Below are 69,561 nucleotides of genomic sequence, written 5' to 3' on the forward strand. Positions count from 1 at the left end.
TAATTTTTTTAATAGGGGGTGAGATCACTTTCATCCATGAGTAATCTCATTTAGTTCAAACTTTAATTCGCTTGAAAACTTTTAATTTGTAGGCATTAATATCATAATAATGCCCTTTTCAAACTTGCGTTTAATGGCTGACCTTTTCTTCATTAAATACAAAAACAATGAGAATGAACCAAATCCATATCAACCTAGTTTGCTTTGCTGGGGTGAGAAGTGAGAATTGCAATGATCAGAAATTTTTTTGTACATTCATTGCATTACATCTCATTCTCACATAAATGTGGATTTTACGCATGAGAAAGACCATGCATTTTTAAGTCTCCAATATTTAACGAGTGGAAAATTAACTATAACATACAATTTTTTTAAAAAAAAAATATGATAGTTAAGGAAATGTTAAAATCACAAGCTAAAACAAGAAGCCTCAAAAGCAAATCACAGAAAGATCAAGAAAACTCGAGAAACAAAGAGAAAATTCTAAGTGAAAGAGAGAAAATTTTATTGTTGAGTTTCTATGAATCAAAAGGACTAACTAAATTACACATATTGAGCACTATTTATATTAGCAGTTATAGATCAGGGAGAGGAGCCAAAGCGCGGGAAAACTCTAACAAAATTCCCTAAAACTCTTCTCCAATAAGATTAGGACAAGTGTCACTCTAAACCTAACTAACTACTCTCTCACATGTGTAACCCACATGCTTTTGCTTAACTCTTCAAAATTACAAGGAATTTCTTCTTATACCACACCTTAAGACTTTTCTGGTTTTTGCTTTGATTACATTGCTTTGTTTGTGCAATAGTTTTCTTCAAACCACTCTTGCTTCCTTTCTTCAATTCTGTTTTACCCTTCGTCAATTCAAATGCTCCCTGAGTCTTCTTCTTAACAAGAGAAGTTTAAATCTTGGATGTTTCTATTGGAAATACCAAAAGATTCACTTAAACCAAAAGATTAGTTATAGTTGTCACCCGAAGCAATGGGTCCTCCATTAATTCATTAATCACAACATATTGAATTCGAAAAAAAAATAATGTAATTAAACTAGAGGTGACCTCGAGATATCCATATGATAGCTGAAATTTTGATTTAGAAGACTATAAGTACATAAATGCCATTGAAATAATAAAGGATCATAAGCGGATGCATAGGACTTTGAATTTTTTTTTTTTTTTTTTGAGGAAAAATTCAACTTGAAATTTCATTAACTTGATGGTAAATCAGCAGAAATAATTAATATTTATTTTTATTATATATCATAATCTATATATATAATAATAGGTGAAGTAGAGAAAAACTCAAATTAGAATTCCAAATTAGAGTTCTAATTTTGTGCCATATGTCCTAAATTATTTATTCTTAAAAAATTTTATTTCTTTATTTTAGAATCAAATATGGGACCACATCATAAATATTCATCTAAGTGAGTTATTAAGTACAAAAACCAAAGAGTTTAGGATAAATGAATCGTAAAAAAAGAGCTTCACAATAATTTAAAAAAAAATGGACAATTTACATTTTATACCTAATAATATCCTTACAAATTTTTTTAAAGAGTTAACAAAATATAAAAATGACTATCAATAATTTAATTTATATATATATATATATATATTAATATATAGGAATTATATTATGCATCTTATTGTATATCTTTAAGTGTATTCATGCATATGGATGAGATTACAAGCTAGTTTTATGATAATGTATTAATGTATTCCATGAACCTCACCAATTTAACATTTCATCAAAATTTGATTAAATCCAACCAAAACCGTCATGCATCAATCTTAGCAATTTAACAAAAACTGCTAGCAATGAACAATATCCTCGATACATTCGTTGGGGGCTAGTATTTATCAACAAATCATTTTCTTATATATTTGTTTCTCGCTAAAGGTCTTGTAGCTGAATTGGCACCTCCCCATGCACAAAGTGCTTTGGGATCTAGGGGGGAAATGATTCAAGCTGCAGGATTAATAGCATGTTGTAATTATTTCTCAAAAAAAAAAAAATTGTTTCTCTTTCTCTCTCAAGCACCCTCCTTCTCTCTGTCGAGCTTGTCGTCCTACTCTAGAGCTCTTTTCTCTGGACCTCAAAATTCACCTCAAGAGCTTTTGTTTTGTTGACGCAAATCACATATTTGACCACCTCAGCACTAAATATTGATGGAAGGGTTTAAATTAAAAGGTTATTTAATTTTATGGGTACAAATTCAAATTTTAAAACTTTAAAACACAAAATCAAAATCACCGCAACTTTAAAAAGTGTAATTTACCATTTGATCCGCTTAATAATAAATAAACATACTGTGATGTCATTAAGTGGTTGAACCTTACAATTTGCGAAGCTCTTCCCACCTAGGTGACTTCCTGATTCAGGTAATGGTTGGTGGCCCCCATTTATGTGACCTTAGCAACCCTTCCAAATAGATGATCAAGCAGAAAAGTAAACGAAATACTTTAGTGTTTAGTTGATTCTTAACAACTGCATAATAAGTGGTTAGTTTCTAACTTGCAATTAAACTAAAGGGATTGCCAATGGCAATTCTTGCCACTAATTCAAGTAGTTTAAGAAAGTTGAGCAAACTATTAACTAAACTATCAAGCAATGCCCAGTCTTCCCTTGTCACTTTCAAAAGATTAAAGTGATAGTTTTTTATTGATTGGAATTAAGAACCAAAAAGTTATCCATTACTCCAACAAGAAAACAGGGATCAAAAGCTTTATGGCTCAACTAATATTTATTGGTGTTTATTACAGAGATGTCCAGATTCAAATATCTCTTTTCTCAATTATTGAATTTTTTTTTATATAAAAAAAAAAGAAAAAAAAAAAGAGAAATAAGAAAACAAGTGAGAGAGATAAAGATAATAAAGAGCATCATTATGGAATCTATGATTCATGTGAGAGAAAGAAGAAATTTGAATTTTAAAACGGCTTTGTTGAAAACCAAAATACCAAAAAATTCCATAACTTCTTTGAACTGGCAAATTGAACCAGCCATAGATCCATAACTTCTTTGAAGATTATTATTATTATTATCCATCCATCCATTTTTTTCATTTGAACATTTAACAGACATACAAGTACAGTAAAGAAATCTAAGGTTAGGGATAATATAACTATAACACATATGGCGAAATTCATGGAATACTAAATGATGAAAATATCAAATATGTCAAAAAAAAAAATTTGGCTGGGCAATGAAAATATGTCATATTATATTATATTTATGAAATATGAGTGGACTTAGGCTAATCATAATATGCTTTCCGAATATGCTTTTCAATGGATGAATAAAGAATAATTACATAAATTTTTCACTAAGTTACAATTTCACCCCAAAAGAATCAGAAAAAATAAAAAAGCAGACCTTGATCCAAGCCAAGATGTACCCAAAATTTCATTAGTCTGTTCTAGTTCTAGGCTAAGGCCCCACACTTTGTCTTCTATTCAATGGGCTTGTGTTAGTTTGAGCCTAGAAAGACTCTTTTGGGAAGGTCATCCTAAGGTTCTTGCCACTGCCAATATTCATACCCAATTTTTTTTTTTTTAAACAAATAAGTAAAGAAGAGAGGAATGGTCAATATTGTATGAATCTAAAGTTTGGAGTCTTTGTGTGGTGGGTAAAATCTCTTGTTGTTATTCAATACCTTTGAAATATATTTTGTTGACTTTAAAGAAAGAGATTTTAAGGGAAACATGAGTTAAAATTAACTCAATTGATAAGGTATTTTGTCTTCAAAAAAAAGACTTGGACTAAATTTCACCTGCACACCAAAAAAAGAAGAAAGAAAAGTATCTTGACTTATCGCCATAGGTTGAAATATATTATATCTATTTAAAAAATACAAAAAGGACAGGAGAAAACTATGGATTTGATTGGTTGGGATTTGTAAAAATTATTTTCAATTTTATTCTAAAAAAATTCAGTTTGTTTAAGACGTGTGTTTTGGGTATTTTTAAGTTTGTGGCCGATAGATAAAATTTTTTTTTTTTTTTTTTTCTTTGAGGGTGCCGATAGATACAAATTGATGGTGTAAATTGGGAGAGGTATTACTACATGTAAGTCAAGATGAGCAATTTTTTGTTGTTGATAAATTCGATAATTATAACAGTGAAAGGAGATTTAAATCCTAAATATTTTAGTTGAAAATATCATAAAATGTCAATTAATTGAGCTACAAAGCTCTTCATCAATATGATTGATTTGAGTGTAAAGAGCCACAAGCTTGGATTGGTGGAGGCACGATGGGCATTGGGGAGCTTGGGCTACGCATGGTATTGGTGGATTGGAGTGGGCCCTGGCTTGGTTTGGGCTATGGGTCTCTTTTTCGTAGTGCATTGTGTGCCCTGTGATCAATAGGTTTTGTGGTTTGCGCTAGGTGTGGCTATTTTTGGGCTGTACTGGGGGTCATTAGTTTGTTTTTGGGATTTTGGTTGCATTTGTGTGATGACTGATGAAGATAAGAGAAAAAGGTTTTGTTTTTGTTTTTGTATTTTTACCAAACAAGTTTTTGATTTTTTTTTTTGTTTTTTTGTTTTTGATTTAAAAACCCCAATCAATCAAGCCACTAATTTTATAATATCGAATGAAGTGGAGTTAGGACAAATCCCTTATATTCAAATTTTCAGTCGTACACCATTATGACCTTATTATGACCTTTTTTTTTTTGGCGGTTAAATACCATTGTTACCATAATTGTAATCCATTTTTTTATAAGTGTCAATTAATTTAATTAATGAATTCTCCTATCATTAAAAAAGAAATTTAAGAATTAGAATTGAAATCTTACCCACTCTTAAAAATGTTTAAGAAGGAAAAAAAAAAGAATTGAAATCTTACTTACATTAGAAAAAGATGGTTGAATCCTCTCACAAAAAAAAGAAAAAGAAAAAGAAAAAGGTGGTTTAAGAGGATCATCCTAAATCATAATAGAATAGATTACTCCTAATTTAACTTAAAATGACCACAATCCATTTTATTGATAAGATTTTGTTTTCTTCTAAATTTGAAATAATACCAAGTTCCACATCATTTGACATTTTAAATAATATAGCTCTCGATATAGCTTAAGGTAATATTAAATCCAAATCATAAAATTGATCCAATGATCATTTTCCCATCTATCTCTCATGGTATAACTCATAAATCTAATGAATTTTTGGTATTATAAAAACAAAAGAAAATCTATTTTTAGAGGATAAAAGAAGAGTTTGACTTTTAGCAGTATCCTCTCACATGGGATGCTTCACTCCACATATACAAAATAATAAATCCCTTTGTGACTGTGAGCCATTAACATTGTCCCATTATATTGTGAGATAATTAATACCATTATCACCTTAAATGGCGTGCAATTAATGTGCACAACATGAGAATGGTGATGAGAGGCAGTTCCCATTTACAACTCAAAATCCATTTGGTTTCTAGTAAAATGGAATATAAAATACTAATTATTTATATCCATTTTTCATTTTTGGAGTAAAAAACTATAACAAAAAAGTTTGACTCCCTTTAACAATTCCCACGTAGAGTGTAAGAATATAAGATATTACTATTGTCACCTGAAACTATGGCGTGCAAATGCATCGTAGGAGAGAGAGAGAGACTTGTACGAAAAAACCAGAACAACATGATAGTAAACTCAACCAAATAAACTAAATCATAACACAATTTGCATCAAAGAATGTAAACAATATAATAAAGCTAAGGCACAAAAATTTATACTTTTTTTTGGGTAGATTGTGATCAAAGCAACATTATTTTTGCATAAGCTGATCATCGTCACCATTTTTATTATGTAATAATTTACAACAGACCACATAAACAATTTTATATCTCTAAATTTACTGATCATTTTGACAACTGAGGGGTATGTAAAAGCATTCACATCCCAAAATTCTATCACATCTTATTTTACCATCCCAAAAAAACTACTTTATCAATTATACCATACCATTTTACAATACTCTCAGCATTTCAACTTTTATTTTACAATATAACACGTTAAAATAATATTTTTACACAATAAAATAATGTATCCCAAAACCCAAATAAAAACAAAAACCCAAAAACCCGATGAGAGAGAGAGAGAGAGGAATTAATAAAGTAGTGAATAAAATATTAGTATTTTTTTTTTTTTTTAAGAATTGAGCTACAGTGCAATTCTACCTTTAGAATTGCACTATAGCACTATTGCAAAATTTTTTGCAATAGTTGATTTTTACAAGTTCGGATGTGTGGGGCAGGGGGTGGGGGGGGGGGTTGGGCTTTTATGCTAAATTTTCCCTACATATGGCATATGCCATTCCTAATGTAAATGCTCTAAGAAGATAAGCTTAGATGCTAAAGACGTTGGGTTCTCACTTCTCAACCAAAAGGAAAATAAAAGATTTTCCCCTATCATATAGAAAGAATAAAAGCTGGGTTGGCAAATGCTTGTTATGGAAGGAAGCGATGATCAGAAAGATAAGCTTAAGTCTTGACTTTGTATGCTATGTCAACTTTCAGAAATCCTTCTAAAAGCTATGATGCTTTATACACCTTCATACGAAAATTCTAAATTTGCCTTTAAAAAAAAACTATTATAGAGCCTAAAAAATATATGCTTTATACTTTAGAGACATAAATTTAACTATATTCGCTAAATTGGCTTGGATTTAATTTAAATTCTCAAAAAAAAAAATTGTTAAACTTTTGTTAACAAAATATGGTAGTGTTGAGGATTTTCTAAAGCTCAAGAAACCTCACTTTGCATTTTGTGTGTGGAGAAGCATTACAAGCTCTAAAGAAATCAATATATCAACATATAAAAGCATGAACCTTTAATGAAATAGCCAATCCTTTTGCCATGTGACACATTCATTGAAACTCTCTTTATTTAGGCTTCAACCTCAACAAAGATTGCATCCATATATGTCAAAATAATTTATATAATTATTTTTTTAAATGTTATATAAGAAAGCAAAAATCTAATGCAAGAAACCATGAGGTTATGCCATATGAAATTTTTTTAGAATAATTTTTCGTTTAAACTTCTTACTCACCTTCGTTGCACTCTCCTTTAAAAAATAAAAAGAAAAGATTAATTTCCTTGCAAAATCTGTAAATATATCATAATAAAATTCTATTAGTAGTATATTTAATTTAACCTACCACTATCATACTCTAATAACGTAAATATGTCATCAAAAAATAAAAATAAAAATAATTCTATGATATCTCCATATGCCAACTAACATTAACATGATATCATAGAAATCTTATGCTAACTCCAAAGCGTTGAAGAAACATAAATTATAATTAACAAATAATCAACTTATTACACCAAATAATAAACATCAATAATATAGAATGTATTAAAATGTTTTTATTAGTATTTAAACTACAATATTTCTATGCTATTCTTTTATCCTTTAAATGCTCATTACTTTAAGTTAACAATTATAATGGACATGCGCGTGCAATTTTAAATTTTCACTTTTTATGATTACTTCATTACTTCAATCTTTTTATAGGGTTTTTCATTAATTCAACTAATTTCTAATTTTTATGACAATTATGCTATAGTTAGAGTTCTTTATCCCCTTAATTTTGTATTACTTTAATTCAACAAAAACTTCTTCATGTTATCATGGCATTAGTTCATGTTATTACTTTAACATATTTTGAACATTCTATGTAATTTTCCCATATAGCAGCTTACATCATTATCTTCGTATCTCGCAGACCCTTTGCTAGTATATAACTATATATAAAAGTAGGAACCTCATTAATTTGTAAGAGTATGGGGTTTTGACATGTGGCCCATTCTTTGAGAATTTTTTTCATTTAGCATCCCACCTCATGTTTTAATTAGTATCATGTGTCACTCTTCTTTGATGGAAAAATACGTACTATTTATTTAACCTTCCACCTAAGTAAAGATTTTTGAATTGATTTATTAATTAAAATTTTATTTAATTTTAAATAAAAATTTGGGCAACCACTTAGCAAGATATATATGTGTGTGTGTGTATTTCATAGTAAAAAAAATCCCAAAATAATTAATGATATTGCGCACCATAAATGGCTTGCCATCGTGTAAATATCAAGTATGTAAACTAACGTGTTAGTCGATAAATCTTCAAAATAAAAGGTGTCTAGTAATCAAGAGTTCCCAATTAAAAACTTTGTTCCACACCTTTTATTCCAAGCTACAATAATCTAAGGTTTTGCCATGTGGCACATTCCTTGAGATGGAAATAGAATACTTCCATGTTCCATCCACCTTAATAAAAATTTTGATAAATTATTTAATTATTTTAGTATTTCTTTTCTATTTGGTAAAAAATAAAAGTGTTCTATTTTAATTTATTGTCATGAGTTTAATGAGGTACATGCATTCCTTTTTAAGATTAACTTTTTATATATATATATATATATAGATGTTGCACTAATTATTAATATAAGAAGGACATTTATGTGTGTGTGTGTTTTTTTAATTTTTTGATAATAAGTTGGGAGGGAGGATTTAAATTTGGGTTCTTTGCGCAATACCAACGAGTCACAAGAGCTTTGATAATTTATATGGTTATTTTTCTAAGGTTTATTTATTATTAATTAAAAAAATAGATTTAGAAAATAACATTCTTGCTTAAGTTTAGTTGCTTAAGCAACAATTGAAAAAAAAAATGAAGTTGAGAAACTGAACTAAGCTTAACAACAAAAGACAGTATAAATATTTGTTGCTAAACTTCATTGTAGGGTGTCCAATAAATTAAAAGTCTTCTTTAAGAGGTTGATATCCTTCCCCTATTTTGCTGTACACTAAATCCTTTTTTTGTAGAGAAAGCTGTACACTAAAGTTCATGTCATGTCACAAAAAGTTTATGATTTGCATTTCTAAGTTAATCTAATAATCACTTACCAACAAAAAAAGAAAAAAGGTTTGCTTACTAGACTTCATTACAATACAATGAGAAGTCATAGGTTTCTTCTATATTGACAAAAAATTTGGGTATCCAAGTTACTTTAATTGTGAATATATATTGGACTTACCCTTATGATGTTTGTTCTATCACTATCAACTCAAGAGACCAATGATATTTTTTTTTTTTTTTTTTTTTTTTTTTTTTTTTTTTTTGTGTGTAAATACATCGATAAGAAACTTCAAATAGAATTTAAACTTAAGACCGCTCTATCACAATTGCTGTTTACTATTAAGTTAAGAGAAAAATGATTTTTTTTTTCTCTGGTATAAACAGAAAGACGAAAAAAAGTAGAACCCACAAAATTACGGGCAATATAACACATCAAAATTGCACTGGAATATTCTGATACTACATCATGCAACATTATTTGAGCACCCAATCCTGCACTTTTTGTCTGCCACCATGTCCATTTTAAGTCCTTATTGCTTATTGCAACAAAAAGTACTCCCTCCGTCCCACTTTGTTTGTCCTCTATTCCATTTTAGGATGTCCCAAAATATTGTCCTGTTTCTAAAAATAAAAGTCATTAATTTATTAATGTTCCTATTATACCCCTATTTTATTAATAATTCAAATTTTTGATAAATTTATTTAAGGGTAGTTTTGGAAACTTATACATTTTTAAAAGGTAGACAAGATAATAAATGATGTTTCCTTAAAAAATTTGACTTTTCAAACAGGACAAACAAAATGGGACGGAGGGAGTAATATACACACATATTTATGCTTATTGCCACTATAATGTCTTTTTGTTGCAATAACTTTGTTGCAAAAGAGCTTTTTTTTCTTGTAGTGTACTCTCTTACACTGAGCGAATTTCATTAACTCAATTACTTAATGATCAATTAAACCATTATCATTTACCCTTGCATACGGCACTAATGTTTCAATATCTTACATGATATCCAAAACCAAGTCTCTTTTTTTTCTTTTTTTTCAAAGTGGAACTACTTAACCTCATTAATAAGCATCATAGGCCATGGAGGAGCAAATCATTTCCTGGGTACTACTTACCCTCCTACTCAGACATCCTATCAGCCTTTGATGACAGGTCCAAGTCATTCTTAAAGGAAGATGCTTATTGATTGGTAAATAGTAATGGCCAAATGTAAAGGCTGATAGGTCCAAGTCATTCTTAAAGGAAGATACTTTTTGATTGGTAAATAGAAATGGCCAAATGTATTAATGTTTGGTGAGACCCTTGGGTGTCATGGGTAGAGGGCTTTAAGCCAGGGCCTAGAATTGAAGAAGCTGTAAAAGGGAAATGTTAACTAATGCCTTAGGGCATTAGTTTAGGAATTATTTTTAGAAACATTTTATTGAGAGAATAATAAAACAATAAATATTATTAACAACTTTTTATATTTTTCATGAAAGTAGTGTTAAAATTTTTTTTATTATGATTTATTAACAATTGCCATAAAGGTATCCGTTAACATAACCTATAGCAAAATCTAGTTGTGGAAGACCTATTGTCCAATCTAGGAGGTCCTAGGATCTTTTGTGGATTATTCAGTTATTTAATGACCAATCTGTGGCTGAAATCAAGAATATTATACTCCTTAGAATTCTAGAGATGATTAAGTTGTCTAGCTTCGAGAAACGAGTGGTAAAATTTTCGGTGACATCACCTTATAAGCTGGGTTTTGTAACAGATTGAGGTTGAGCAACTAAAAAAGATATGGAAAAGAAAAACTTTTGAATGATAGGCATCTGGAGTTCTACACTTCTACCCCTTAGATGTAGACTTCAAATGGCAACCAAAGTTGAGAAATTAGATTTGTTTGTTATATGGGCAAGTTCAAGAGAATGAACTTCATTTGTTTCAGCACTACATTGTGGCCTAGTTTGGCTTCTAGTTGGGTTATGACCGTATGAGAATTAAAGACTTTCACGCCAATTGAGGGCAGAGTAAGTCAGTATGTTTTTAAATCCTTCCAAAGCTCTTCTCCATCATTAAGTTGCTTTAGAACATTTTTGTAATTTCCAACATAATTTGGAGCTCAAGGAATTGGGTTCTTTTCTCGATAGTGGAAGTGGTTCCATAAGTTATCTAAGTTACAGTTCAAAAGACTTTCAATTTCTTCCCTTCGTGATAAACCATGTTGAGTCTATAGTTTAGGTTGAAAAACTGTGAATAAAATATGTCTTATAAGTATCTTTTGAATGTATTTTGAGATCAAGACAATTGCCAAAAGTTTTGTAGATCTGATTCAAGTTTCAGACGACAACTTTCAATAATTTTTGAATCAATCGAGAAATTAAGTTTTTGATTAATTGAGCCATTATTTCGATCAATTGAACTGTGTTAAATTGGGAATGCAATTCAGCCTATCAAGTCTCTAAGGTTTCGTGCTGATAAGGGTATTTTTGTCCTGCGAAGGTTTCGTTGTCTATTCGTCCTTCGGGTTCTGTCAGGCATGAGGGTCCGCACAAAAATTTTCCCCTTTCCCGTCTGACGAAATATTCGCAATGACCGACGGTTCTCTTCCCCATCATCCCAAAGGATGAAACACAGGACCTACCAACAGAGAGCCCGTCAAAATAAATGCCTCATTCGATCTCTTAAAGTCTAGACAAATTGATGCTCCACTCTCCTTGAAGACCCGTCGGGTAGCTCGCATTTACGCCTGACGAATGATTTGCACCTTATTATTTGCATATCGATGAATGGATGATCATACTGACAGATGAGTACACTGGGTCCCACAATCCTTTACGTGTTCTCTACACATGTATTCTTACATAGAAATAACTTGCATACCACGTCTAAAGACCCTACTACACGTTCATATCTTCCCTATATGGGAAGAGAACCCTAAGATCTCGAAACCTTAACTCCAAATCTCCTCTACAAGGAAAGCTCCTGCGTTCAAGGGATCTTGGTTCGCTCTTCACCACTATATAAGCACCAAACCTCCTCTTCCTTAAGGTACACAGAAAATCCATAGCTCTCACACTATTGAGTTCTTGGTGATTTTTCTTTCACTGACGTAACTTTCGGAGGGTCTTTGGCTGGCACCCTATCAGTGGTCTCTGTTGGTTCTTGGTTTTCTGGCTCCTCAGGTACCCCATTGGAGCGCTCGTGGACAATCGGTTCACTGAAAATTTTTGTGCATCATTACGTGCAAACAAAGTCAAGCTATATAAGAAAGACCTAGAGAATGCGAAAAAGACGTTTGGAGAGCTACTACATGTGCATCTAGGGTTCTAGTACCTCATGCTCTCAAAAGCCTCTACTAAGTGATCAATTTGAAGTATTTTTAGATCCAGTAGTGTAAAAGTTGCTACCACTACTAGAAGATCAAGTTACTAGAATCAAATCTTCAAGTGGGTACTTGAAGTCTTGGATGGAAGGTTCACATGAGATGGAGTCTACTATTGAAGAGTCTGTGGATTAGGAGTTTCATTGAGTAATGTTAGTAAGTACTACAAGGTTGTAGAAAACTAGAATATGGTTATTTCGTTTGTAAAAAACTTCAATTCAATTAGTGGATCTATTTTGCCTATAGGGTTTGTAGGTTAAGCCCCCATAGTGGATTTTACTTTTGGGATGATTTGTTTTATTGGTTTTTTTTGCTTCACTATATTGTGCATCTCTTTATTTTCGTCTTTGTTTTATTATTTACACAACAATGATGTTGTTCTATTTAACCAAAGCCTGATCATTATTGGACTGTTTAACTACTTAATTTTAAAATTGGTTACTTGCCTTTTGGGTCTATACAAACCAACAAACCCAATGTTGAGGGTTCTCCTCGTTTGATTGACTCAACTAGTTTCTTGGAAGAAACCTCCTTTCTCATTGATTAAGGTCAATATTAATGCAGCTTGGAGAGGGGTAAAGCTTGCATTGTTGTCATTGCGAGACACTACCAGAGTGATGCTTTGAAAGCTAGGGTGTGGGTGTAGCAAGCAAATGCTAACTTCATTTTTATGTGACAAGAAGCATTAGCAGTCAGGTAACAATGGAGAGCCATTGAAGCAAGCTTACAAATTAGAGTAATGCTACAAACTCAACAATTTTTACAATAAATTTTACAACTGTTGAGTTGTCAAGATATGATTCATTCTCATATGGGTCAATCATCTATTATTTTATTATCGACCATTAACAATTTATCACTAAAGATAGTTATGAAATTTGTTGTGACTCTAGATTTATTGTACAAATTAACTGGGCAACTTTTACAATTGATGCCATCTCAATGGCGACTACTAAAAAATTTTCTTAAATACATTTTTCATTTGGAATTTGAAAGTTGATCCATTAATTTGCAAGGAACGTGCAATAGAATTTGTAATACTCCTATCATCACTCAAATACTACATGTGCCTAAAGAGATGTACATAAAATCCGCACTCGCATAACAAACATATTAATACATGATTTCAATCAAAAATCAAACCACTATTTTCATTGCATGTCCAGTTTGTGGCTAGATCAATTGGAAGGAACATGGTAATATTTTCCTTTACACATGCATCTGTAAACAATGGGGCATGACTCTGTGAAGCACTTGAAGCTCACCATCACCCTCTTGCATGGAAAGCATGGTCCACATGCGTGGGAACAGTCCGGCAAGCTTGAACCAGTTGGGTACAGTTCAGTACCGAGTTCTTCTTTTGCTTCTTCCTAAATAACACACATACTAAAAGGATTCAATGACCAAATTAATCACATTTCAATCTCATTAATTGTGCTCTTCATTACAATGTGTGCTTTGTTAGAACTTGTATGTATAACATGAAGTCATTATTGGTAACAGACCTTAGGGGAGACATGACCTTCTCCAACATTGGTTCCCTTGTCGTGTAAGCTGACTGAAATGTCTAACACAGTCAAAATGAGAAACGAATAAAGAGAACAACAATGGGATAAAATTATATTATAGGTAAATTCTATCAAAAATGTTATAGACATAACAAATTTCACAATTATTTAAGTAGCATAGTATGATTAGTGTACCATCACCACCACTAACATTATTTCTACTGTACATCAATCAGGATTCATCATCTTAACAATTGCGAAATTTGTTATAAAAAGGAAAGAGACAGTATCCGTATCTTTGTATAAAACCATTGTTCTATTGAATACACAAATTAAGAATGAAACAGAATATAACAAGGAGGGATGCACTTACAACGATGAGTCACTCGAAGGCTTCTACTACTAGCTAGTACCATGAAGAAAATTAGAAGTAGGACAAAAGTGTGGGCTCCAAGATACAAGTTCCTCATGTTTCTAAGTCCTTGTAGCAACTATAGGTATTTGAGAAGAGCTGAAGAGATGTTTCATTAAATGGTAGCTAATCCAGAACCATGAAAGAAAAGAGTGCCTGGGCAGGTATTGGATGCTTGAGTCACAATATATCTTTTCTATATATAAAGATGGAAAAGAAGATGGGTTTAAATGTAGGAGGTACACCTGGTGGACTTCACATGATCCACGGCCATCTTTTGAAAGTTTCACATGTTTTGTTCGGTCACCAAAAACAAGCCAAAAATCATTAAAATTTAAATGAAGAAATTCATTTATGAGAGTTCAATATTTTTGGACCAGTTCAGCTGGAACCTCGAATTTGCCAAGCAGATAAATCGTATAGCTATAATTAGCAAGAGGAAACTAATATTTTATTAGAGAAAAATTAAGATAATAAGCTTCACATTTTTTGTTATCTGTATATTAGTATTTTTTTTTTCAAATACTTTTAATGAATATTCCACAAGTTCTTCAAGTTGACAAATTTAGATTACCAAATTATCAAGTTCTCAAATTAAATAGTAATGAAATAATCCTGAAGTGAGATACTTGGTGAAAGAAAAGTAACTATTAATTGTTGAATAATTCTAGCTTAAGATGAATTAGTCAATCTGAGGTCCAATTCACAAACTAATCAAGCCACCTTCCACTCACCAATGGCCAATTCCCTCCCAGTTTGTAGTTTGAACAACGAAAAGAGGTCTCCTAGCTTAAGAGTATGCTCATCCAATCACATAAAATTAGATACTGTCCAACTTAAACATAAGTGTAATAAGATTTAGTGGGTTCCAATTAACTCAATTAGTAAAAAATTTTGTTGTCAAATAATAGATCTAGGACTTGAATCCCATCTGCATAAAAATCAATTAGTGTCTTGATCTAATTATAAAAAACAATTATCATGGAGCAAGGTTCAAATTCTATCATATAAAAAAAAAGTGTAATAGGATTTAAAAATTGAAATCAAATACAAGAATAAGGAGAAGAAGCGGAAGGTATTCAACACATGGGACAACAGTCCTGATATCTGAGTCCTCTACTGTTGTGATAATTTAATTTGGCTATTTCATTGATTTGTTTGAACTACAAAATACTTAGTAAGTTAGTAGCAGAAACATTAAAAGTACAAATAACGCAGGAGGAGAAACCAATATTAATTTCTATACACCATAAATGTGTATGAACAATACCATACTTTCCATGCAGTGGCTGTTGAGCAGCAAAGCCAAAGAGAGACGAGGGAGTTCACGTGGATAGGCAGTGAAGGAAGATTTGAAAATGAAAATTGAAATCAAAGATAATATATTTATTGTAATTTGCAAGTAGGATAATATTGTTGCAATGATGTGTCAAAGGGAAATTGAAGAAGGGCTCTACCACAAGCGTGAAGATCAGGCCTCTGGCTTAAATGAAGCTTTAAATGAACTTTCTTTCATTCTATACTTTTATAGATATATATATTGTTCAAATGTTTCCTGTTTCGAGAGTTTCATTATTTGGTTCATGTGTGACTTGTGTGTGTATCTGGTCTGCTGACCAATGGCACCATGGGATGGGAGAGAAAAAGTCTCTCCTGATTCCGCTTCACAAACGAGTTGGTCATAATTCATAAGATGATTTTCAGGAGAGAAAGGAGATTTGAACCCAGTTTTGGCTGCTATAACCAATTTGATTATAAAACATTTACAAGCTAATGTAATAATGAATGTGATTGATACTAGTTTAACAACATAATAAATAAATGTTTGAAATGGTGACAATTTGTAAGAACCTAGTAAAATTTGTGTGCATCAGTTAAAGAGTGTTTTAATTCTAATTAGAAAGAAACTTTATAAAAAAATAAAAAATAAAACTACATTGTGTATAATAAAATGTCACAAATTCAGTAGAAAACAATTTGTTTCTTCGTAAGTAGAAAACTTTGATACCCCAGGAAGACCCAAAAATGCTGTAAGCATAAAAAGGCTTATTTGTTTACAGAAACTCTGCAATCTCAAAAACTCTGGCAGTTTCATCAATTGAAACTGAAACGATGAAATTGCGGTTAGCACATACAGAAAGGGACTGAATCGCAGCATCATGCCCACTGAAGGTTTTTATACAATCACCAGAGCGACCATCCCATAATCGTACTTTCCCATCAACACAACCTGTAGCCAGGTAATTGGATGCACCAAGCCATGTCAAGCATGTCACTCCATCCTGTTAGAAGGTAGAAGTGCATTTGTTAGATTAGTGATGAAAATCTTAAATTACATAGTTTAGTCTGCCAACACAATAGACAGAACACTAACTAGAAATTAATTATATCAAGAGATTTACAAAATAAATCTCAGACATACCTCATGTTCGCATGTGCTACGGGGCATTGAGTGCTGCAGATCCCAGATAATAAGCTTATGATCCATGCCTCCAGTTGCAGCCCAAAGAGAGCTGCCATGCATTATTGAGAAAAAAAAAAAAAAAAAAAACAAAACAAAACAAAAAAACAGGTGTGAATCATCAAAGTGTTACCACAATCAATTACATATTTTTCCAACCAATATTTATTTATTACGTTGATAATGCAGAGCACCTTTCTAAAGAAGAGCCTTTTGGACTCTTCTCTAGCCAGTAAAACCTATGGACAACTGACCCCACCCCGCCAAAACCAAGTTCCAAACAAAATTTATATCAATTGAAAATTCGAAAAGTGTTTTTTTTTTTTTTTCTTTGATGAGCTTTCTTTTTAGGAGAAGAGAAATTGTGAAAACATGTACAAGATCTTATGATTTTATATCTTCATAGTTGCATAATTTTTAAGGGCACATTTGGTACACTAAATAGAGATTATGTCAAGAATTGTAATATTATTACTGGGAATAAAAGATGTTGTAATGAAATAACTATTCCTATTCTTAAATGTGGTTGTCACGTATAAAAGTTTGTAAAAGACGATGCACATGAAAAGTTCATATTTTTTGGAAATATATTGATTTTAAAAGTTGTTACATGTATTAAGGAATGACTATTACAATTATTTTAGGAAGTAATAAATATTCCTTGATTTAAGGAATAGCTATTACCAAGGACTAACTATTTATTGTAATAAAGATGCAATCAAATAACCAAATAGTTATTACACATGAATAACCATTCCATTACAATATCTATTACAGCATACCAAACGTGCCTGTAGTTCTTACTTGGTTAAAGCACTAAAGCAGTCCTGCATTGCATCTCTCACCATTCTCCCAGCCCATTCAGGAGCAATTAATAATTGAGCTATTCAATTCAGAAAGTCTGACGGATCCAATATTTAAACTAGCATAACTTAACAAGGTCCAGAGAGTGGATTATGGCCAGTCAAAACCCATGATGACATCAAGCAGACAAGGGATCGGATGCATTGATTTGATGGACTCCTATGGGAACGCTCAGTAGACCCTCAATTAAATATTGCATCAGTTTTAGAATTCATGTGTTCCTAATGTCAGTGTTAGGGTAAATTTTCTATCAAGTTTGCTTATTGGGCTGATAATCAGTGCAGGTTCAATAATTCTAATTCGCCTTGTTGGAAAACTTTATCCAGAATATAATCCTTTTCGCTGATGATACTCTGATTTTTTGTGATGCTAATATTGATCAAATTCTGATTCTCCGTATGGTGCTCATTTGGTTTGAGGTTGTGTCTGGTCTGAAGGTAAATTTGGATAAGTCTGAACTAGTGGCTGTGGGGGCAGTTCATAACATGGATCTTTTGGTGGCTGTCTTAGGCTGCAAGCAAGGGTCTCTCCCAATGAAATATTTGGGTCTTCCTTTGGGGGCAAAATTTAAGGACAAGTCTATTTGGAATCCTATTCTAGAGAAGATGGAAAGAAAATTAGCAAGTTGGAAAAAATCATATTTATCCAAGGGAGGTAGAGTCACTTTAATTAAAAGCACTCTCTCTAATCTCCCTACTTATTTTCTTTCTTTATTCCCTATTCCCGCTTCTGTGGCCAACCGAATTGCTAGACTTCAGCGGGACTTTTTATGGGGTGGCCTAGGAGACGAGCCCAAATTTCATTTGGTTAATTGGTCTACAGTGTGTACTCCGCTTTCTTCAGGTGGGTTGGGGATTAGGAACCTGAAAACCTTCAATGTACCTTTATTAGGGAAGTGGTTATGGAGATTTGGGCAAGAGAGGGATGCTCTATGGCGTCAAGTGATAGAGGTGAAGTATGGTTGTGATTGGGGTGGTTGGTGTTCTAGCTCTTTCTCTGGTCCTTATGGAGTTAGTTTGTGGAAAAATATTAGAAGGGAGTGGCACTCTTTATCTCGGTTTATTCTGTATGAAATTGGAGATGGATCAAAAGTGCAGTTTTGGCTAGATCGTTGGTGTGGATCTTCTCCTCTCGCAGACCACTATCCTGATTTATATAGGATTTGTTGTAACAAAGAGGCAAGTGCGGCGGATCTAATGAGGTTCACCAATGGAGTCCTCCATTGGGATTTTTAGTTTTGCAGGGAGGTGCATAATCGTGAATTGGAAGCTTTCAAAAGCTTCATCAATTCCATCTATTGCACTCCTATAAGGGGGAATGGGGAAGATAAGAGATATTGGCTGCTTTGTAAGAGTAAGGGGTTCACGGTCAATGCTTATTACCATCTTCTAGATGGCCATAGTGAGCAGTTTTTCCCTTGGAAAAGCATTTGGAAGCAGAAGATTCCCGCTAGAGTGGCTTTCTTTGTATGGACCGCAGCCTTGGGGAAATGCCTGACAATTGATAACTTAAGGAAAAGAAAGGTTTGCATTTTGGATTGGTGTTATATGTGCAAGTGTAATAGTGAAACTATTGACCATCTTTTCCTTCATTGCCCAGTAACTTTGGAGTTGTGGGATATGATTTTTGGGTTATTTGGAGTTTGCTGGGTTATGCCATTCTCTGTTGTTGGGCTTTTGGCTTGCTGGCAAGGTCGTTTTGGCCGCCATCGTAATGGAGATATTTGGATGGTTGTTCCTCACTGTTTGATGTGGTGTATTTGGAATGAGAGAAATAGTAGGTGTTTTGAAGTCAAGGAGCATTCCATGCCTGATCTCAAGCTTCTTTTCTTTAGAACCTTACTTGATTGGTTCTCTGTGTGGAGAAACCATCATTTTTCTTCTATTTTGGATTTTCTTGATTTTTGTAATGTTTGTTTTTGATTTGTTCTCCCCTGTATACCCCTGGTGTACTTGGGTGTCTCTCTCTTTTTGATATCAATGAATCTTTATTACTTATCAAAAAAAAAAAAAAAATCAAATTCTTGTTGTGACCAAGTGATGCTAACAAGTGAGACTTACAATCTAGATAGTTTTGATTCAAGAAATCCATTTGAACTATCAAAGATTTGAAGGTAAGACTCCTAAACCCCAGCTTTCCAAACAAATTTTTAAACAGCTCTTGTAGGAGCTTCATGGCTGTATTGTCTTGCCTAACCTTTTTTTTATACACAAAAGTGGAGGAGGGAGGATTCAAGCCCTGTACATCTCCATTGGAAGCACCAAGAAATACCATTTGACCAAATGAATTGTTAGTGACTTCACCTGAAGTGAAGCATCAAATTGATAGAAAATTGATCTGAGGTTAATGCATGCCATTTGGGAGCTTGATAACTCTGGAGCTTACTGGATAATATTAGCTTGGAAACTTAGCATGTTAGAGTTAGAAGCTGAAGGTTTTTTTTTTTGGCCATAAGTTTGTTTAGTAGCAGCTTAGTTGGCTTCTGCCTTTTGATTTGTGAATTTCTGGGTTGGATCAGTTTTGATTTCTGTGGGTCTTTTAGATTCACCTTTTGGTGACTTGGACCCAAACTTGTGTTGATAGGATTATATTTAACAAATGTAATAGTATTTTGTTAAAAAATCACTTTTGGTTCCTATATATATGGAGGTGGTTTCATTCTGGTTCTCAAAGTTTCAATTGTATCAATTTAGTCCTTGATTTTAAATATTTTTTTTACATTGTTTCAATTTAGTCATTGCAGACATCTCACAAACAGAATTCGTTGACATAAAAAAATTTGTCTATATGTGGTAGTTGTGGGGTTAGGGTTACGAGAATTTGTAGATCTATGGTTACATATTGTTGAAAAAAGAGTTTTGGAGTTGTGTTAAGATTAAAAAGTGATTTGATGACTCATTTGATGGCCATTTGGTAGAAATATGTGGGATTTAGGGTTTTGAAAAGTAAAAAAGGTTTGATTTGGGGCTGTAAGGAAGATGGAAAAGAGGGAATTTTATGTTGAGTAGGGGCTGTATGAACAGTACTGTCAACAATATCACAAGAAAGAGTAGAATACACAGAGAAGAAAAGAGAGAAAAGGAGAAAACAACACACGAAGGCCAACAAGCCTCAATGCACAAAGCACTCAATATTTTTATAAATCAACTCCATCTCTTCTTTTAGAGTATTGAGGCACTCATTCAAAATACCCACACTTTGGATTGGAGTTTATCCCCGGTTTCCTTGATGAATCTGGGCCTTTCATTGATGACATCAATGTCAGTGAGGTCGAACTCCTTGCAAGGAGTGAGAATCTCATATTGGAGTTGGGCAACCTTGGCAAGATTGAGCCTTTTGAGGTCATCGATAAAGGTGAGGTCACAGAGCTTCTTGAAAAGGTCAGAGCAGGCCTTGTGGAGAGTGGAGTGGAGGGAGGCACCACGAAGGAGCGGAGGACTGAGAGTGCCAGGTAGGCATGGTGGAGCGAGAAAAGCTGGGAGACAATGTCTTCAATGGTGAGAGAGAAGAAATTATGGTAGAGAGAGGGAATCAGTGGCAAGAGAAATAGATAGAAAAGAGGGAAGGGGGGGAAGAGAGAAAATGAAAGAAGATTAAAGAAAAATAGAAAAATACCAACATGGCCGCTGACCTGGCACATAAGCCAATAATTTGACACAATCAGTTTATAAACACTAGCTTCTAATATAAAGTTGTATGCCACGACGATGTCAACCGTAGCAGGTCAGAAAATTCTATTAGTGAGATGACAGCAATGACTAAATTGAAATGATGTAAAAATTAATTAAGGAATAAATTGTTACAATTGAATTTCTGAGGACAAAAATCAAATCACCTTATATTTATAGGGACCAACAGTGATTTTCGGCCTAATATTTCTAAAGCAAATGAATAACTGAGAGCATATATTGAGCACCTTGTGATTTATTGATGTTCTGTCAGGCCATACTCTGGATGTCTGATGTCTTCCTAATGCCTAAGACTTCAAGTTTGACACATAGGTTCCCTCTATTTTATTCTCTCTCTTCCTTTTTTACTCCTGATCTGCTACATTTTAGTTTCAAAGCAGTATTCCAGACCCTAAATACAATCAAAATACTACTGTATCTCAATTACAATAGCACCCTAACCTTCTACCTAAACCTGTCCTGCACATCCTCCTTTTGTTTGAGTATGGTGCTGAATGCTCCAGTCTTGGATTTCAAAACTCCTGTCCCATGTTGGTTTCATTTCAGATATGTCCTATATCTATAAAGACTCTCTTAATGATGCACATATTCTTTTACAATTAATAGAAACAAATTTTTCCCATCATAGGCAGTTAATAGAAATTCATCACCAATAGAGAGAGAGAGAGAGATGACCTTGGCCCGTGGCTTGGTCCAAAACTAATACATTCAATCGAATCTGAGTGTGAAACCAGTGAACTGACAACCTGTTGGTAGAGACATGCAAATCTTTTACAGGGCTGCGTTGAGATTAAAAATAACCACATCCACCAATTTCTTTGATCATGTTAAACAACACACACACACACAAATACAGACATAATGTAATATCAACAAAAAAAGATCAAACACACAAAATTTTAAAAATGATTAGGAGACACAATCAACAACACATGTAAAATGCAGGAGAATTATGAAAAGCCACTTTAAAAGCAATAAAAGGTAAGGGCCATAGCAAGCTAGATTCCATGTTCACCTTGACCCCCAATCAAGTCTGACATAAGAGTAGAGGCCAGGGTGCTCTGTAGTCATAGGTAGCCAGAATTTTCATTAGGGTAAGGATTCACAGTGGTGCATCAACAGAAACAGAAATATCATTGACACAACACATATTCTAAAAGCATCTTGCCTTTCACTGATGAACTATGTTGCCTGGACTTGTGTGCAGCTATCAGGTGCTAGAGATAATCTAGGAGTCTGACTCCGCTAATGTCTGACACTTGGAAGAAATAGCCTTGGTTAGAAATTTTGGTACGGATCCAACAATAAAGGAAAAGTGATATGCTGGCTTGATCTTTCTTTGCCTCAAACCCCATATCCCTATAAAAAATAAAAATAAAAAGAGTAGAGTAGGGGTGCTCCAAAGCAGAATTCACTGGTGGAGGTTGGTCAAAGCTTGATTAGGTTCAGAGTTGCATGCACAAAGGTTCAAAACTCTTTTCTTATCTGAATCTAAGGACAATAACTTATCTAATTCTCAAAACCTTTGCCGAGCTTAACCCTCTGCCCCCAATTTCCTTTTGAAGGGGACCAAAGAAATGTCTCCATCTGCTGCCAATAGTCTTTCTTTCAAATTATACTAAACAGATAAATCCTCCCCTCCTGTGTGTTTTAGTAACTTAGCCTAATGTCTCCTCACCAAGACCTCCATGGCAATATGATAGAGAAACCAAGTCACCTGTTGTGGCAAGGCAATTTTTTGTTTCACAATTAGACTTGGACAATAATCCCTACCCTCAGTAGCTTACGAGTTTACATCCATCCCTAGTCAAGTATAGTTCCTTTCCAATTTCTCCCTTATGGTCGTTACCTGAATTTGCATATGACCACAACCCCCAAATTGACTTGACAAGGAACTCATTCTTGAGAACAAATGCAATCCCTATACACACCTAGGAGCACCCCTTCCTGCATATCCATAAAAGAACCAAGTGTTCAGCTTGAGGTCCAACAAGATACCACAACTCAAAGTACACTCTTAAATGGAAAAAAAGATGTGTCTGTTTGTTTTGATTCTTCTTCATTGGGTTGGGTGGGTTTCACTAGAAGCCTTGCAGGGACTACTTTATGAGGATCAACAATTACGCGTATGGGGTTTACTGCACAAGTAGAGGAAAAGCTTTATCCTAACAGATGGAAGATGCTCAGTTCAGCACAACATAAGGATTGGTACACTTTATTAGTAGAGGATCCAACGAACAAAACACGGCGATCAACCAATCATCCAAAAAAGTCATATTAGAACTTGATAAATTTTAAAAGTATAATTTGCCTAAAAGAAATTTCTTAAATATTGCACCAAATTCTAATTGCCACTTTGAGCTACATAATTGGCATCAAACTTGCATAAGTGTAATTATTCAGTGCTCACAAGGCACAATAAATGTATGCTCCCCCCTCTCACATGAATAGTGGGTCCTGCCATGAATTTAAGTGGTAAGACTCACTATTATGTGAGAAGGGCATGCATTTATTGGGCTATGGGAGCACTGACTAATTACTCCTTGCATAATTCGGTAATTCATTCCCATGCTTGTCTTATATTATTATAGCTCACCATGAATTTAGAAGGATTCCAAAGCTTACACCTTGAAGATCAATTTAGAGAGACGCTTGAGGCACCCACCCCAAACATATGATACTCAAATGGTAAGACAAGGAGAATTGCACAAAATCGGAACATAAGGATTTAAGTAAAACAAAAATACTTACCTTCCCGGTTGTTAAATTTACAATGTGGACGGAACCATCCTTAGAACCAGTAAGGGCAAGTGTAGAATCAGGGCTTATCGCCATGCATGTAAGTTCTTCAGTATGATACGGATGACCTGGAGAAGACATAAATGCCAAGAACGTCAAACAAAAACCCCAAAACAAATACCATCCATTCATGTCAATAATTAAAAAAAAAAAATGAACAGAACTATCCCAAATTAGAGAATTTTCCAGCTTCTACATTCCTCATTTTTCAATGGTATTAACAGAACAGATTTCATACACATAAAAATACAGAGATTAAAATAAAGTGAAGTAGAATCCTAACCTGTCTATGCAATACAACTGATATTTAAGGGAGGATGCAACCATTTAGTATCTACATTTTACATACCATTCTTTCACCATTCAATCCTTCAGGGGGTAAAAAACTGACATAGGACAGATTAGGGAATCTTCCTACTCATTGCAGCAGGCATAGGGTTTAAATAATTTGTGGATTTATGGTTTAGGGCACTAGAAAGAAGGGTTATAGTTCAAGAATGACTAGGCTGTTTTTGGGGAAAGTAAAGCTTAATTTTGGGTTGCCATACAGGTAAGAATCTAAAAGTGAATAGTCATGTGAATAGTGATATAATGCCAAAAAAAAAAAAAAAAAAAAAAAATTCCATAGTCATTACTCAAAACAAATTTTCTATTAATCAACTCTCATTATTAGAGTACAATGGCATGGTGTGTAAATTCTAGATATTAAATTTCCCTAATAGGACAAGAACTCCTACTTTTACTAACTCCCAATTGAATTGAAGCAAAGCACACACAAAAGCCTATAAACTAAACAAGACATACTTATTAACAACCCAAGTTCCACAACTATGACTCACAACCAACAATTATAGAATTATGAAAATACCCTTGAATCTTGTAAAAGCCAAATAAACCTAATTAACTTCCAGGGACGCACATTATTAGGTTTTTCCCTAATTTTAGGCTTGCAAAGAGGATTTGTTTTTACTAGCCATATGATGGTTGCACCATCAAAAACACCAAAGTTTCACATGAGCTCTGTAAATATTTACACACACGGACACAAGCATACGCATAGAAATAGAAAGAATTTTTTGATAACTGACTTTTTTTGTCCCATCTTTCACTCACCCCACTTCTTCTTTTTGTCATCTTTTATCCCACTTAATAAAACAAAATATCATTTCTCATTTTGTTCTATCATTTCCCATGTTTTGCCTTAATTAGAATGTAACAGATATTCAACATTTCGATAGTGCATCACATTTGGCAACCTAGATCTAGGAAGCACGAACACGAACACGGGTACGGATACAAACACAGGTATGACATGGTGACATGTACAATTTCTAAAAAATTATAACATAAAACGGCTGGTACAATACCAGTATGACATGGGTATGGCACTCTAAATGAAGTGTCCATGCTTCCTAGACCTAGACACATTTTTAGGCAAAGCCAAGCCAAAGTTCTTTGTCCACTTAAATAATCAGGATAAGGCATCAAATTTAGTAATTTGAGGTGTCTCTCTGATCCTCATAACTACTACTACTTCCATAATTTGAATATCAAAAATATCAACTAATGTTATGTATTATTATTGACCCAACATACTCTTTAGCCACTTAGACTTTGATACAACTATCAAAAAATTTTAGTACCAGTCTAATTAGACCATCTCAACTTAGCCAAAAGGAGGGGGGGAGGGGGGGGGGGGGGTGGGGGTTATGTTCACACCAAAAGAGTTACAAATCAAAGAAGCTAGAGAAAAGCTAAGATAGGACTGCAAAAATTGTAAGGAACATGGGGCCAAATTGCTTTTATGCATTCATCCCAATAGTGACAACACTTCAACAAAAATTCATGGTTGGCCTTTTGTTTGAGGTTTTTTTGCTCCTTATAATAAATTAAAAATGCTGCTGTCATAGTCTCTACAATTATGGTTTTAAGGCATTGCACCTGCCAAATGGTCATAGGTAGGTACAACAGATGCCAGATGGGAAAAGCTTCTTTACATTCTTCTTGAGGTGGATTCAAAAATTGTGAGCCAATATTTCCAGTTTCTGCCAGGCAAATTTGCAGATCATCAAGGAATTTACCCATTGTTACTTGGTTTCAGAGTTGGATGTTTCCGTTTATATGTGCTAATCTCCTAGGGAAAAACAAAAACAGAAGATTTTTAAGTGGAAATTCATTTACATACCTCTTACCACATGAATGTTTTCACCACTTTTTGGATCCCATATCCTCAAAGTTGCATCATCAGAACCAGTACAGACTAGTTTACCTAAAGCAACAAGGAAGATACAGAAAAAAAAAATGAAATAGTCTGAACAATAAAGATTCTTTAAACAAAAAAGCACCAAGAAAAAGAGTAACTGGCTACCATCGGGGGTAAAATCACCACAAGTGACACTGCCACCATGTCCTGAAAATGTCTGGAGACAGGCACCTTTGTCAGCATTCCACATCCAAACAGTGCAATCCTCTGAGCCAGCTAATACCAAATGTCCTCTCGGATGCCACTTGATCCACTGAGAAGGAACATAGTTCATAGTCAATTTTCAATAAATGAGACAACAAATATAGTGCATCTAAAGGAATATAACAAATTCACCTCAATGCCCCCTCCAAGCCCTTCAAATGAGCATTTGAGATTTTCTGACTGTACGTCCCAGATTTGAATGATTCCGTCCAAGGATCCAGATGCTAGCAACTGTCCATCAGTGCTAAAGGCTAAACTACAAACAGAATCCCTATGACCTACACAGAAATTTACAAGAGTTTTAACTTTTTTTTGATAGGTAAGAAAAATTATATTAAGAAAAAAATACTCCATCAAAAAAATGAAGTAGGCAACGAAAAAGCATTGATTATAACTTGTGCATGTTTTACTTCTTTAGTAACCGGGGGCAGAAGATAAATTCGGTTCACTTGGAAAGTGCTAGAGCAAACAATCATAACCTATAAAGAGAGAAAACTAAGTAGCTACCATGTCATGCACATACCTAGGAGCTCAAAAGCCCAATCTCCTTGACCAATCCTCCAAAGAAAACCTTTATCATCTCCTCCTCCAGTTGCCACTAATGTAGCATCAGTTGGGCTGCAGGCAACTGTGTACAGCTCACCTGTGCAAATAAAGGGAGTAAGTGTACATAAGTCCATAGATTTTCTTAGTAGCATAACACCTCGGAAAAAAAATTTAAGGAATAAAATTAAATTGAAAGGTGCAAAAAAAAGGTGTTGCTCTTGTACCTGGGATATATACAAAAGAGAGGCCCAAATAGGAACAAAAAAGAAAGAGAAAATAGCTAAAATAACATACAAAACACCCCCAAAAAAAAAAAAACTAGAGTAAGAAATCCAAAAACTCTAAACAATCCACAGTAGAGAATCAAATGGAAGCAGAAGTCCATTCATAAAGGGTCTTTATCAAGAACTTCAACTTAAATCAATCTTTTTTGATAAATAACTTAATCAATCTTGTTTGTCACCATCAAAGCAATGGCCATTTCTCTCCCTTTGTACCACATTATGCATAAAAAAACTGTTTTCCAAATCCTCCCTTTGCCAAAAGAACCCTCCCAACAAGCCAATAGCTCCATGACAGAACAAGGCATAACCAAGGCAACCCCAAAAACGCAAAAAATCAATGACCACAATTCATAAGCGAACACACAATGGAGAAACAGATCAGTTTATCTGCCACCCCATGTCAAATCTTTGTAGCATATGACTCATTTAGCAGTTGTGCCATAGATTTTAGTTCCCAATCATTCACTGGTTGAATGGAGATGGGATTCCAAGAACAGCAGGCATTCCATCCACTAATCAAACCAAAAGTGAGTTTCAAGACAGTCCCCAAATTAAGTATCCTCGTATCAAGCATCAAGTTGTGAAAAAACAAAGCCATATTGTGCCCAAAATCCACAAGGAGGATTAAAACTCTATTAATTCATTCATGTGGGACTCCGACAAACAAAGATTTAGGGGGAAAACAGATACCCCATCATTTCAACTAAAGGAAATGCCTTTCCATAGAGACAAGGTCAATCGCTCAAGTGTATTAAGACAATCACATCACAAGCATAGGGGTTGTAGCCTCTAATTGCTCTAGCTATCTCCTCTCTATTGTTATCACCCCAGTAAAGAAGAAGAAAGTGGGTATAAGTGTATCTCATAACCTCATTAAAATTCTGTAAATTATGTCAATGAAACATAGTAGATTATCAAGTAACCATGACAAGAGACATGACACAGAAAGTTTAATTATTACTTCCATTTTAAGCTTTCAAGACATAATTTTTTTTTTTTTTTTTTTGGTTAAGGATGAATTCATTAACCAAATCTAGATAGTTTCAAATTGCTCAAAGGCATAAATAAGTAAATAAATAAACTTAAGAAAAAATTATAATAATGAAGAAGAACTGGAAATCTTACCAGTATGACCAGTGAAGACGTGCACAGAATCATCATCAGGCTCCTCTGGAAACCACAAAAACAGAGACACCCATTTATTGAATTCATAAATTAGAAAAAGCAAAAAACAAAGAGAATCGAAAAATGTAGAAAGAATAAAGAATATGGATGAATTGGGTACCGAAAACTTCAGCATCAGAGGCGGCTTCGTCATCTGCATCAGGAAGATCTGCCAATCCACACATACATATATGAATGAACATGCACACAGATATATACATATACACGTAAAGCAAGAGAGAGAGAGAGAGAGGAAGGACCTTCTTCGTCAAGTGGGACTTCGTGGATGATGTCGGATTCGTCGAGAAAGACTTGGGTGTCGTTCTCTTCTTCTTCTTCTTCTTCTTCGTGGTGTGGGGATGCCCTGTTCATTTCTCTCCTCTTCTTTTTCTCCTGTTATTGCTGTTTCAAGATTTTAAACCGCATAGAACCAACCCTTGAAGAGGGTTTTTCAAGGGTTTTCGAATCCCTCTCTTTCTTTGTTTGCAATTTTTTTTTTTTTTTTTTTAAGGGAAATGAAAATAGTTATTTCCAGAGATAATAGGAATATGACAAATTTTAAAGTGGCATCAGTCAAAAATGTATTTCAAAAGTATCCTTAATCTAATAAAATAATTCTTATTCTTAAAAAATAAAAAATATGGTTAAAATTGTAATTCAACAAAATTAAAAAAAAAATACCAAATAAATTTTTTTCCTAAAAATTAGCACACTTTTTATTTAAATATGAAAAAAAGAGTTGTTACGTCCATAACATTTTCACAACAAATCATAAGTGGTTAGTTGTTATTAGTTCAAATTTGAACCTAACACTAAAATTTCTTTTTAAGATTTCTTTTTTACCCTAACAATAACAACTAGTAACAACTTGCTACTTAAAATTTGTTGTAAAAATGTTGTGGATATATCATTTCTCTTAAATATATCTCACGCAAGTTTAATACATTTTTTTCCTAAAAACTAGCACACACTAAGGGTCTATTTGGATAGAATTTATTTTGCTGAAACTGAAAACTGAAAACTGAAAATACTGTAGCAAAATAATTTTTAAATGTGTGAATAGTGCCATAGGACCTATTTTTAATGAAAAAATTGTTAAAAAGTGAAATTTGTGGGTCCATGAACCGTGCAAGAATGCACTGTTCACGCACAAAAAGTCAACAAGTGCGGCTACCAAAAAAAAAAGAGCTGAAACGCATGGAAAACTAAACGTGGATGCCAGAAGCTGAATCCAAATAGTCACTAAACCTAATAGTTTACTCCATTTTAAATCCTAATTTTAACTCCCTAAAGTTTTGGAGTATTTAGATTTCACACCCTAAAGTTTCAGAATTTGGGAGTATAAAATTCAATCACTCCCAAACTTTAGGAATGCAATTTGCTATTTATCCTTAAAAAAAGAGTTTTATCGCTCATGTGCGGAGCGCATATAATGAAACTAGTATTATTAAATGTGATACCGATCTATTGGGACTCATTCTTGTTAAGAGTTAATTTAGGACCATAACTAATTATGTATGTATATATATATATATATATTCACAATTATCTTATATGGGAAATTGTGATTAGTTGTTTGTCATTTTTATATAAATCCACTACTTTTTTCTTCATTTTTTCACTACTCACAATCAGTCACGAAAATGAGTTTAGAATTTGTTGTGGTCCTAGAATTTTTAACATCAATCAACTTCCCAACTAGGATGTTCTTGACTACTAATTTTGGTGTATCGACCTTCTTACACATGGCAGAGTATCTTGTTTGCTAGATCAATTGTTGAAAAGGTTATGTGCTGGTGTGTTGGAAATTAGCAGAGTATTCTAGTGCAAAAAGATAATTGGATTTTCTCTCTTGAGTCATACCTAGCAAATTACACCATTAAACGGACTTGATGCAAATGCCTTTGTGGTGGATTTGATTAATCAAGATCCAAAGTGGTATAATGTACCTTTTGTGGTAGTCAATTTCCCTTTCAGCTGATGTGGAACGTATCACCAATATTCCTTTTACTATCTTTTAACTTTGAGGATTTTCTAATATGGCCAATTTCAAGCAAGGGTGTTTACACAATCTTTAGTGCTTTCTTACCATTCGCTAGCCAATTCAACGGTTCAAATTAGTTACCATGCATAGGGCTTAGCAGAAACCCCATAAACTGACCCGTCTGCCCAACTCAATTTAACCTGCAACATTTCAAGCTAGTTAGGTCGCATCCCAGATCGATTTTGAGTCCAAAAAGTCTAGCCTATTTTAGTTTTGAGTCGATCTTGGATCTATTTTAAGCACAGCCAATTAACCTAACTTGCTTGAACTTGAAATGTAATTTTTTCCCTCGTTCAGTTTTTCACTTCTCACTTAACCTGATTAAGGCGTTCTCACTTCTCTCTCATCTCGTTCTCTCTTAGTCTCAAACTTTCTCAATCTCACAGTTCTCACTCAGTGAGTCTCAAAATATCTTTTAAGTCTCCCTTGTCTCTAGAGCTTGTTTGGATGGGATGAGTTTTGAGTGATATCACTCAATTTTTTGTTTCCATCATCTAAATCATGTGGGTCCCACGGATGAGCATTTGTTTGGATGAGTTTTGGATCATTGTTTCCATTATTCAATTTTCTGATTTTTGAGTGATGAGTTATGAAAACTGGAAACACATTTTAGGTGTTTTCAGTTTCCAAAAATCAGTTTTCAATGGTATTTTCGTGATTATACCCACATACCCAACCTCAATGTTTGACAAACAGATTTTTTTTTTTTTTTTTGGTGAAACCCAGCCGCAACTTTTGAAGTTGAAAACTTGGTCTGAGTTAAGGTGCCAAATAGGGGGTTTGGGAAATTAAGGTATTTTAAGTGATGAGTGATGAAAATTAAGTGATGAATTTCAAACCAAACAGGCCCTTAGTGTGCGTTTGGGAAGCGTGTTTTGCACTTCCCACGTCCACGTCCACATTTTGCGTTTTTCTTTTTTTCTTTTCTTTTTTTTTTAAGCCGTGATTGTTGACTTTTCTCCAGTGAACAGTCCATGTGTGCACTGTTCATGGGACCCACAAACTTCACTTTTCAGCAACTTTTTCATTAAAAATTGGTCACACGATAATATTTACACATTTAAAAATTATTTTGCTACAATGTTTTCAGTTTTCAGTTTTCAACTGTATCCAAACGAACCCTTAGAGTTTTCGTCCATTCTATCACTTAGCATCTGTGAGTGACCCCAGCCTACCATTTGTGAGAGACCGCAAAAGTGCCTCAAAAAAAAGAGAGATCTTTGAATGCTTTTAGGGGCACCTCTCTTTTTGGGTAAGTGGTGTAAAGTCACCACTTATTTTTTATACAAAAAAATAAGAAAAAAACAAAATACAAAATACATGACTGAATTGTTTCATTCTCATTGATTAAATAAAAAAGAATACATGCTTGATATATTGAGTATTACATGACTTTGGGTCCTAATTACAAACTACCAAATAATTACATGGCTTTTTGTCCTAGTTACAATCTATCTAAAATAAATAGATAAAAATAAAGATATAGCCTAGGTCTACTTATCCAAATGCACTAAATTTGGAGGCTAGGTTACGAAATGGAAAGATGTTAGGCACCCATTCTACCAGACAGAGTCTGGTCTTCTAGACTCTCGTAACCAATATACCCCTTTTATGCATGACATGAATGATATGTTGCACACATGAACAAAACTAATCAAAACTGCATCACATGAATCTATTTTATGAATATGCCTTCTTCTTTGTTTTTTTTTTTTTTTTTTTTTTTTTTTTTTTTTTTAAATCGGATATGTGTTGTGATAAAAAATTGAATTGGGTTTAGAAAAAAATAAGAGTTGTTTTTGAGAACTAAAAAAGTGGTTTATTGATGAAAGAAAAATCAGATCTGTTTTTGAGAATTAAAAGAATTGGTTTTTTTATGAAAGAAAAATCAGATCTGTTTTTGAGAACTAAAAGAATTGGTTTTTTTATGAAAGAAAAATCAGATTTGTTTTGTGATATATATATATATATATATATAAATCAAATTTGTATATTAAAAAAAAATCAGATCTGTTTTTATATGTGTAAACAATATTAAGAAAAAGATTTTTTAAGAAGAGAACTTTATTCATGAAATAAATCTATGCTACGTGCACTAAACAAATAAACAAAACCACTCATGACCCTTTTTTTATTTCAAAATTGGCTATGTTAAAAAAAAAAAAAATCAAATCTACATCTTAAAAAAACATAAATCAATTTTTTAAATAAGAAAAATTCAGATTTGTATCTAAGGAAGATACAAATTAGTTTTTGTTTAAAAAATTCAGATCTACATCTAAGGAAGATGTAAAACAATTTTTTTATTTGAGAAAAATTCAAATCTGCATCTAAGGAAGATGCAGATCAATTTTTGATTTGAGAAGAATTCAGATCTGCATCTAACCCTAATGGCCGAATCTCTCTCACGCATTCTTCAGTCTTCAGTCTTCACTTTAAACTTCAATTCTCTCTCTCACTCGTCTCTCTGTGCTCTCTGCCTCTCTGTCTCTGCTCTCCGTCTCCCTTATAAGAGACTCAGCCACTCAGTCACACACACAATCTCACTCTCAACTCACTCACAAGTCACAACCTCACCGACCCACTCTTAATCTCAAGATCTCAACTCAACTCAACTCTCAACTCTCAAGCTTGACCCACTCTCAAGAGTCTCAACTCAGGTATTAAACTAAAGCTTTCAATCTTAGTTTTTTCAATTTTTTTAAGCTCAAGCTGATCTGATTTTTTTAGTTTAAGGCTTACCTCACTTGATCTGATTTTTTTAATTTTTGTTTAAATTTTTTATATAAGCTGTAATGTAATAATGTTGTGACTTGGGTTTGATTTTTTATTTAGTTAGTAGTTATTACTCATTGTGATTTGTGAATCTGTGAACTTGGGTTTGATTTATTATTAATTTATTTAGTTAATACTTGTTGAGGTCTAAAAAATCATAGCACCCAGGCCCAAAGAAATAACACAAAGGGCTATAGAAGATGAAATTAAAAAGAGGTGGTAAGCCCAAAAGGCTTGAAGCCCAAAAACCATAAAGAGACAAGCCTTAAAGCCTATGAGAAAAGAAGGAAGAAAAAGGAAAAAAGGCTTAGATCAGAAGATTGGAGAAAAACCAGCGAAAAGAGCTGAGTCGGGATCCCAAGAGGCTGCCAAAGGCTCGGGATCCCTGAGGCGTGTAACACAGTTAAGACAAGATTAAAACAGCTTAAAGGAAATGCCAAAAACACAAGAAACGAAGGGCAAATACGTCCTTCTCAGGTACCAGAGATCCAACAAGAAAAATGAGAAAGCTTAGAGTAACCACTCACAATGCAAAGGAACGATACCTCGGGGAACCAAAATAAGGAGCTATAAAAAAGGAAGTAGCAACGAAAAACTTTCGAACCAGCAGAGTTGGATTCCGCTTACTTGGGAAAAATGACAAAGAGGAAGGACAGCCAAAAGCTGAACCATAAGGAACGTGACATTAGAAACAAGTGCACTCCGGAATGGAAAGTCAGTCATGGGCTTTCGAAGAAATAGAACCAAAAGGAGGAAAATATAAAAAACAGGGAAAGGCTCAACCTTTTGGGCGATAGGCATAAAACAGGCTCTGGTACCCAAGGAGCAAAACAGGGGAATCAATAGTTCCCCAGGACTCTAGAATAACACTATAAAAAGGGGGGAAAGTAGCCAGCAAAGAGGAGGAATTTTTGTGAGAAAGCAATAGAAAATCATAACCGAATCGTTGAGAAAGCTCTGTCGAAAAACTCAAAGAAAATAGTAAAAATATCTCCTGGTATCCTAGAAACAGCCACTATAGCACATACTTAGATTCAAAAGGATTCAAACTTTGCAAGTCTTAGAGGCTTGGAGAGCCATCTAAGTTTATAATTTTTGAGCTTATTTGAATCTTGTATCACGTCTTAGTGAGTACAATGTAACCATAATAAAGAAAAACTAATGAAGTATTTCTTATTAATTTGAGTATCCCTAACAATTGTTTTGTGTATTTCCTGATTACTTTGCATTCCTTTTGCTGTTCTCATTGTTGTTCGATACATATATTCTCGTTTGCTAGTTTATGTGTATTGTAGGAAACATGCCATGTGCACCACTTGGTTCTTAAACAGCCCCTTAGTTGCGGTGAACCAAAGCCCAATTCACCAAATTACAATTATTTGGCCCAGGATCCTTGGGCCTGTGTGCTAAAGAAAAAGGCACTCTCACAATACTTAATAGTTATTATTTGTAGGTTAAATTGAATCTATTGAATTTGCAATGGATGAAGTTACTAGCATAGAAACTTCACCTTCATCTAATCAAGAAGTGCCAAATGATGCAACTCCTCTTTGGCAGTATGTGAATAAAGTAGAAAAACCACCTGGTTCTACTGCTAAATCAAGTGGAAACACATACTTTAAGTGCAACTATTGTGGTGTAGTTTATTTGGGATCCTATTTTAGGGTTAAGGCTCATTTATTAAAAATTCCTAATAAAGGTATTAAAGCATGCCCTAAGGTGACACCGAGCCATAAGCTGGAAATGCAACGAATGCATGATCAAGTTGAGAATGATAAGTTAGAGAAAGAACGGGGAAGTGAAATTCCCTTACCCCCACCTCCCCCAGGCTGTGGGCCTATACTTACTTCCCCATTTCGGAGATAGGAAGGGAGTGATAGTACAAATCCGGTTGATGGTAAGAGGAGAAAGGTGACTATAAATTCTCCTTTGGAGAGAGCATTCCAGAATAATGCTAAACATGAATTGGATGGTAGAATTGCTAGGATGTTTTACACCAATGGGCTTCCATTTAACTTTGCAAAGAACCCATATTATCGTAATTCCTATGCATATGCTGCTACCCATAGCATTCAGGGTTATGTACCTCTTGGATACAATGCCTTGAGAACAACACTTTTGCAAAAAGAAAGAGCTCATGTTGAAAGACTTTTGAAACCAATTAAGGACTTTTGGCTTGAAAATTGTGTAAATATAGTTTCTAATGGATGGTCAAATCCACAAAGGAGGCCTCCTATTAATATTATGGCTGTATCAGATGGGGGTCCAATGTTTATAAAGGCAATTGATGGGTCAAGTGAGTTCAAAGACAAACATTATATTGTTGGGATGTTGAAGGATACTATAAAAAAAATTGGACACGAAAAAGTTGTCCAAGTCATCACTAATAATGCTAATATGATGAAGTCTGTTGGAGCTCTTATTGAAGGTGAGTATCCTAAAATATTTTAGACACCTTGTGTTGTCCACACTCTCAATCTAGTTTTGAAGAATATTTGTGCAGCAAAAAACATTGAAAAGAATGAAGTTACATATGAGGAATGTAGTTGGATTACACATATTGTTGATGATGCATCCTTCATATGAGTTTTTATCATGAACCATTCAATGAGGTTGGCAATGTTTAATGAATTTTGTCCATTAAAACTGCTCCAAGTTGTTGATACTAGATTTGCTTCGTTTTTTGTAATGCTGAAAAGGTTGAAGTTGATAAAAAGATGCCTTCAAGCCATGACTATTAGTGACCAATGTGCTTCTTATAATGAGAATGATGTTGTAAAAGCTCAAAAAGTGAAAGATATAATTCTAAGTGATCTTTAGTGGGATAATGTTGATTAAATCCTTGAATTCACAGCACCTATTTATGATATGCTACGAGTAGCCGACATAGATAAGTCTTGTCTTCATTTTGTGTATAAAATGTGAGATTCAATGATAAAGAAGGTGAAGACAGCAATATATCAGCACGAAGGCTTGGAAGATGATGAGTATAGCTTATTTTGGGGTGTGGTATATGATATACTCATTGGTCGATGGACTAAAAATTGTACATCACTACATTGCTTGACTCATTCCTTAAATTATAAGTAAGTACATTTATTTTCTATTGTCCTTAGTTCCCCATTCTAGTAAAACACACATTTCATCTATATTTATTTTTTAATCTTTAACTAGGTATTACTCCATTGAATGGCTTTCAAAGAATCCAAGACGCATCTCTCCACATCGAGATCATGAAATTTCTATGGAAAGGAGCAAGTGTTTGGATCGATACTTTGAATATGAGAATGAATTAAAGGTGGTGAAGTTTGAGTTTGCTACATTTTCAGGAGGGGGGTTTCCTTCACCAGATGCCTTGACAAATAGGTGGGCCTTAGAACCTTTGGTTTGGTGGCATTACCATAGCTCCGCATTTCCAACTCTTCAAACCCTTGCCCTTAAACTTCTTGGACAATCTTGTTCATCCTTATGTGCTAAGAGGAATTGGAGCACATACAAATTCATTCATTCCTTAAAAAGAAACAAAATGGCTCCTGCATGCGCTGAGAATTTGGTATATGTGCATTCTAATCTTCGACTCTTGTCAAGGCGCAATGAGGAGTACATAAAGACAGCAACAAAGATGTGGAATATTGCAGGAGACTCTTGAAATTAGAGCAATATACATGGAAGAGCTGGAATTCTTGAGAATGTAGCCCTTACACTTGATGAGCCAAAGTTGGAGGCTATGGTTATTGGGAATGCTAGCACTAATGTTACTACTAGTGAAAGTGAAGCTATTGATCTTGATGATGATTGTAAGGTTGAATTTATTCAATCATTTTGTTGGCTTTATTTCGCGTCAAATTTGCTTGTAATTTAACATTTAAAAACTTTGTATTTAGGTAGGAATCATGTAAGGGTAGTGTGTGAGAGAGTGTCAAGAAAAACTCAAGACTGTGCAATCAAGAAGAGTCTTATGATTGGATCTTGCGACTGGCTCGCGACTGGCAAATCACCAGAAGTGGCACATATGTGAAACATGCAGAGGAGCTGAAGGGTCATGCCGGCTGTTGCACTATAGGACAAAACCTCCAATTTAGCAAGACAGTTAACTCGCGACTCGTTCCAGTCACGAGCTTGAGTCACCAGAACACCCTATTTGGTTGTAACTAACTTTTTGCATTCCATACATATCCTACTATAAATACCCTTATACCCACGGAATGTAGAGAACTTCTAGAAAGAATTTTGAGAGAGAAACTCTAGAGAAAAACAAGATTGACTCATCCATAATCTTCATCATTTGATTCTCCAAATTCCTCTACTCTTACCCTCTCCATTGTTACATTCTTAAGAGGTACATTTAGTCAAATCCTTATCTCACCATACCCATATCTGTGAGCAAGTATTTTGGTGCTTGAAAGGCAGTTCAGAAGGGACCAATTCATTTTGGTTGACGTAATGGGCTATTGCGGGATCCGGTAAGGTAGAGAAGACAAGGTTTGGCGTAACCCTGTTGGAGCAAGAAGCTTGGAGGGCTTAGGTGCACTGGGTAGATTAGGTTTGAAAGGTCTTCTGCTATTCATGTATCCCAACTTTATTCTCTAGTGGATTATTGACCGCTTGGAGGGCGGCGAAGAGGTTTTACGTCAATAACTTCGGTTTCCTCTTTGATAACATATTGTTGTGTTGTCTTTGTGTTTGCATCTCTCTTCCCTTAATCTTTGCCATTTAATTACTGCTGTGGTTGTGATTATTTTCGGTTTAGATTGTTTTATCAATTCTGTTTTAGCTTATTTTCATATTCCGCACATATATTGTTTGATAATAAGTTTGAATTGATAATTTGTAATTTGGGAGTCTAAATGTTCATAGGTGTTTTACACACTATTTGAACATTCAATAATGACGAGGGTGTTTGATTGTCTTGTTGATTATCTTTTATTTTGTTTTAGTTTCAAACTTGTGAGTTGTATTCTAATTTCCTAATATCATGGAATGTTTTAGTTTCAAACTTGTGGGTTGCATTTAATTTATGAACATCATGGAATGTTTTGGTATATGTTTATATAATGTGAAAAAGTATGCTTAGCAATATATTAAAAATATAAATAAAAATATTTTTAATAATTTTTTGATCGCCGCACCCGCACCCGCACCCTACTTTTTCAAAAATTGCCGAGTCACGCACCCACACCCGGAAACACACCCATACTTCATTGCATGGAGTACTCTTCTTCTTGAGGGGATATTTTAGGATTCAAATAAATTTTTGCAATTGTTTTTGAAACCTAAAAACCCTTGCTTACAAAAAATAAATTCTTAAAACTAAAGCCTCCAGAACCTCTTTAACGTAAGAGAGAGAATTTCATAAAAAATAAGCAAAGACGATTAGAATACGAATCGAGACACGTCCTTCCGCTAAAAAGTTGAAAAGGATGTGTTTTATCGTCAACCAAAGACTGTTAGGCCAAAGCTTTAATAGGTGCCATTTGGCACTTTGAAAGTGTCGATCAGCACTCCAAAAGTGCCGAATGGCACTCTTGAATGCCAATCGCGCTTTCGTGTTTGGGTTCATTTTGGACTCCTTTTTTAGGTTTTCTTAAGCCGGGACTTGCACTTAGACGTGTTTTCAATCCGTGTTCTAAGATTTTTAACTCCTTTCTTGATAATTTAGGTCTTTTCAGTAACAATTATTTTGTAGATAAATATTCTAAAATAAATCTTGATAAAGTCTAGATTATCCATAATTTTATTATTATCCAACCATCCCCTTTATTCCCATGCAAACAATCCTATTTTTGACACTAATCATCAACCAATCACAAAATTATTTAATTAATGTTAATTGTTTAGCCAATCATAATTAATTTAAATTAATCATGTGTGGTCGACTCCACCTAGACACAATGTATGCTGACCGTGCAAATGTGATCATGCGATATCTTCCAATCTGACGGTTTGACTTGGAAACCGGGCATACTGTCGCGACCGTTAGAATCTCAAGATCATTTTTATGATATGCAATGAACAAATTAATGCATGTAATGCAATCATGATTTTTTTGGGTACACGGATGGTCATTCTAATCATTCTCCTTGATTAAATCATGGGTGCAAAATCAAGTGTTAACACCATTTTTTTACAATTAGGCCTAACTTGTGCGAATGGGTGGGATTCATGTTGGTCGTCGCTCAAAATGGACTGTTACACTATAAATCTCTTCACTCCTAGATTAAGTGTTTTACATTGAATCGTCACTTATTTAATTTACAAGGAAAAATAAGAAAACCTTTCTCAACCTAGAATCCTTGATCTTGGTTTGAAGGCTAAGTTACAAAAAGGGAAGATATTAGGCAACCATCTTGGCTGTTAAAAATCGGTCTCCTAGGCTAAGGTGGTCAATCTCATGTCATGTCATCTAATTCAAACGATACATCATCCAAGCATGTTATATATATAAAAAAAAAAAAAAGTAGAAAATTAAACACAAACAGAGATATTTAAGCATTTTATGTAATTGAAAATTGAATTTAAAAAAATAAAAATAAAAATGATTTCTACCTCTTTTGGTTGCTATAGGTAGGCTTTTATACTTGCCTAATGTGACTGTTTAAAGGGCCATATAAGTGGCCTCTCTTAATTGGGGTGATTAAGGGTCTAAATGTAGCTAATGGAGCTATTATGGATTATCTAGTTGTTATGTAATGGTCATATATAAATCCTGATTAATGGCTTTGTTAGTTACGCTTTTATTAATTATTGTGTGTTTAATGTTAGAAGATGTCTAGGGTTTATGGAAGACCACCTTGATTTTTCCTATCCAAACAAATCTCTACATGTCTACAGAATGTTTGATTATTTGAGAGATGTACCACTAGTGTCAAGACAAAAAGGTTGTCGGAGAATAAGCAGTGGCGGCTCCAAGAATTTTCTTTAAAGTGGTCATTAAGAAACTTATATTTTTTTTAACAAATTAATAAAAATAAAACTTGAATATGTTGACATCACAAAAAATAAAAACACACACACAAATATGTAAAATTTTAAAATTTTCTTCTATGAGTTTTCATAAATGAATAGTGAAATCATTGAATAATAGTTTCATTATCATTGATATCAATTACATATTTTTCAATGTACACAAATAATCAATCATTCATCTACTGATCTCCCATTCAATTACCAACATCTTGCCTAAATAAGTAACAATATAAACAAAATGTATCATCCTTTTTTTATGATCTGTTCTAACCAATTTTTGTGTTCTTTAAACCAATCATGATTAAATCGATGCAACACTCCACTAATTTTTAATTTAGGGAAATTATGGGTAAGAGGTTAAGAAGAACCTTTTTGTAAATATCCTCTTCTTAATTCATCATGATCATTATGATGAAAATATGAGACCTTTTCTCATATCCTAGGATCCAAAAGAAAATTGTTCAACTCATTACAAATTCACCTAGGTTATGCATCTTACAATACAAGTGATTTTCTTATAAGAAGTTTGTCCATAATACTAGCAAAAGAAAAAAGGATAAACTATAAGGTCACTTAACATACTCAACTTAGGCATTCAACCATTACATTAATCATGTTCAATAAAACATTCAAGTATTATTTTAGTGCATATGCATATGTACAAAATTTATCACATAAATCCAAGAAATTCAACTAAAGACTAAAACAATTACTAATAGACAAGCTATTTGAAAAAGTGTGATTTTTTTTATTATAAAAAATAGAGATTTTAAAATATGTCTTTTAAAAACACAATTTTAAAAATCATAATTAAACATCTGATAAAAGTGCAGTTTGACAATTGAGCTATTGATCTAAAATTGTTGTTTTATTACTAAAATTAACCTTCTACAGATCAAAATTTTGAAGAGGTCAAATTTTATTTTTAATAGACTCAAATTTTTATTTAAGGTGGTCAAGTTTCTTTGTAGGGTAGTCAATAACAACTCACGTCACCACCCTCACCAACACATAGAGCAGCCCCCGAGAATAAGGGGTAAAAGTGAATTGATTTGAAGTCAAAACTCAAGATCAGGGCAAAGAGAGACCTTGGATATTGGATCATTCAAAAAAAAAAAAAAATTGGACTAGTTGGACATGTTCTTCACTGAGAAACACCGTCGAGTAATCTAGAGCGAGAATCACTTTGCAATTGTAATGCCTCTGATCATCTCGTAGAAGTTGCTGAGAATTGTGAAACTACCATTGCTAATTTGTTATTGCTTTTGCCTTTGCGTATGGTGATATATAGGGAGATTGTGATGAGAGTGTGAGTGACAAACTCATAATGCTCAGGTTGGCAATGTTGATGTTGGAGAAAGAGGCAAAGAAAGACATGTACTTTTTTTAACCTTTGGATTGTTTCTCTTCCGGGCGTCATTCATCTATCTAAAAATAAGAGTGAAGATGGTAAAATATAGAGCCTGATGGGCTTACCTTAATGGGCCTGACGGATCGGAACTGCTGGGCCTGTATAAAGATGATCCCCTGTACTTTGAAGGCCCATTGCTGACAAACGTAGTAAGGGCCCATGATCCGAAGTCCATATCGCCTAGAAAAGCCCTAAGATCCAAAAATGGAAATCCCTGCTCACCACGCTCAGAGGAATTTGTATTAGAGTCCCACATGGAAAAGATTTGGAAACCAAGAAGAAAAGTCAACCCTTTGTCACTATAAAAGGCCTACCACCCTCAGAAATCGAGGTACGCTTTAATTGACCCTCTCTAACGCTCTAAGTAAAACAGAAGAATTCTAACTTGACCGTCGGAGAGCTTTTGGCCGGCACCACACCGGTGCTCTCTGAAGGACTTCTTTCGATTGCTTCTGTCGTGCAGGTTCGCTTCAAGTCGCGAGTACGGTGTGACCCATTGGTGACAATTTTCGACGTCATCAGTTGGCGCCGTCTGTGGGAAAACCGAACGTCATAGCACGTTATCGCTTCTTAGACAAAAGAGTTACATGGTACTCACACACTCGATGGCAACCACTAACGACGCTCAAGAAGAGGAAGCCCCTACGACTGCCCTTGAGAGACAGGTCAGGACGCTCGCCGCAGCCGTGGAGCGCCTCACCAAACAAAACCACGACCTAGAAGAGCAGCTGAACCAAAAGAGTGCGGCGGTCAATAACCAAGGAGCGGATCAGGAAGGAACCAGCGCTGAAAAGAGGAATCATGACGGATCACAGGAGAGTAACGCCCCGAGCAAACAAGTGCGACGAGACGCTAGCATCCCTTCAGTGACGGATACAGCTCCACAACCCATCATCGCGGAGATGCAGGCGATGAAGGAACAGATGGAAGTACTGATGAACGCTCTCAAGGGGCGGATGTCCAATGATCTTGACGACCTTGTCAACCGGACTGACTCGCCATTTATGGCAACCGTCAATTCCTTCCCCCTGCCAAGTAAATTCCGCATGCCAAGTATGGATAGTTATGACGGAATCAAGGACCCTCTCGATCACCTAGAGACCTTCAAGACCCTGATGCACCTTCAGGGAGTGGCAGACGCAATTATGTGCAGGGCGTTCCCTACAACCCTAAAGGGCGCAGCAAGGATTTGGTTCAGCCGGCTAGCACCAAATTCCATCGGCACCTTCAAGGAGCTGAGCGCTCAATTCACTACGCACTTCATCAGAGGACATCGGTATAAGAAATCCACGGCTTGTTTAATGAATATCAAGCAGAGAGAGGAGGAGACGTTACAGGCCTACATATCTCGCTTCAATAAAGAAGCGCTCTCGATCGACGAAGCCGACGACAAGATACTAGTGGCAGCGTTCACGAACGGGCTGAAGGGGGGTAAGTTTTTGTTCTCCCTATACAAAAACGACCCAAAGACCATGTCGGAGGTGCTTTACAGGGCCACCAAGTATATGAACGCTGAAGACGCACTATTAGCCCGAGAAGATAGACCCAAGAAAAGAGACAGACAAGAGGATCCCCGACAGGACCAGGGGCGGAAGAAAGGAAGGATGGGAGATCGAAGGGAGGAGAGACGTCCAAAACCCATGGGCGCAAGGTTCACAAGTTTCACCCTGTTGACCGCTCCGATAGACCAAGTCCTAATGCAGATTAAGGACGAAGGATCCCTGATGTTTCCGGGAAAGCTGAAGAGTGATCCCAACAAAAGGTCCAGAGACAAATATTGCCGCTTCCATCGTGACCATGGTCACGACACGACCGATTGCTACGACTTGAAGCAACAAATCGAAGCCCTTATCCGACAAGGGAAGCTGAAGAAGTTCGTCAGCAAGGAGAGAACGGATCAACCCCCACAAGAACAACACCCCCGTCGAGAAAACGAGCGACAAAGACCCCCATTAGGGGACATAAGAATGATAATTGGAGGAACAGCCGCGGCTGGATCGTCGAAAAAGGCTCGCAAAACATACCTTCGGATGGTACAGAATGTCCAGTTGGCGGGTACAGTGCCAAAGATGGCAAGAAGGGAAGGCCCCATTATCGGGTTCTCGGAAGAGGATGCAAGACGCCTACACCATCCACACGACGATGCCCTCGTCGTCAGCTTGCGGGCAGGCGACTACAACATGCACAGAGTGTTGGTCGACAACGGTAGTTCGGCCGACATCTTGTACTATCCGGCGTTCCAACAAATGAGGATTGACAGGGAGCAGTTGATACCGACAAACGCCCTGCTTGTTGGTTTCGGAGGGAGTAGAATATTCCCTTTGGGCGCAGTCACGTTATCGGTGACAGTAGGAGATTACCCCCAACAAGTCACCAAGGACGTAACATTCTTGGTGGTCGATTGCTCGTCAGCCTACAATGCTATTATTGGACGACCCACGCTCAACTCGTGGAAGGCGGCAACATCAACTTACCACCTAATGATCAAGTTCCCAACGGAGTATGGGGTAGGAGAGCTACGCAGAAATCAAATTGCCGCACGAGAATGCTACGTAGCCATGATGGAGGTGGAAGACCAGATCCAGGCCTTGAACATAGAAGAACACCGAACGACGGCAGAACCTACAGAGAAGCTAGAGGAGATAACTCTCGACAGTTCCAATCCAGACCGAACCACCAAGATCGGAACGCTTGCCAAATCCGCAATCCGTCAAGAGCTCGTAGCTTTCTTGAGAAGCAATAAGGATGTGTTCGCCTGGAGCCATGACGATATGCCAGGAATCGATCCCTCGGTCTTGGTACATAAGTTGAATGTGTTGCCCTCATTTTCACCCGTCCGACAAAAGAAGAGAGTATTCGCCCCGGAACGAGACCAAGCAATAGCGGAAGAGGTCCGCAAACTCCAAGAGACAAGCTTCATCAGGGAAGTCTACTAACCCGATTGGCTGGCGAATGTGGTAATGGTGAAGAAAACGAGCGGCAAATGGCGGATGTGCGTGGACTTCACCGATCTTAACAAAGCATGCCCCAAAGATAGCTATCCCCTTCCAAGGGTTGACATCCTAGTAGACTCGACGGCTCAACACCAATTGCTAAGCTTCATGGATGCTTTCTCGGGTTATAACCAGATCTGCATGCACGAGGACGATCAGGAGAAGACTTCGTTTGTAACCAGTCAAGGACTCTTCTGTTACAAAGTAATGTCATTCGGCCTGAAGAATGCAGGGGCAACATACCAGAGACTAATGAACAAGATGTTCGCACAGCAAATCGGGAGGAATGTCCAAGTCTATGTCGACGACATGTTGGTGAAGAGCCAGAAGGAGGAAGACCACTTGGAAGATCTCAAGGAAACATTCGGCACGCTTCGATCCTACAACATGAAACTCAATCCGGGAAAGTGCGCATTCGGTGTAACGGCAGGCAAATTCCTAGGATTCATGGTATCTCAAAGGGGGATTGAAGCTAACCTGGACAAAATCCGAGCCATAATGGAGATGGCCCCCCCGAGAAACGTGAAGGAAGTACAGAGCCTTAACGGCAAGGTAGCGGCATTGAATAGATTCGTGTCGAGAGCGACGGACAAGTGTTTACCCTTCTTTCGAACATTGAAAAAGTCATTCGAGTGGATGGACGAGTGTCAGCGAGCCTTCGAGGAGTTAAAAACCTATCTATCTTCACCACCTCTACTGAGCCCCTCGCAACCAGGTGAAGAACTCTTCCTCTATTTGGCTGTCTCCCCGGTGGCCGTCAGCGCGGTCTTAATCAGAGAGGAGGACAGGGCACAAAAGCCCGTGTACTACGCCAGCCGGGCGTTCCGCGGTGCCGAAGAAAGATACCAACCTATGGAGAAACTCGCTTTTGCATTGGTCACGGCAGCTCGCAAGCTCAAGCCCTACTTTCAAGCCCATACCGTGAATGTAATGACCGACAAGCCCTTACGAAGGGCACTGAGTAATCCTGAAGCCGCGGGTCGACTGACACTGTGGGCAATAGAATTGAGTGAGTTTGATATCAAGTACCGTCCACGTGTGGCCATTAAAGGACAAGCTGTAGCCGACTTCATAGCAGAGTTTACGCGTGACGAGGGCAAGGGGGCAGAAGAAAACCCCCAGTGGAACATCTACACCGACGGATCATCCAATCGGCGAGTTGGAGGAGCCGGCATAGTATTGCTGTCACCTGAAGGAGACAAGGTTGAATGTATGGTCCGTCTCGACTTCCACATTACCAACAATGAAGCAGAATACAAAGCGGTGGCGGCAGGACTCGACCTAGCCAAAGCCGCCGGAGCTGAAAGTGTGGTCGTGTATTGCGACTCTCAAGTCGTGACTAATCAAGTAAACGGAGATTATGAATGCAAGGGGGAAAGGTTGAAGAGATATCTTGATCAAGTAAGGGTGAGAGTCGACGGGCTGAAAGCAATGGTCGTCCAGATCCCCAGGGGAGAAAATGAGCTCGCCGATCGGCTAGCCAAAGCCGCTTCAGCAGAACATATGATGACACCGGGTAATGTACTTTCCTTTGTTCAAATCTTTCCACTAATGGACCCCGACAACATGCAGGAGATACGCTCCGAAAGAAATTGGACTACACAGATAATTTCATACTTAAAGGACGGGATACTGCCAGAAGAGAAGGAGACGGCGAGAAAGCTAAAAGTCCAAGCGGCAAGGTTCGTCTTGATAAAAGACATTCTTTACAAGAGAGGTTTCTCCCGTCCTTATCTGAGATGTCTCGGGGTTGAAGAGGCAGACTACGTAATGAGGGAAGTACACGAAGGAATATGCGGGAACCATTCCGGATCGCGATCGTTAGTGCAAAAACTGGTACGAGCTGGGTATTACTGGCCAACCATGCAGAAGGATGCCGAGTCTTACGTTAAAAGCTGCGACAAATGCCAAAGGTTCAGCAATTTCATCGAACAACCAGCTGAGAAGCTAACCCCTATAACGGCTCCATGGCCTTTCGCTCAGTGGGGACTAGATATCATGGGACCTTTCCCAACGGCGGTAAGGCAGTTGAAGTTCTTGGTAGTGGGTATTGACTACTTCACAAAATGGGTAGAGGCGGAAGCCTTGGCCACCATTACAGAAAAGAACATTAGGAGTTTTGTCTGGCGGTGCATCGTATGCAGGTTCGGTATTCCTAGAGTTCTTGTCTCAGATAACGGGAGGCAGTTCGACAACGGCCACTTCCGGGACTTCTGCACACAGCTAGGAATAAAAAACCACTACTCATCACCCGCCCATCCTCAGGCTAATGGCCAGGTTGAAGTCACGAACCGATCCCTGTTAAAGATTATTAAGACTCGGCTCGAAGGGGCAAAAGGCATATGGCCGGAAGAATTACCGAGCATATTATGGGCATACAGGACAACGGCGAGGACTCCGACAGGAGAGACGCCATTTTGACTGACATGCGGGAGCGAGGCGGTCATCCCAGCAGAAGTTGGACTCACAAGTTACAGGGTTCACAACCATGACGAAGGCAGGAATGACGAATTCATGAGGCTACAGCTGGACCTGATAGATGAGGTTAGGTCGGCGGCGGAGCAAAGGATCGCTAGATACAAGGACCGCATGTCCAGACATTACAACACCCGGGTCCGACACAGAAACTTCCAAGTAGGAGACCTCGTACTCAGGAAGGTCATGGGTGCAACTAAAGACCCTGCACAGGGAAAACTCGGCCCCAACTGGGAAGGACCTTATAGAGTTACGTCTTGGAAAAGGAAAGGAACATACCACCTGGAGACAACCGATGGAGAGAAGCTACCGCATCCATGGAATGCCGAGCATTTGAGGAAATACTACCAGTAGTAGTGACACGGCAACCAGTTTTTGTTTAAGCTTTTATAAGTTTCTCTTTTAACTGTCTTTTTTTGGCTACAATCTTATCGTGCCCTTTTTAAGCCCAAAGGGGGCAGGCACTTTTTCCTTTACGCATTTTTATAATCAGATATTACTTTGATCTTCTACTTGGATGTCATTATAATTGTCTACAAAATTAATGGAAACTAAATAAAGTCCACAAGATGGACGGATACAAATGCCGTCCACAAGATGGACGGATCATTCTACGGGGATGATAACATCCTACAGGAATAATCATTCAAGTCCACAAGATGGACGGATACAAATGCCGTCCACAAGATGGACGGATCATTCTACGGGGATGATAACCTCCTACAGGGATGATCATTCAAGTCCACAAGATGGACGGATATAAATGCAATCCACAAGATGGACGGATCGCCCTACAAGGACGATCGCACTAAGTCCACAAAATTGACGGACACATAATGTCCACAAGATGGACGGATCATCATGCGGGGTTGATATCACTCTACAAGGACGATCACTATCAGTCCATAAAATGGACAGATACAAAATAAAGTCCACAAGATGGACGGATCATCCTACAAGGATAGTAGCCAAAGTCCACAAGATGGACGGACCATCCTACAGGGACGATTACTCAAGTCCACAAGGTGGACGGATCAATCAAAAGTCCACAAGACGGACAGATCGTCCTACAAGGACGATCACTGTAAGTCCTTAAATGGACGGACATAAAATAAAGTCCACAAGGCCGACGGGCCATCCTACAGGGATGACGACATCTTACAGGGATGATAACTCAAGTCCACAAGGTGGACGGAAATAATAGAAGAACGTGCCCGCGAAGTGGACGGACCACTGACTACGTTAAAATTTTTTTACAAGTCCATTAAATAGGCGGTACATTTAAAAGTGATACACAACGCCACAAAGTGGATGGATCCTCATAATAAACCTCTAAAAATAGACGGAGAAGGAAAACCCTCACGGATGTAAATGCTCAATCAACACAAAATGATAAGTCTGCAATGTGGACGGAGTATCACGGATAAACAAAATATTCTCATAAAAATCCTTCCTCAAGAAGGAGGACGGACCTTTAAACAAAGTACCAAACAATGATAGAAAGCATATATGAACATTAAGCCAAAAGCCCAAAAAGCAAGTGTTTAATACAATTAAAGAGGACGGATTGTTCTGAAATGTAAATTAAAAAAAAAAAAAAAAAAGGGACGGATTGTTCTCAAAATAAATTACATAGACATTAATCTTTCTTTTGTTCAGCGACTTGGACATCCTTCGACGGGACGGACTCTCCGTCTCCTTGAACAGCGTCTTCGCCAAAGAGGTCCTCCGTATTTTCGGAGGCGACGGGGAGGGCAGAAGTCTGGGCTTGGTCCTCAAGTTTGACCATTGACAAATCCAACTCTGGATAGGCCTTCTTGACCTGACGGAGAGAATCATCGAAGCCTTGAAGGAAAGAATCTGACAGCTCGCCCAAGCAGGACTCTGAGCTGCGGTACTCTTCGACGGCTACCTCTTTCACATGACGGATCTCTTCCTTGAGTTCTTTAATCTCCGCCTCCCTCTTCTCAATGACCGTCAACGCAGCAACCGTCTTCTCCTCCAGCTCTTTCCTTGCCTTCTCAGAAAGCTCCAGCTTCTTCTCCATCTTGGACCTCCATTTATGGAGTTGTCCGAGCTCTTCCTCCGTCTGCTCCGCCTTCGCGCGCACCCGGTCCAAGGTACTCTCACGGTTGAGACACCGGTCCAGTAATCCCTTCATCATGACCAAGGACTACGAACAGAAAAGAGCCCGTCACATAATGTAAATAACAACGAAAAAGAAAAACAAACTTATTTGACGGACATAACCAACCTGAGCAACGGCAAAGAGGCCCGTCTCCCCCATGGCCTCCGTCGAGTGGTTTCCAAGATCTTCATAGTCTTCCGCCGTGATGATGGACGACAGCTTCTCCAACGCATACTTGGAGTCGTCGCGGAGAAGGGAAGGAGGTCTCTCTTGCTTACCGTCTGGGGCCGTCATCAATCCTTTACCCGTCCCCTGCTTAGCTGGGGTGACGGTCTTGTTACCCTCAGCCATTAAACCAATCACAGGTTCAAGAGAGACCTTTGGTTGCTTAAATGGACGGTCGGATTTTGATGTCGGTTTCCTCTTAGGGGCTGAAGCCGACACCTTAGGTACCACCTCGCCGGATTCCCTCTTCTTGACGGCTTGGGATTTGATCAAAGCTCTTCTTTTTGCGTCTTCCATCTCTGCAAATTATGACGGATGAAATTAAAACTAAGTGAATTCAGTTAAATGGCAAAGTAAAGTTGACGGGCTTACGTTTGTGAACTCGCTCGTCGTATCTGATCGCCTCTTGGGTGGGCTCAGGACCGTCGCAGTACCAATGTATGGTCCTCGGGTTCACTAACTTAGCCCAAGTCCTTTCCTCTGGCGTAGTTTTTCTGCAAATCTTTTCAAGGAAACTAAATTCCTCAAGGATGACTTGTGGGCGCCGTCGACCTGCAGAGAAAGACGATCAAGATATACACATAAATATGGACGGATACAAAAAGCATTACAAAATTAAGACGGATGCATACACGATTGATTTATCACTGCCCAGGTTGTGTCGACGGGCATGTACTCCGTCTCCCCTGGACGGCTCATCCATCTGTCACCCTCCAGGAAGAAGTAGCGACTCTTCCAGTCTCTATTTGAGTCTGGGGTCTCAAAGATCACCTTCAACAAGGGGCTCCGACTAGCAAAACTGTACATTCCCCTTGATCCAGAAATCTCGTCTGGTCGGTAACAGTGAAGAAATTCACGGACCGTCAGTTTCCTTTCCCCATCCGACATTGCACCGTAAAGAATCTCCATGGCTATGAAGACCCTCCAGGCGTTAGGGGATATCTGGGTGACGGACAACCCCAGATAGTGCAAAAGTTCCCTATGAAGTGTAGAAAGCGGGAATCGAAGTCCAGCCTTCAACGCCTGCTCGTACACTCCGACACCGTCTACCCCTTCATAGTAACACTTCTCCGACACATATGGAAGACGGATGGAAATGTAGTCCGAGATTTGGAAGTTGGTTCTGAAAGTGCTGAAATGTTTCTCCCTGATGACGGATGTAAACCTATGCACCGTCCATTCTGGCAACATGATGAACTGCCTTAGTCCATCAGCACCCACAACGGACTCCAGTGCTTGATCCCCGTCGTCATCAGAACCCTCTACTTCAACTATCTCCACATCCTCATTTGTTGAGGATGAAGAAGAGGCAGACGGACTCCTATCTTCGCCGGGGCTCTCTTGGTCTTTATGACCGGACGGGTATACATCCTCGTATTCCGTCCCATCACGAACCACCGATTGGTTACTTGACGCACTAGACATTTCCTACAATTGACGATGAAACCTAAGACCGACGGGTTTGAAAGTATTGACGGGTATGGAAAGCCTAACAACAATGCATGGACGGAAATGTAACTTGACTATAGTATTAGAAGTACTTACCACACTTAGCAGAGGAGAGGTGACGGTTGGTGTAATCAGTAGATGCTCGTCCTTGACGGATTGTTCTGACAAGGTTGACGGCTTCGCTCTGACAAACGATTTCTGATTGAAAATTGAAGAAATGAGAGAGTGAGGCGCCTTATATATATAGGAGATGCACGGAAGACGAAGCGACGCTTCGATCCTATACAATGGCCATTCAGAGAGTGACACGTGGCATGCTTAATAAATGCTGACAACCTGTCAGTACGCACCAACAGATTTGTACCCATCATGTAACCGTCAACTTGATGAATCTTCCTCTGACGGGTTGATCCATCTAGAACCGTCAACCTATTTTGCATATATCCGTCGACCAGTTGTGACTAAACTAGAAATCTTCTTTTGTCCCGCGGATTTCACTCCGTCATACCCATGCGTTAGAATCGTCACCCCATTGATCCTTTGACCTAAAAGGTGACGGACCATTGGGGTGAAGGGGGCAATTGAAGATGGTAAAATATAGAGCCTGATGGGCTTACCTTAATGGGCCTGACGGATCGGAACTGCTGGGCCTGTATAAAGATGATCCCCTGTACTTTGAAGGCCCATTGCTGACAAACGTAGTAAGGGCCCATGATCCGAAGTCCATATCGCCAAGAAAAGCCCTAAGATCCAAAAATGGAAATCCCTGCTCACCACGCTCAGAGGAATTTGTATTAGAGTCCCACATGGAAAAGATTTGAAAACCAAGAAGAAAAGTCAACCCTTTGTCACTATAAAAGGCCTACCACCCTCAGAAATCGAGGTACGCTTTAATTGACCCTCTCTAACGCTCTAAGTAAAACAGAAGAATTCTAACTTGACCGTCGGAGAGCTTTTGGCCGGCACCACACCGGTGCTCTCTGAAGGACTTCTTTCGATTGCTTCTGTCGTGTAGGTTCGCTTCGAGTCGCGAGTACGGTGTGACCCATTGGTGACAATTTTCGACGTCATCAAAGAGAAAAAGAGAGAATTTTAAGTGGGAAAAGAATTGTACACAAAAAAATTTAACAATATTTTTCATATAAATTGAGTTAGTAAGTTTCTACGGATTCCCATTGTCATAAAATATCAAATGATGTTAATAGGGAAAAAATTGTTGAATAGTATTTTTTAAGAAAAATTTTAGGAGAATAGTATGTGAGTGAAGTTATTTAGTTAAGTAGACTCTTTTTGGAACTTAAATTTGACAAACTCGAGTTCCAACCCAAAATTGAGGTTAGCAAACTCGAGTTCCAATTTGTTATATAATGACAAACTGCTACGCAACCTAAATTAATTGAAACTCGAATTTGATAAACTCGATTTTGGATTGGAATTCAAGTTTGACAAACTCGAATCTTACAAAGAGTCTACATAACTAAATAACTTCACCCTCGTGCTCTCCACCTAAAATTTTCCTTAAAAATTACTATTCAACAAATTTTGCCAGGTTAATGGAGTAACTCGAGGAGAATAAAGTGTCACCTTGAAAAATTATTACAGTTTGGCAAAGCAAATCCCGAAAAGGATAGTTAATAAAAAAAAAATGAAGGCCCAATAGTAGGAAAAAGATAAAAAGGCAAAAAAAAGAAGAAGCCCAAGGCAGCATCGCCAGAAGCAACCTAGTTGGGACCCCCTAAATGTGTCCTATTCTCCTATCTATTACTTACTACAACCAAAACCATCCACAGCTGAGCAAACAAACAGGAACAGGCCAACGTAGTGACGACTGACGCGCGTTCACATCTCTATTAGAAATTAAGACCCCCTTTTTATCTCTATTGGAAATTTAGATCCTTTACCTTCTCTCATAAGCAAACACTTAGAAGCTGATTTTTAATACGTAATACGCGTATGTATGGTCGGTGAAACCCCCAAAAACTCATTCATATATAGATATAGATATTGATATTGATAAACAACTCTCTCTCTCTCTCTCTCTCACTCTTCAAATAAAAGTTGTCCCTCTCTTCTTCAGAGAGTCTGATTGTGATCTAAAAGAAGAAGAATTGGATTTGATCATGTCGATGCTCGATTCATTTTTTAGCAAGGGCTTCAAAGCTGCCAAATGGTCTGTCTCTATCTTTTAATTGTTATTATTATTATTATTATGTATTTTTCTTTTCTGATTGATTTCATAAGTTATGTATATATATTTTTGAAAATTGAATTATGAATAAACAGTAAAACACTTCTGAAATTGACGATTCCGAGGATAAAGTTGCTGAGGAACAGGAGAGAGATTCAGATAAGACAGATGCGCCGTGACATTGCCAAGCTTCTTGAAACCGGTCAAGAAGCCACTGCTCGCATTCGGGTATCTCTCTTTTTTTTCTTTTTAAAAAAAAAAAAAAATATTTATTATTATTATTTGTTGAGCCATTAATCCTCCTAATGCTCACTATGTTTGTTTCAATGGAAAATCTTGTTTAAAGATAATTTTCCATGTTCCTAGTGTTTGGTAGCATCGGACAAAATGAGATAAAAGAAAACTATCTTGAATAACAGAAAAAGTATGGCTTATTTTTAGAGATTGTATTTTATAAATGTTTTTTGAAAAACAACTCTATCTTACAGCAAGCTAAATAAAAGAAGTTAAGAGACTGCTTTTTAACTCATTTAATGTTGAAAATTGACTCATTTTTTAGAAAAGTGAAACAAACATGAGTTTATTCGAATTGGAGTAATGCTAGGGACACACCCAATTCCAACTACTGCATATGTGTCAACTTGTGATTAGTGCTCAGGTACCCATGGTGGACCCACTTGAAAGTTCTAAAATCCAATCGCTAGTTGACACATAAGGAGGGCGTGGTTTTGGGTGTGGGAAGGATGGACCAAAAATAACTTTAGGATAAGTAGTTAAAAAGGACATGTCAATTAGAATAGAATGGAGGAAAAGAATACCTGTGACTGACCCTAACTAATTCTGTTGAGGCTATAGTCTATTGCCGACCCCAAAATATTTGGGACTAAGGCATTGTTTTTTTTGGTTCTATTATTTGTTGAGGTTTGATTTCCAATTCCTTTTCCAGGTAGAGCATATTATTAGAGAAGAGAATATGATGGCTGCTCAGGAGATCCTCGAGCTCTTTTCTGAGCTTATTGCCGTCCGCCTTCCCATTATTGAATCTCAAAGGTAACTAATTACTGTATTCTACTATGTTTTTTCGCTTTGTGTTTACTTACTATTTTCGTTTGTAATGTTGGGTTCTTGTTCTGATTTATGCTTTGTTGAATTAAATAAATAGTGGTGTGCAACTCTATAAAGCTGTTTTGATTACATTCATTTTTATTTATTTTTATAAGTAAGTAATGTAGTATTATTAATAATAATAATAATAAAAACCTTTATGTTCACAATAATGAAACAAAGTGACAAAAAGTATAGATAACTCAAAATTAAAATCTACGAAAATCTTGAAACTCTAAAATTGAAGAACAATGTGTGAAACCCCAAATCCGGGACTAATCAAAATGAGTACAAGCAAACAAAGCTTTCAATTGATCCAAGGATCTCTCCATATTTTCAAAGGTACAACTATTCCGCTCCTTCAAAACTGGCCACATTGAACAAGCTGGCACCATGTTCCAAATATTTGAACTTTGTTTGCCAGACCAATTTCTCCAACTAAATAGCAAAGAATCAACATTCCCCTACAAGACCCATTGAATCCCAAAAATCTCCCCCACAAAGCATAAGCAACATCGCATTCGATTAAAAGATGATCCACTGTTTCCCCATTACTTCAGCACACACAACACCAATTTACCAATGGCAAACCCTCCTTGTAAGGTTATCCAAAGTAAGAATCTTTCCCAATACTGTTGTCCACAAAAAGAACAACACCCTCTTGGGAACCTTCACGGACCAAATACCTTTCCAAGGGAAAGATGACAATAGTAGCTCCCCGAATCTCTTTATAAAAAGACCGGAATCAAATTTTACATTCCCCTTAGGACACCGTCTCTTCTTATCCATCCCCTCCCTCAGGAACCCGAGAATAAATGAACTCAAAGAAAGAGCAAACAGCATCCATCTCCCACTCATGAAAGGCCCTGTGAAATCTCACATTCCAAGTTCCAACTCCTTACCTGTCCATTTGGTTGAGTCTCCAATACATCAGAAATAAAAACATCCTTCTCCACTGAACACTCAAATAGATTCGGGAACTGCAATTTTAGAGGGAGATCCCCAGCCCAACGGTCATGCCAAAACTATATATGGTTACTCTCTCCAACAGTGAAAGCCACATGCGAAGAGAAACTATTCCAACCTGCCCATACACTCCTCCATAAGCTACACCCATGAGTGCCTCTAACAATTTTCTTTCATCAATCCCCCTATCCTCTCCATATTTAGAGACAATCACTTGTCATCACAAATGAGAAACTTCATGCCCAAAATGCCACAACCACTTACAAGCAAAGCCTGGTTAAAATGCATGTGCCTCCTAATCCCCAAACCCCCTGATTTGATAGGTGAACGTACCTTATCTCAAGCACCAAGGAATATTCAAACTCCTCCAAAGCTCCCCATAAGAAATTCCTCTGAAGCCTCTCCAATATCTCAGCCACAGACTTGGGAATGGTGAATAAAGATAATTAGTATGGGGAAAGGCTTGAGAGAGTGGATTTTAATATTGTAAGTCTACCTCCCTTAGACAAATAAAGTCTTTTCTAGCTCGAAAATTTCCATTCCATCTTCTCCAAAATGGGATCCCAAATTGAGGTTGCCTTATAGTTTGCACCTTAAGGCATTCCCAAATATGTCATTGGCATACTACCAATTTTGCAATAGAGAACGTTAGCTAATGCAGCCAAATTACTCATCTCCCCGACAGGCACTAATTCACTTTTCCCCACATTAACTTTAAAGCCAATAAGAGCTTCAAAACAGATTAAAACCAGCCGAATATATAACAAATGCTCTCTAAAAGCATCACAGAAAAGAATGGTATCATCTGCAAACAAAAGATGTGAAATATTCACCTACTCGGAATTATTAAGCCCCATGTGAAAGCCATGGATGAAATCTCCTTCCTCTTTCTTTTTCAATAGTCTACTCAACACTTCCATGACCAATAGAAATAATAGAGGTGGTGGCAAAGAGTTTCCTTGTCTGAAACCACGGGAGCTACTTAAAAATCTATCTAGAGAGCCATTAACTAGAACAGAAAAACGAGCAGTGGATACACAGAACTTCATCCAACTCCTCTATCTCTCCCCAAATCCCATCCTATCCAGCAGATAAAATAATGAGTCCCAATTCACATGATCATAACACTTTTCTATATCCAGCTTACAAAGCACACCTAGAATATGACTCTTCTTCAATTACATTCATGGTGTTGTTAGAATCAAATTGAGGGTTGTTGTGAAAAACATAAGTTTTCAGCTAAAGTGGTTTGAAAGTTCACTAGAAGTTAAATTTAAAAAACATGGGCAATTTAGTGAACTTTGAATTGAGACCCCAAAAAATGGAATATTGCCTGGATGTTTGTGAGATAAAAGTAAAAACAACAGCAATGTAAGGTTCTTGATACATTTATGTATAATTTTAATTTAAATCATTAAATTTTAGAAAGCCAATGAGCTCTGACTCAATTGGCACCCTTATAAGTCCTAGGTTGGGGGAGTAGTTGTGAGTTTAAGACACATCATGTGTGTGTTTAACTTGCCAATAATAATTGAAAAAAAAAAAACATTGCTAATGGTCTCTTATCAAACCTAAAATAATATTAATAAAAGTAGTATTTAGCAAAAAATCAAATGTCAATTAGTATGGTGATAGAGAGTATGATTTTTTACATGATAGGACGGTAGAAAAGAATGAATGTGGTCAACCCTCATTAGTCTTTTGAGGATCTATAGCTGATTCCAAAGTTTTTGAGTAAAACTTGGTTGTTTTTTTTTTTTTTTTTTTTTGTTCTTCATATGTAATAAATCTATTGAAAAGTTGAAATGGTGCATTGGGAGTGTACATCATTGTCTTACAATCTAATATTGAAGAGAGCAATATATATATATATATATATATTTAATACAAAAAATGAAGAGCATTGAATACTGCCTAAAATAGTCATCAAAGCATACGAGGATCGACTTATCAAAAAAAGAAAAGAAAAAAAGAATACAAGCATCATAAAAACAAAGATTTCATATTGTTCAGTGTGTGTTCAACACTATTAAAGATGCAATATTCTGTTCTTGCCAAATGATCCACATCAGACATAGAGGAACTGCACTCTGCATCCTATCCCTTAGAGAGCAAGTAGACTTCTCCTTCCATTAAGACATTTGTGTTTGTTTTATTTTTTCAACATCTGAATAGACAAACAAAAAAAAAAAAAAAAACTAATCTTTTTTTGAAAAACTCAAATAGCTGCCACATGGGGAGTACATTTTAGCAAATATTTCTACAGATGTCATTAATCAGGATTTTCATACTTCCAAGTTCAAGTGGCTATCCTTGAACATCAGAACTCCCATCGTCAGACAGATGCACAGACACAGAGAGTGTAGGCTAACACTAAAAGTAGTTTCTGTATAAACATGCATACATGTATAAGCAAACAAGTTAATTATCACACCCCCATGCAGCTACATGTATAAATTTTCTAATTATTATTTCAGCTTAAATCTTAGAATGGACCTCTCCAGGGGGTAAAAAATTACATTGGTTCAGTTTTTGCCAGACAGATTTATTTATGTCAATATGTGCATTATAGACATCTATAGTAGTGTGCTATAGCCTACATACAAGAAGCTGAGCTTAGTCATTCACATATTCCTGCTTGGTAGTGGCCTAGTTGGCCCCGAAGGTAAACATGGGGTTGAGTAAGTTGCTCACTACCTGACTTGATGTAGTTTGGTGGTTGTGACTTTTGACCTTCTGGGTTTCAAATTCATATAGGTCACCAATGCCATTGGTTGTGGGAAGCTTGGCACGGTTTTTGAAGAAGCTTTTGATGAGCCCAATGAGTTATCTTTGGATTTACTGGAGCTTTACTCTAGTTCATACCGTTGATTTATCTGTGTATCCCCCTATTCGCTTCATTTGGCATAATGCCATTATATCAGCCACTTCATTGTTTAAGTCAGTGTTTGAATTTATTACAACCTCTGCACAAGAGGTCGTTGGTTAGATTACTTCGTATCTCTTGGAGCTTCACAGTATTTCACACTGTCAATTTGTTTATGCTTTCCAAGATTCCCACTACGTGTTCCTGTTAGTGCCATGAATGTTATTATGCGTGTTTAGGCATGCTACTTGTTTTGTCAGATTCAGCATTTAATTTCTTGTAACCCTTAAAACAGAAAATTCTATTACTCTTAGGAGCTTTCTGGTTACTCACAGTCAAGACTCACCCAAAATTCAACGATTGAAAGTCTAAACCATCAATTTTATTCCAGGGAATGTCCTCTAGATTTGAAGGAAGCAATATCCAGTGTGTGCTTTGCAGCACCAAGATGTGCTGATCTACCAGAGTTGCTGCAGGTTCAAATGCTATTTGCATCCAAATATGGGAAGGAATTTGTGGCAGCTGCAACAGAGCTCATGCCAGATTGCGGTGTTAATCGTCAGGTCTGATGAATTTTTAAGATAGTGTGACTTAATTGTGAAGATGACTAATATTTACTCTCCAACTTTGTATGATATCTTCCTCTGAATTACACTGCAGTTAATAGAACTGCTATCCGTTCGTGCACCTTCACCTGAAAAGAAACTAAAGCTTCTGAAAGAAATAGCTGAAGAGCATGAGTTAGATTGGGATCCTGCTGCCTCTGAAACTGAGTTTTTAAAACCACATGAAGATTTATTGGTATCTGAATTACTTCCCTGTCTATTACTCTGTCTAAATCCTTATTAATTTCTGTTCCTACTTTGCATGTCTTCTTTACTCTCTCTCTCTCTTTTTTTGGGTGTCAGAATGGCCCAACACAGTTTGTAAGTGGGTCTACAATGCCCCTTCCTGATGAAAAACACGATGAAACATTGTACTCTTCCCCTGAACAACCGCACAAAGAACAGCCAGATTCTGATTCCAGCTTTGATCCATTAGATTTTCCTGAAGTTCCTAAGGTATCGTTACAGCCAAGTGCAAATGTTGCGTCTGCACCAGCCGTGTTCCCATCTTTACAAACTACTTCACACCCCAATATGGATCACGAATCATCAAAAAGTATTGGAGGAATTGAAAATCCATCACATGGACAACACTTGGAAACTGAGGAAGTGATGCAAGAAAGATCAGTGGCTAACAAAGATGAACAACCTAGTGTTCCAGTTGGTGGTATGGAAGATAGACAATTTGTGCCATTCATCTCTGCTCCATCACTATCTTCTGCATCATTTTCTGTGACACAAAGTAAATCACCAACACCACTCTCAAGAGCAAAAAGTGAGGCCAACGTGGATTTGCAGGATGTCTTGGCTGCTGCTCAGGCTGCTGCAGAGAGTGCTGAACGTGCAGCAGCTGCAGCTCGCTCAGCAGCGAGTCTGGCACAGATCAGAATTAGTGAGCTTACCAATAAAAATAGTGACACAGTCCCTGAAAATAGCTGCGAGAACGTGTTTTGTAACGATATTCCTCACCAGTCAGCCAATGAAGAAAGGTCTCATTTTGATCATCGTAACTCATTTGGCAATTCTGATGTTGGTTTAAATTCTCTGGATGCCCATCAGGGTCATGAAGACTCCCTGAGATCAGAGGCATCAAGTCTTCCTTCTCTTGACACACTCAAAGCTGAGTTTGATTCCTCTCTTCCAAATGATAATGGTTTTGAAAATGAGCTTGGTCAGCACCAGCCCCAGAGATCGACTTCAATGGATGATGATCCGTACTTCTCATACCCAAACTTGTTTACGTCATCACAGAATCCAAATCTTGGATCAGCTGCTCATTCTTCCATAGATAACTCCCGATCCACCCATGAGCTCTAAGTTGAATTATATACCTGTAAGGCCTTTGTTCATCTTTGTTTCATGGTCATACTGGTGAGTGGATGTTATGGTATGAGGTATCGTAGAACTTTTAATTGTGGTTTTACTTTTAATTGTAAAGAGTGCAGTTATTAGGTGTTTATAGGAGTGTAATCTACATTAAAGGGCTCCCTTTGTGTTTATATGAACTGTGGTAGGATCAAGAATATGGAACTGCCTTTGTGGTTGAAAAACCATTCTTGATAGTTGATGCTACAGTATATTGGCAAGCCAAAAGGATCGTTGAGTGTACAACTATGTATTGCTTTTTGATGAATAACCAAGTATTGCTTTTGTTTGTCGTTGCCAACAAACATTTATTGCTATTATCATAGTGATATCTGGTTATTAATGTCTAGCAGTTTACTCAAATGGGTTAGTCAGGGAAGTTGCTGACATAGTATGCTATAGAGAATGATGAATTCATGTTGTAAGAATTCTTTTTTGGTGATTCCTCTCTATACTAAGCTCTACCAAGTCAGAAATCCATGCTTAGAGCACTTGCATAAGTGCTTATATAATAGAAAAATGACCGCATTTTAACCAATCAAACCTAAAATTCACTCATATTGGGTTATGCAAAATTGTGTAAAAATGCGTAGTTGCTTTAGTAACTGTGTAAATTTACATTGATAATATTTATTTTGCATTTAGTTTTTTATTATTATTTTAAACATATCGAGGATGAAAGAAAAGACTGGATAGTGGTGGTTGTGTGTGAAGAAAGAGAAATAATTAAAAAAAAATTAAGAAAATAAACATTACTATATATTTTAAAAATTTAATTGTTAAATTGCATGTTTTTTACATTTTTAATACACATTTAAAATTTTTGCGTCAATCGGATATTATTTAGTATATGATCTATAAGTTTATATTTTATGCATAATCTTTTACAAAAACTATCAATTAAAACAATTTATTGATGGTATAGCTATTGATTTTTAATTTTCTTGAAATTTTGCAAGCATGGAAGATATAAAAAGAAAATGTAATCTAAAGGTGAAATTCTCAAAATTCACCTCTAATAAAAAGATATTAAGTAAAGTCCTTAATGAAATGTAGTGTAAACAGATAATTTGATGTGGGGAGTTTAGTGAGTATGTAAAATAGAAAATGTAGGTTCTAATACTAAAAAGTAAAAATAAACAAAAATTTGCACTAGTTGATATGAATGCTTTTGGCAATCTTGCGAAGTTAAGCAACTTGATTTCTTAAAATGTTAAAAAAAAAAAAAAAAAGTAAGCTGTTTCGCCTAATAATTTTTATTTTTATTTTATTTATTTATTTATTATTTTTTTTAAGTTTTGTTGGTTAATCTTTCAAACAATAGAGTAGATTGTCTAGATATCTTATCAATATAGAGTTATAGACACAACAAAAATTCACAATATTTTAAAATTAGTCTATCATCTAACATATGGGCCCACTAAAATTTGCAATTTAATTATTTTTTAATGACTGTCACTTGTATGTGAATAGCTAGGCTATTTTAAGAATGTTATGATATCTACCTAGAGTCTTGTAATTTAACTGATTAACACCTCTTAGTCTTTTCAACAGAGACATTTAGGGTTCAAATCTTATTTCCCCTCCTACTGATATAAGACTAATCTATAGTGAAGTTTAAGTACGTTTCTTAGTTGATTTGTCTTATTGTCCTAATTTTGAAGCGAATTATATATTTAGATATTCCTCGTTATACTCTATGAAATAGTTCAGCATCAACACAATTTAGCCTAGCTAAATTGATATAAAAACTTCACACTTTCTATTTTAGCCAACTTATATTTACATACACCTGCATAATACTCAACATTTATCTTTCTATTCTACTTAATATTAATCTCTCTCTCTCTCTCTCTCTATATATATATATATATGGCGTAGATATCTTTTTGGTCCCTACATTTTGACCATATTCTCATTTTGGTCCCTACTTTTTTATTTTATTGCTTTTAGTCCCTAAATGAAAATTGCGTACCATTTTGGTCCCTACTGTTATCTCACTAACGGAAATATCCTACGTGGCAAACAGATTGCTGTGTTGGCACACTAAATGCTGACGTGGCCAATAAAATAATAATAAAAATGCCACATCAACATCCAATTAAAAAAAAAAACAAATTAACTTATCAATTTTAACAAAATAAAAAAGAAAAAACAAAATTATGAATTTAGATCTATATTCATCTTCAACAAGAACACTAAATAGTAAAGAAGTTATTTACTATTTGATTAGTAAACTCACAATTTTTTGTATAATTTTTTAAAAATACAAAAATTTTAGACATTTAAAGATGAAATAGTAATTGATGCTTGATCATCTCAATATTTTACAAGTAAGAAGAATGTAACGAGATAATGTGACATGTGATCAACAATTTATAGAAACAATGTGAATTATTCTAATTGCACTCTAATTTTGTGCCTAGTGTCCTTCTAATTGCACTATAAGTTGATGCCAAGTGTATTTAGATTTTAAATGCACTCCAATTTCATGTCTAGTGTCATTCCAATTAAACTGTAATTTTGTGTCAATGATATTTATATGAAAACTTATGTGTCTAAACTTACAACATATATGAAGACTCAATTCGAATTTGTGATGCTTGTATGGAATACTCTGAATGTATAAAGTCTGTTATTTATAAGCTAAAAGCATATATATAATTGTGGTTATTCTTAATTAGTAGTAGATTTTTGTCTGCGATGTAAGTGCCAATTGGGAGGTGGGTATTATTTCACGAGTAATATTACCGGCACAATAATTTTCAGAACACTTATCATAATATTTGAGTTTACAAATTTTTGTTGATTCTCATTTAAGCTCACCACTAACATTACATTATTATCTACCATTACAAGTTGGCATGTCAATAATTATGAAATATATTGTAAAACTCTAGAATTATTGTTTATTTCACTTGTTTGGGGGGTGCCAAAAAATCAAAGGCTCTAAACTATATACAGGTTAAACTTATTTTTTTTGGCTGAATAAATAGAAATTTGACCCATATATAACATCCTTTTGATTAATCACATTATTAACATCTTTTTATATCTAGTAATTATACAATGCTTTGGGAGCACAATAAATGCATGCTCTAACATGAATAGTGGATCTCATTATGAATTTAATTAGTAAATTATGTGAGGGGGAGATCATGCATTTGTTATGCTCCTTGAGCATTGAATAATTACATTTTTATATCTAGTCCAAGATGCTTTTTTTTTTTTCTTTTTTTTCCTTTGTTTTTGATCGTTAGTCCTAGATGCTTTGATTTTGTCAATTTATGTAAAGTTAATTCGGGCAGGAAGGAATATGGTTTAGCTACTAGGCGATTTAACTGCGCGATGTAATGAACATTGACATGGATTGCAACTTCTATATCTATTAGGTTATCAAAAAAAAAAAAAAAAAAAAACACTTCATATCTATTATTCACTAACCAAATTAAAAAAAAAAAAAAAAAAATCTCTAATCTATAGATTAGTCAACCAGCTTCCACCAAACCGAAAAATAGTAGAGGCTTTAAGGCAACTCAAAAATCAAAATCCACCATAGTAATTAATCATGGTGAGGGGCCTAGGAGAACAGGAATGGTGTGGGTTTAAAGTGCTGATGCCATAGCACTAAAACTTTGTACCAAAAAGTTGGTCTCCCGAGGCTAATAGAAATATTTCAGACCACAGAAATAGAATCCCCAACTTTGGACGTAGATGAAGCACAGATATATTCAGATATCGCATATTTATTTTTTGAAACAATTAAGTCTAAATATTCCCCATCTGAGATGATTCAGTCTGTTTGTTAGTCAATTGGAATAATCACTACGTCTCCAATTGTGGGGCATAATGCATAAACGTTTTCAGTGGCCAATGGGGAAGTTCCACTATGAGGATTTTTTGGTACGCTTCCTTTCCCATATCATAAACAGATCAGAAAAACAATTAAACTGAGTGCACAAAAGATTGAATTGCCACAGCTTCATCTAGGCAAAAAACATCAAGGCTTCATCAAACTACAGCAAATGATACAAATTGCACCTTGACAAAGCTGACTCATATGCACAAATGTAATGAATACAAGAGTTGACTTACAGGATACATAATCAGAATATGGTCATTAAGAAAAAGAGGGCCAAAAAAAAAAAAAAAGGAAGAAAATTTTATAATTAAAAAAAAAGTAAGTCGTAATTTTTTCTTTACTTCTACTGTGCCAGGGTCACCTTGGACCAGATAACTCGACTGCATGTAGATTTTCTGTGGAGTCAACAATCCAATCAGAGTTAGGATGAGGAGCAAGTTCCACTTCCTGCCGGAGAACTTCCACCTTTTGCCACTCATCCCATCTCTCTGCCAAGCCATCACCTTCAAGCATTCTCACCACTTCCGACATCTTTGGCCGATCCATTGGGGAGCCTTGTGTACAAAGCAGTGCAACCTGGATTAGCTGCTCTACCTCAGCTTCCACATAATTGTTCTGGAGATCGGGATCAACTAGCATTTCTAATTTCTTCTCCTTAAGAAGTCCTTTCACCTGAGAAATCACTAGGTCATATCAGATATTTGAAATGTTCACAACCAGAGCACTTTCTAGCTCAAGAAAAAAAAAGACTACTGGTGCAGAAAAAAATTATATATAGTTCATCAAATTTCTTCTCTTTATTGCAATTCTTTTCACCAGACTAACATGCTTGGTTATGTTTTCTTTTCCTCTGGTCGAGAACAAAAATTTGGCAAGAAAGTCACGGAACCAATAAACCAAGCAAAGCCTAGACTGTAATGTTTATTATTCCTCATTGCCTCTAAACATTTATTTACTTCTGTTGCACTAAAAGCAGGCTTGAACTGGCAACTTTGAAGAAACTTCAGATAGGACCAATCTCTTTTAGAAGAGGTCTGGTGGGGACACCATGAAATACCAACTGAGAAGCTCGTTGGAGGCTAAAGAATAACTGAAAGGCATATGGTTCAGATATCTACTGCAAGTTGACCATTAAGTAACAATACCCTCTGCCTAACACCCGGTACATAAATTTAAAACCTACGGTCCAAAGAAAAAGGAAATGCAAAATCAAGATGAACTTGGACAAGTTGCATGGTTAGGAGTAAGCTAATGAAATAAAATGGCAGAGGGAAGTGAATAGAACCAAGAAACATCAGTTAGTAGATAAACATACCCAATCAAGCAACATGACATCATCATCATTTGCTAGCCGAGCAAGATCAAAAGCCCTCTGTCCAGTGATTAACTCCAGAAGCATGATCCCATACCCAAAAACATCTGTCTTCTCAGACGACTTCCCGGTAGAGAGGTACTCTGGAGCTATATGCCCAATTGTGCCCCGTACTGCAGTTGTAACATGGGTATCCTTATAGTCCATAAGTTTAGCCAACCCAAAGTCCCCAACAACAGCCTCAAACTCTTCGTCCAACAAAATGTTTGCAGCTTTCACATCACGATGAATAATCTTTGGGTCACAGTGATCATGCAGATAAGAAAGACCCCTTGCAGATCCCAATGCGATCCGCTTTCGTGTTGGCCAATCAAGTGGTGGTTGAGATGGTGGGCGTTCTACAGGAATGCGAACCAAAAAATCATGAGTAGATTAATTGAAAATTACAACGATCATTCCAAATGCTAAGATGTGAAGTGATTGACAATTATAATTCATTACATTATTTTCTTACTGTTAGAACATGGTTAAATGATTAAATTCACAATTTCCTAATAATAGCTTAAACTTTTGGGACAAACGGTAATTTGACACCTACATTTTATTGAGAAAATATATGCACATAAGACATTTTAAAGAAGGAAAAAAAAAATACTAAGCAGGGGTAAGAAGTTGGAAGTCAATAACAGGCAAAATATTCCCAATCAACGAGACAAACGAAACAGTCTATATGGAAGCAGTAAAAATATCATAAAAATGTAGAAAATGCGAACAAGCTATACCTCTTAAACATGATGCAACACTTCCATTAGCCATGTAGGGATAAACAAGTAACCGCTCAGTTGGAGTCATACAGAACCCACGCAACCGGAGGAGGTTTCGATGAACAGCCATGCTGATCATCTCTACTTCTGTTTGAAACTGCAGCTCACCACCAGGTGTACGTTCTTCTTTCAGTCTTTTTACAGCTACCAGCGAACCATCTGCCAGGCGTCCTTTGTAAACCTTCCCGAATCCACCTCTACCCAGAATGTTTTTGTTGCTAAAACTATCAGTTGCAACTTGTAATTCTCGTAGTGAAAACCTTTTAAGCTGCCCCAGATGGACTTCTGGATCCTCTTCAGCTGTAGAGAGATGTGAAGAAGTGACAATCAATCCATCGACCAAGTTCAAAAGAACAAACATTTAGTAAAATGACTAACCAGGTACATCAAAGAAAAATTCTTGAGGTTTCCTTCGACGCCACCATGCAAATGCAATTGCAGGGGCAGCAAACAGCAAAGCAGCACCTGCAGCAACTCCTCCAGCAATCGCCCCAGTGGCACTATTCCCTCCTGAAATGAGATTGAAATGAAAAATTAGAACATTTGGTTTACATTATATCTCCTGATGTACATTGCAACAACCTAAAACATAAACATGATCAAAAGCCCACATAGAAAATAGACGTGATCCACATAATAAATTTCTAGCCTTAGAGAATGGGTTACTTCAAAACTCATTTGGAGAGGAAGTTCATCTCAATTTTGGAACTAAAGTAATTTTTTTTTTAAAAAACAAAAGGATTTAAGGTAATAAGGTACTATAAAAGCAATAGGAATGGAGAAAAACAAGAGATATCTGCCCATGCAAGATGCAATGCAATTGACCAGCAAATTGGAGGACCAAAATGAACATCACTGCTGGTTATGATATGCTCTTACACAGCTGGAGTTGAACAAAGATTTAACAAAAAGCAAAGGAAGTACAAAGTAAAATGTGTGGCTGCTATATAAAAATGAGAATTCAATTAAAGACTCAAAAAAAAAAAATTCAAATGGAAATTGACAATGATAGATCAATGGAAAACAAATGTAACAGCCAAGCCAATCAGATTTCGGACATGAAGAGAGAAAAAGTAGCACTAAAATTGTAAGTAGCAATAATAAGATCACCTGGTGCAGAAATTGGAGGCGGTGGTACAAAAGGAGGAGGAGGAGAAAATGGAGGAGATCCTGGGCAGGGATGCCCAGTAACTGGGCCACATAGACCCTGGTTGTTAGCAAAACTGCAGATAGGAAAATAGCTATCAGCATACTCTTCAAAATCAAATTCACTGGAGAAGATTACAGTTCACATGATTAATGAGGAACCTTATGGGAGTGAATAATGAAAAGGAGCCATTGTCTGGAACTACACCAGTGAGATGGTTATTTGATAGATCCCTGCATTTGGGGAATGCAATGTGACAACTTAATATTTTTGCAATCATAAAATGCCCCAACACACGCACCCTCATGAGAGATAGATTGAATATTAGAAAATCTTGCACTCACAGCACTTGCAATGTTGTGATATTTGTCAATGACATAGGAATTGGTCCTGACAGGCTGTTGTTGTTGAGCCGACTATCCTTACACAAACATTACAAGAAAATATAATGTTAAGATCCAAAAACAAGCAAGGGATGCTACTCAGATTAGAATCAAACTGAACAGGGATTATTATTAATTGACAGGACTAGGTATCCAGAAGCCCAAATATCCTATTTGATTTCACAGATATATTTCTACAACATAGAACACAAAAGAAATCGAACTTGTAGTCTCCACTGGGTTGCTAAGCCCAAGAGTCCAGGGATTTTGGAAATATAGAAACACTTGTCTTTTAATTCAAAAATTACAAAAGGTCCTTAAGTTCTGCAAACTTTGTTCACACTTTACTGCCCCAAGAATACTCTATAGAAAGATGCAATTCATCAAAACCCCAATTTTAATCTTAAACATGAAGAATTGAAAGTTTTACCGTCCTGCTATGTAGATTTTTCAAGTAATAACATATGTTACTATTTCTATTTCTTTCGATATATTTAAACGTACTGAATGATATACAGACACATTACATTAAGTCTTAGTTCTCAAGGTGCTCTTTGCAGTTCTTGGACCTTTTGTTAGGCCTCAACCCTTGTATATTCAGCAAATTGACTTGGGCATTTCTTTCAAAGAGATCTCTACTTATCTCTAACTCTTAACTCTAGAGGAAATGATATTGAAAAATACACAAAATGACACAATATAAGAAACGGTATTGAAAGTATACGAACAACATGGAAAAAAAATTGAGGAAAAGTACACTCACAGGAACCTCAGTTTTGACAGCTTGCCCAATGTGTCTGGGATGGGACCAGTAAACTTGTTCAAGTAAAGATCCAAGCTCACCAAGCTAGTAAGATTCCCTAGGTCACTGGGAATTGTTCCACTTATGTTATTACTATAAAGCTCCCTGTCAGAAAAATTAAATAAATGAATTGTGCACGGAAATGTTAAAAGTGGTATATAATGTCTACAGAAACAAATTGTAATTCATAAGACTTCTATATGGTTAAATTTTTATGAACCTAGTCCAAATCAAAATTTCAAGTTTTCCGAAGAGCCTATGTAGCTTACCTATAATGTGTATTATACCATGTCCCTCTGGCCTGTTCAATACTAACGGAATGTAGCTTGGGATAACATTCACAAGTAATATGAGAAACTAACAATTTTTCTTCGGGAATTTGCATCTCTCTAACATTGAATATTCTGATTCACTAAACAGCCATCTAGATTAAGTGTAGGGGCAGATGATAAAGGATGAGTTAGAACTTAGAATCAAATATTGCCTTCAACTAGGACCGGATATTTTAAGTGATGGGGTTGGGCTAACCCACGTACTACAATAGCCACTCAATGGGGAAAAAATAACTGTTAGCTCAAATTATCAAAAAAAATTTTAGAACAACACTACACCAAATGAGCTTTGGTAGGAAGCAAACTTAAAACTATCAAGCTATCAAGACCACAACATGCCCATTGGCAGTTCTTTACATGGAGCAATCTCATTCATTACATATGGTATTTCAATCTTGAAATGCTAAAACTTGACCCAAACCCACCTAGGATAAATGGAATCCTGCTAGAATGTTTGACAACAGATTAGTTTCACAAAACCAAAATCCTTTCTATAAATTGATTAGCTTTCATCAAGGCCTCTAGACATGCCAGCTTAACTAGTAGTAAAATATTCTTTTCTATTAGTTTTGAAATCATATATGTGTGTGTGTATATGTATATATATTTATTGATGGTTTAATAATTTTTATCTATAGGAGCTGTTAAGCAGGATAGGTTGCTCCAATATTAAATGGGTCAGGCTCAAATAATCTGTTGAAAGCTAAAATTCCTGAACATAAAATAGCATTTCCTTTAGTTCCACCTATATGAAATACACAAAGGCAGAGAGTCAGGTCAGTTATAAGACCTTTTTCTTTGTTGGTCATTATAAATAGATGGAATCATAGACTAAACACACTCAGCAATGAGGGTTTGTCAGTCACAATCCCTCTCTCTTTGTTGGCCAGTTATAAA

At 36.2% G+C, this 69,561-nt stretch overlaps 6 protein-coding genes across 8 annotated transcripts in view; 2 read left to right on the forward strand and 4 right to left on the reverse strand.

The window, feature by feature from the left end:
• Positions 1-13,114: 13,114 nt before the first annotated feature.
• LOC126706448 (protein EPIDERMAL PATTERNING FACTOR 2) lies at positions 13,115-14,356 on the reverse strand. 2 transcript variants are annotated; one of them, XM_050405924.1, is made up of 3 exons: positions 14,130-14,356; positions 13,754-13,815; positions 13,115-13,618 (listed from the first exon to the last, which is right to left on the reverse strand). In XM_050405924.1, the coding sequence occupies exons 1-3, from the start codon at positions 14,224-14,226 to the stop codon at positions 13,427-13,429; spliced, it is 351 nt and encodes a 116-aa protein (XP_050261881.1). In that variant the 5' UTR covers positions 14,227-14,356; the 3' UTR covers positions 13,115-13,426. The 2 variants fall into 2 exon arrangements, with proteins under 2 accessions (XP_050261881.1, XP_050261889.1); XM_050405932.1 differs by having other exon boundaries at positions 13,754-13,806; positions 14,130-14,355.
• A 1,732-nt stretch (positions 14,357-16,088) lies between these two features.
• On the reverse strand, positions 16,089-28,935 carry LOC126713515 (uncharacterized). Of its 2 annotated transcripts, XM_050413272.1 has the most exons (11): positions 28,703-28,933; positions 28,564-28,611; positions 28,404-28,448; positions 26,972-27,091; positions 26,581-26,726; positions 26,350-26,497; positions 26,167-26,250; positions 23,934-24,049; positions 21,858-21,928; positions 16,591-16,681; positions 16,089-16,450 (listed from the first exon to the last, which is right to left on the reverse strand). In XM_050413272.1, the coding sequence occupies exons 1-11, from the start codon at positions 28,812-28,814 to the stop codon at positions 16,223-16,225; spliced, it is 1,209 nt and encodes a 402-aa protein (XP_050269229.1). In that variant the 5' UTR covers positions 28,815-28,933; the 3' UTR covers positions 16,089-16,222. The 2 variants fall into 2 exon arrangements, with proteins under 2 accessions (XP_050269229.1, XP_050269230.1); XM_050413273.1 differs by lacking the exons at positions 16,089-16,450; positions 16,591-16,681 and adding an exon at positions 16,895-20,968 and having other exon boundaries at positions 28,703-28,935.
• A 5,805-nt stretch (positions 28,936-34,740) lies between these two features.
• LOC126698341 (uncharacterized) lies at positions 34,741-35,847 on the forward strand. Its single transcript, XM_050395503.1, has 3 exons — positions 34,741-34,980; positions 35,128-35,689; positions 35,765-35,847. Exons 1-3 carry the CDS (start codon positions 34,741-34,743, stop codon positions 35,845-35,847), a joined length of 885 nt encoding a protein of 294 aa, XP_050251460.1.
• A 12,625-nt stretch (positions 35,848-48,472) lies between these two features.
• Positions 48,473-49,756, reverse strand: LOC126698349 (uncharacterized). Its single transcript, XM_050395515.1, has 2 exons — positions 49,361-49,756; positions 48,473-49,279 (listed from the first exon to the last, which is right to left on the reverse strand). The coding sequence occupies exons 1-2, from the start codon at positions 49,754-49,756 to the stop codon at positions 48,746-48,748; spliced, it is 930 nt and encodes a 309-aa protein (XP_050251472.1). The 3' UTR covers positions 48,473-48,745.
• Positions 49,757-52,706: 2,950 nt separating this feature from the next.
• LOC126713516 (uncharacterized) lies at positions 52,707-60,319 on the forward strand. The gene is made up of 6 exons (XM_050413274.1): positions 52,707-53,078; positions 53,192-53,324; positions 54,043-54,146; positions 58,424-58,595; positions 58,693-58,833; positions 58,941-60,319. The coding sequence occupies exons 1-6, from the start codon at positions 53,029-53,031 to the stop codon at positions 59,952-59,954; spliced, it is 1,614 nt and encodes a 537-aa protein (XP_050269231.1). The 5' UTR covers positions 52,707-53,028; the 3' UTR covers positions 59,955-60,319.
• A 3,634-nt stretch (positions 60,320-63,953) lies between these two features.
• LOC126713517 (somatic embryogenesis receptor kinase 2) overlaps positions 63,954-69,561 on the reverse strand; it is a 7,306-nt gene continuing 1,698 nt past the window's right edge. The window contains exons 4-11 of the mRNA XM_050413276.1: positions 68,294-68,437; positions 67,492-67,563; positions 67,309-67,380; positions 67,111-67,223; positions 66,379-66,510; positions 65,959-66,300; positions 65,180-65,574; positions 63,954-64,536 (exon numbers count right to left, since the gene is read on the reverse strand). Coding sequence (XP_050269233.1) covers positions 64,222-64,536; positions 65,180-65,574; positions 65,959-66,300; positions 66,379-66,510; positions 67,111-67,223; positions 67,309-67,380; positions 67,492-67,563; positions 68,294-68,437 — 1,585 coding nt within the window. The 3' untranslated portion in view covers positions 63,954-64,221. The remainder of the gene's footprint in view (positions 64,537-65,179; positions 65,575-65,958; positions 66,301-66,378; positions 66,511-67,110; positions 67,224-67,308; positions 67,381-67,491; positions 67,564-68,293; positions 68,438-69,561) is intronic.

Source organism: Quercus robur, chromosome 2 (assembly GCF_932294415.1).
Source record: "Quercus robur chromosome 2, dhQueRobu3.1, whole genome shotgun sequence".
Lineage (NCBI taxonomy): Eukaryota > Viridiplantae > Streptophyta > Magnoliopsida > Fagales > Fagaceae > Quercus > Quercus robur.

Bases quoted from the DNA above. Each gene is read 5' to 3' on its own strand.
- LOC126713515 (XM_050413272.1), bottom strand. From the start codon at position 28,814: ATGAACAGGGCATCCCCACACCACGAAGAAGAAGAAGAAGAAGAAGAG. The intron at 26,498-26,580 runs GTGAATTTGTTA...GTTCCTTCTCAG, and splicing joins GGCTTGGAGGGGGCATTGAG to TGGATCAAGTGGCATCCGAG. The intron at 26,251-26,349 runs GTAGCCAGTTAC...TTGTTGCTTTAG, and splicing joins TGGTGATTTTACCCCCGATG to GTAAACTAGTCTGTACTGGT.
- LOC126706448 (XM_050405924.1), bottom strand. From the start codon at position 14,226: ATGAGGAACTTGTATCTTGGAGCCCACACTTTTGTCCTACTTCTAATT. The intron at 13,816-14,129 runs GTAAGTGCATCC...TGACTGTGTTAG, and splicing joins CCTTCGAGTGACTCATCGTT to ACATTTCAGTCAGCTTACAC. The intron at 13,619-13,753 runs GTCTGTTACCAA...TGTGTTATTTAG, and splicing joins AAGGTCATGTCTCCCCTAAG to GAAGAAGCAAAAGAAGAACT.
- LOC126698349 (XM_050395515.1), bottom strand. From the start codon at position 49,756: ATGGAAGACGCAAAAAGAAGAGCTTTGATCAAATCCCAAGCCGTCAAG. The intron at 49,280-49,360 runs GTTGGTTATGTC...TTCTGTTCGTAG, and splicing joins GCCTCTTTGCCGTTGCTCAG to TCCTTGGTCATGATGAAGGG.
- LOC126713516 (XM_050413274.1), top strand. From the start codon at position 53,029: ATGTCGATGCTCGATTCATTTTTTAGCAAGGGCTTCAAAGCTGCCAAA. The intron at 53,079-53,191 runs GTCTGTCTCTAT...ATGAATAAACAG, and splicing joins GGCTTCAAAGCTGCCAAATG to TAAAACACTTCTGAAATTGA. The intron at 53,325-54,042 runs GTATCTCTCTTT...TTCCTTTTCCAG, and splicing joins AAGCCACTGCTCGCATTCGG to GTAGAGCATATTATTAGAGA.
- LOC126698341 (XM_050395503.1), top strand. From the start codon at position 34,741: ATGGATGAAGTTACTAGCATAGAAACTTCACCTTCATCTAATCAAGAA. The intron at 34,981-35,127 runs GTGACACCGAGC...TTTCGGAGATAG, and splicing joins GTATTAAAGCATGCCCTAAG to GAAGGGAGTGATAGTACAAA. The intron at 35,690-35,764 runs GTGAGTATCCTA...ATATTTGTGCAG, and splicing joins TGTTGGAGCTCTTATTGAAG to CAAAAAACATTGAAAAGAAT.